The 61,579-nt window shown below is 41.4% G+C and overlaps 1 protein-coding gene across 8 annotated transcripts; it reads left to right on the top strand.

Moving 5' to 3' along the window:
• The first annotated feature begins 24,622 nt into the window (after positions 1-24,622).
• On the top strand, positions 24,623-51,210 carry LOC148016576 (envelope glycoprotein). 8 transcript variants are annotated; one of them, XR_015688136.1, is made up of 6 exons: positions 24,623-24,857; positions 25,053-25,171; positions 48,284-48,379; positions 49,080-49,106; positions 49,807-49,922; positions 50,431-51,210. XR_015688136.1 is itself a non-coding variant. In XM_087664449.1 (5 exons), the coding sequence occupies exons 1-4, from the start codon at positions 24,718-24,720 to the stop codon at positions 49,100-49,102; spliced, it is 378 nt and encodes a 125-aa protein (XP_087520575.1). In that variant the 5' UTR covers positions 24,623-24,717; the 3' UTR covers positions 49,103-49,106; positions 49,807-50,107. The 8 variants fall into 8 exon arrangements, 3 of the variants coding, with proteins under 3 accessions (XP_087520575.1, XP_087520576.1, XP_087520577.1); XR_015688137.1 differs by having other exon boundaries at positions 50,541-51,207; XR_015688135.1 differs by lacking the exon at positions 50,431-51,210 and adding an exon at positions 49,340-49,415 and having other exon boundaries at positions 49,807-50,107.
• The last annotated feature ends 10,369 nt before the right edge of the window (positions 51,211-61,579 follow it).

Here is a 61,579-nt window from a genome sequence, read left to right on the forward strand (position 1 = left end):
GCGTCATAACCCGCAATGGAATAGGTGTGGCCAACGAGGTTTTCGATACCAAACAGCCCCAATGGGACAGATGGCAAGTTGGCTGAGCTAGAGGATGGCTTTCGCTTTGGGCAATCTATGAAAAGATAGGTGATTCCGCACTCTGTGCACCTTTGGTCAGCCTTGTATCTATTTTGCTGCTCTCTTTCAGGGCAGTGTGATGAGACATGACTGGGGTGACCACAAGTCCAAGAAGTGACTGGGTCCTGCGGCGGCTGCCCTCCTAGGCCTCTACCTCATCCTCGTCCTAACGCCATCACCGACACGGGTTGATAATCCATGAGGACCACGTTGCCCTCATCGTCGTGCGAGACGTAAGGGTATATGTAGATCTCTTCATCATTCGGCTCCTCCACATAGTGTACTGGAGCGTCGCTCGGTGGGTGGGTCACGTAAGGACCAGGCGGTCTAGGAATGCCTGTAGGATTTATGTCCATTCTAGGGACGGCTCGTTTCATATCATTAGGCATGGGAAGAGCCAATGGGGCTCCCCTTCCGAAGAATGGTTGCGGCCTGTTCGCTAGGTAAGGCTGGCCATAGGGTTGCGAGTATGGAAATCTCCTTGGTAATCTACAATGCGAGACATCATGGCCCGAACCTACTGCAGTTAGCACAAGGCCTTGACCTAGGGTCTTAACACTCGACCGGCAAGTGGTTTCTGCCATAGTACACGCATTGGACGTGTGGACGTGTTGGTCGTCTCAACATGTCTTGCAGCTTGGCTAATTCCATCTTAACCTCAGCCAAGCCTTGGTCTGTCTCGGTGGCCTTTCCCTTGTCTTGGGACGATGGGGTTGACCGCTCACTAGAGGCTGACGTTCTCTCTGAGCCTCGCGAGTTGGTCTCTTCTGGATTTGAGCTCCTGGAGCTCCTTTCTTTCAACTGATCATCAACTCTGATGGCTTCCTCAAACACCCTCGCTACCACATCCCACTATAAGCTCGAATTGCTTGCCAGCGCCTTATACAACTCCTCGTCTCGAATTTCGCTGATGAAGACAGTCGAAACTGCTCTGTCACATCTAGAGGGATTCTCTTAAAGAGACTCCTCACATGGGTCACGTAGTCGCGGATGTCCTCCTTCTCTTTCTGCTTGACATTCATCAAGCGTACTAGCAGGTTATCGGAGTATCCAGGCTCGGCGAATCTCTTTACGAAGAGATCCTTGAGATTATTGAAGTTGGCTCGCTCTACAGCATCCAGGCTCGTATACCACATCCTACCCTTGTCGCCTAGGCAAAGCCCGAATGCTTGCAAACGTTGAGTTTGGTCGTTGAGGCCATTGGCTTCGCAGACTTGCTCAAACTGCTCAACAAAGCTCTATGGGTCGTCTTGAGGTTGGTACTTATCAAGTTGCTTGGCAACAATCGATATTTTGGCCTAGCTCTTTGAGCCTTGGTTTGCCCCTAATCCTACGAGCAGTGACATCACTAGTGTGGTGGCACTCTGCTCTACTGCTATATTATCGAGCAGCCGCTTCATGAGAAGCTCGCTCAATGTCAAGTCTCCCTCTAGTGCTCTCTCATGGTCTGTTCGGTTCCGGCCATCCAAGTTTAGCACTAGTTGTACCTCATGCATCTCCATGCTTTGCCTTTGGCTCCTAGCCTGTTGATCCCTATTGTGCTCGGCTATGCCCTGCAATGCCTTGCGGGCTAGCCTTCTCTCCTCTTCTAGGTCTGCGATGATTGCGTTTGATGTCCTGCCGCAGTGCTCATACCGAGCGTGCGCGTCGTAACCGCTCACCAGCTGCTGGATAGCATCTGGGAATACACTCAAATCGAGCTCCTCATTAGACCGATGGTCTGAGCTCTCTCCTGTCATGGTCGAATTCTTGCACCCCACTACATTGTCGATCAGGTTGAATAGACTTGAAAGATCCTCGTCGTTGGCGTTCCTTGCTTGGTCCTTCTCTGTGCTTTGATGGTTTGTCTATATCTTGGGTCCTCCTATTGGTGGGTTCCTTGAGTGTTTTATCTGAGTGAGTTCCTTTGGTTATTGAATCCAAATCTCAATTTATGGTCACTCGGTGAGTGTGTCGTTTCTCGTGCACTTGTGCCCAATCAGGCTTTCAGCTTTCTTAAGTGTACTTCAAGTGCGGAAATTCAACGTGAGTGCAGCAAGCAATTCCTCAGTGCCTTACACACTCTCGCTTGTTTAGGCCTGATAGGCTTGTAGGTCCATTTTCTGGCCGTTTTGTCAGGGTTTAGGGTTTCCTCGTATGTTGCCTTGTTCGTTTTCGATTGATCAGGTTTTACGGCTCAGTGGCTCGTGTCTAAGTCCTTCGGTCTCGCAACTTCCCACTTCTAGCTATAAGCGGCTGTGCGCTACAATTTCCCTTATTACGTGTACCAGAATCAAGTTCTGAGCGCCCGAAGGGTTTCGATAGTTTGCGCTCCTGCGTATTTGCCGGGTCAGGTCAAATTTCTAAAAAATTTGACAAAAAGTTGCACTCGGATCAACTAGTCTGAATTGTAGGGTCCGAGTAGGTCACTCGGACGGGCCGAAGCACAGGGCCAAGGGCCGAGTTCCTGGGTTTGACTCGGACGGTTTTGATTCGGACGGGCCGAATGGCGAGTTCGGACAGGGTGATTCGGACGGGCCGAACGGCGCTTGGCCAAGGGCCAAATTTGAGACTCGGACGGATCACTCAGACGGATGTGCCACGTGGCAAAAAGCTTTGACTCGGACAACCGAATGGGTTGACTCGGACAGTTGCCTTGGACCGGTCCAAGGGCCGACTAGGGTTTGGTCGAGTGGGCCGAGTGACAAGGGCCGATTCTGGGACTCGGCCCAGAAGAGGCCACTCGGACGGGCCGAGTGCGGCGCACGTAACCCACACGAATGCGATTTCGATCGTTTCACCAAATGTAGGCCGGCACCATGGCCATGCACTTCCAGATCCTATCTAGGGAAGTAGAGGGAGAGATTCGTATAGCTGATCCTTCTTGCCTTTGTACCTGTTGCCAACATATAATGCATGCTCATCTTTAGAGGTACTTGGTTCTTCCTTAGTTTTTAGCTTCTTTTCCTCCTCTAACAGTGATGCTTGGATATCAACAAGTTCAGGATTTGGCATGTTGATTAAAGTTGTTGATACATTATTATCTTCAGGAGGCAAACTCTTAAGTAGAACACCGATGCAAACATCTTCTTCCATTTTAATGTTGATTCCTGCAAGTTGGGCTAGAAGTCCTTCCATGTAATTTAGATGTGTGGCAAGTGATGTGCTGGACTTTATTTCAAGCTTGAAAAACTCAATTAGGAGACCATACTTTGATGATTTAGACTGTGTACCGAACAAGGTGTCAAGTCTCTTCCATGTATCCTGTGAGGTCTCACAGTTATCCACATGGTGGATATAGCTGTCATCTAGCTCCAGTTTGATAATGGCCTGAGCCTTATCATCGTTCTTTTGCCAAGTGATAGCAAGATCCACATCATGAGGCTTCTTTTCTTTTCCAGTGGTAATGGCCTAGAGGCCCTTCTTCATCAGGATCAATTTGATGCGGGTCTGCCACGTATGAAACCCGACTCCTTTGAAATGGGCAGCTGGAGAATCTTTGCCCATGTTTAACTTGAGAGACCAGCAGCAAATTAGCTTCAAATGACTGAGAATAACCAGGAATGAGTTGATCTTTGTATGTGTCAAAAGACACAAGCAATGGCAGTGAAGTATCAAAAGATACTAGTTTGAAAATGTTAGATCTTTAACTAATACAACCAATCTTCTATGTTTGGAACCAAACAAAAACTTGAAAATGACATATCGGTTGGATAAAAGACATGCATTGATACAACTGTAGCTGTAATTATGCTAACTTCTAACCAAAAAATTATGTAACACTTGTACAAAATCAAGAAAATGAAATAGCCATAGCCAAGTCACATTATGCATATGATTCAATGAAGCCATATCCAAATAATACAATGGTGAATGTGATGGAGTAGCAAAAAACACACCTCTAACTCACCACATGCTATGGTGGGAGGTCCAAAAAGAGCAAGCCTCGAGAAGAGTTCTTGAATTTGATAATGGTGTAAGAGAGAGTATGGAGCAAGAGACATAGTATTGTGAATCTCTTTACATTCTTTCCTCTTCTTCTCCATCCCAACTTGGTGAATATGAGTGTGTGAGTGAGAATGCATGAAGTTGAGTGTGTGACACAACAAGGAATGTTGGTGCATGAAAATGCCTCACTTGAAACATGACACTGAATGTGAACAAATTACAAAAAATATATAAATATAGTTTATTGCCTAGACCTAGCCTTCATCTCCACATGCAACCACCTAAGGTTACTCGTAACATTGATAACTCCAATGAATAGTGCTAGAAAGAGATGGTCTCCATCCATTATTTTTAAATGTAAAATTGGGTATTGATAAATATGAAATGGCCAAGATAACACTTTGTGCCACCAGGCTACTAGCCTATTATTGTCATTTGTTGGAGGACATAAATGAGAGTTGGTTAACTAGCTACAACCACCCCTTCATGCCCATTACCTTGTTGGCAACATGGATAGCATAAAGAGCTATCTCATGAGCAAAGATGGCATGGAGCGATATTTGAGCCCCACTCCTTTTTCATGCATAAGCGAAGCAAGAAAACTAAAAAGCGGCCAAAAAGGAAGAAAGAGAAAAAGAGAGCAAATGCTCCACTCATAATCTAGATGCATGCATGAACACAACACCTGGGGTTCATTGAGTTGGAAGTTTCGAATGGCTTTTGTTGATTGGCCAATCCCATTGCCCTTTCTCCACACACTTTTATTGGGGGCTATAGGCCACCTGTGCCTAGCTACCTACACTTACTTGTACTTATTGCCTGCACATTAGTACATTGCAAGTGGCAGTTGCATGTCTCATTGTCGTTTTATCTTTATTCTTCCTATGACAATAGAATAAATAAAGGTATGTCACACATTGTGACTGTTGGAGTTCCCACACACCATCTTGCACTCTCTTGCTTGAAACTCTATAGTTATTACTTCCACTTGTGCTTCCACTCTTGCTCCACTTTTCAATTGGTATTGGAGCGGGCATTTAAGGAGCTTCATCTACATTATATTTAGCCTAGGAAGAGAGCTTGACTTGATACTTTCATAATAGCCACACACCAAGGTATGCATTAGTCCCATTGAGCTTCCCATTCATCATGGCTTGGTCCCAATTTGTTCCAAGAATTCTCCAAGGTTTATTGAGCATTGGGAAGTGAGCATTAAGCTCAGCTTGAAGAAGAAGAGCAACATGCCATTCCAAGAAACTCACATGATGGCACCTGTTATTTATTGCTGCCCCTATTTTTGCCTACTTCAACTTGACCACAACTTAAACCTTGTCCTCTTGCACTTCGGAAACATGTCAACACTTTCCTTTGGAATCTTGGGTTTGATCTTGAGCATTTTTTGTGCAGAAGAAGGTCAGTCATTGCTGGTCATTCAAGACAGCCTCCTCATACCTTATAGGCTACATATATTGAATTTCATAATGCTCCTATGATGTCTTTGGGATGTTATGTTGCATTGATACTTGGAGGATCTATTTGGGTTGTTTAGAGCTTGCATAGCTCAATTATTGCAAGTTTACTATTGTAACAAAGTTTTGAAAACAAGCATTCACAGTGAAGGTATATGTATTTCATGCCTAGACATGCTTTGGGGATGCATATGCTACATGCATGTATTCATGCTTGGCATTGATTCTTATGCTCAGATATGCTTATGTTGATCTCTACATCTTGGATTTGAGATCAATTGGTCACGTTTGGACAATGGCTATTTGCTTCAGTGATTTCCACTTGTGAGCTTGAAGACATATTGTATGTACATGCTCTCGGATGCATTGCTTTATGTCATTGGGCACCTAGATGCTTTGCAGCACATGTATTGAGCCTTACTTTGCTCTTAGAAATTCTACTTTTCTTTCATGAGAACACCTTGATCTTTTCTTTATAGAGCATGGACTCTTGAGTTTGTGGGAAACTCTTACTTGCTCATGTGCATATACTCAATTGGTTGTGCTCTACATTGCTCATGCTGACATTGATGACTGTGGGCTAATTTGGCTTTGGTTTATACACCTAGTACTTCCTCCTGTCAAATGGTTTTGTTAGCTTGGATGCATTCTCGGTTATGTATTTGAGCTTCACTAATCATATGCAATGAGTTAGTTGCATCTTGGTAGACCCCTATTACTTTTGGAAGATCTTGTATCTTGTATGCACAATTGGCTTATGCATAATGCTACTCTCTTGTTTGGGATTGCATATATGCCTTTGACATCTTTGGGTCTTGGATAGTACTTGGTACCTTGGTGGTTTATGCTCTATTTTGCACTCTTAGTTGCATTATATATCCTAGTTGCTATCTGAATATTCTTAACAATGGGAGCTTTGTTTGCTTATAGTTATACATTCATTTGCTACAATGTTGTGACAAACCATACTAAAATCAAATTTTTGGGCAATTATTTGAGAGTAGACACTTGTTATAGGTACTCTATGGCAACTATTTTATGGATAGCTATACCTTGCATTATATATCACCTCTTACAATTAGCTTTGGGCTAATTTTGGGACTGTTTTAGTAGTATTAAAGTAGCTCATTTATTATTTTCTTTGCATTTATTATGACATTTGCTACTGGGGATAGTGCCATCTTTAGCATAGACAACTTGGATGGCACCAACTTCAATTATTGGAAGACTCAGATTTGACAAGTATAGATGCAAAAGAAGCAAATCTAACCATTGAAATGCAAAGATATATGTTAACCCTCAAACAAAAAAGGTGAAAAAGCTAGAAAATCTAAAGCAGAAGACAAGGCCAAGGCAAAAGTGAAACAGAAGACGAAGGCGCGCCAAGAAGAATCTGGAAACACAAGAAGCGCAGAAAAGTCCTAAATTAAGGAAAAAGGCGCATGAGAAAAAGCGCGAGTCTATACTATTGTAAAAAAGTGCAAGGCTCACCATGATTTATTTTTAGAGTGCCGAGCTCTCACCCGTGTAATTTGTAAATGTAAATGGGTGGTGGAAAGGAAGCTAGGAAGATAAGACAATGGGGAAAAGGGCCTAGGCCATGGCCGGTCATGTAAAAAAGGGGACAAGGGGATGACCGCCCCAAAAGGGATTTAGGGTTTTGTATATAAAGTTGAAAAGTGAATGAGAAGCTCATTCTTGTACGTGGCAAAAAGTGGCTCTCCTCTTCTTCTTCTTCTTCTTGCTTGCTTGAGCTTGTGCTTGAGAGAGGGAGTGTGAGGGAGTGAGTCTATGAGGGTGAGGGACCGGGGAAGGAGAAGCTCTCCATCTTCTCCTCTCTTCTTCTCTTCTCTTCTCTTCTCTTCTCTTGCTCGTGGTAATGGAGCTTGGAGCATGGAGCTTGAGGATGGAGCTTGCTTGAAGCTTGCACTTGAATTGTGGAGCTACCGGAGTGCACGGGAGAGGAGGTAACTCAATCGGCATGGAGGTAAGCTCACTACACCCGTAGAGATGGATGGCACGTCAGCTATGTGAGAGGTAGCCATTAGTGCTCGGCTTGGAACGCTTGAAGCAATAAGCTATCCATGTGTCTTGGCGGTTGAGCAAAAGCTCCCACATTTTGGTTCCGTTGCCGGGACCAACAGATTCAATCCTTGAGCGCTTGCGTGCTTTGAATCGAGCATTGAAGTAGGGTTTTCCCCGAACCGGTGCTTGAGGTAGGTAGGTAGGAAGTGATGGAGTTTGAAGAGACATTCGATCTTCTTAGCAAGTAGGTTTTTGTTTTTTGGACTTGGAAAAGTATGATGGAGTAGTGTAGGTATTTTTCTTATGATTTTTTCTTGCATTTAGGAAGGATAGGAGCAAGCACGCAGTAGGGTTTTCTGTTGCTGTATAACAGGCTGAAACAAGGAAAAGAAGGACAAAAAATGAAATTTTGGGTTAAATGTTGGTGAAGGGAGAAAGACTAAGGTGAGTGCAGGCCTAGGCAAGGTGATAAGGGGCGAGGAGTGGCAAGAAAGGCCACATTTTGCATTGCAGGGTTTCAGGAGAGCTGGAAAGAGGGAGAAAGCTTCATTGCGTGGACCTACTTCGATCTGGTCATCTAGGATTTATTTGCCCAGCCCAAGTAATTCCACACCTTCCCCTACATTAGTAGCTTGGATCTGGAGGTGCTCAGCGGGTAGGAAGGCCTCGATCGCTCAGTGCGATGAATTCTTTGAAGTCCGACAAAAATCGCATCACGCTCGGCTCGTCCGAGTGACGGCAATTCTGGGCTGAGTCCCAAAATCGACCCTCGGACCACTTGACCATTCGACCCTCGGACCACTCAACCATTCGGCCCTCCACCAACTACACTCGAACGCCTTTCACTCGGCCCGCCGTCCAAGTGAAGCATTCAGACTAACTTTGAAATTTGGTCCTCGGCCCTGTCGACTCGGCCCAACCCCACTCGAACAAGTTGACATTCAACCCGGTCAAATTCACCATTCGACTCTTGGCCCACTTGACTCGGCCCATCTGACTCGGCCCTCGGTTAATCGGCCACTTGGCCCTCAGATAACCACACTTGGACTGGCCAAATTTGACATTCGGACCAGTTGCATTCAATCCTTTTTCATTCGGTCCTTGGCCCTTCGAATGAGCCGAATCGAGCATTCGGCCCCTACAATTCAGACCTGTTGGGCCAAATTTGGATTTTTTCAAATTTTAACCTATAGACCTTGAAACTAACCGAGAGACCGTATAGAGCCGAAACCACATCATAGATCTATCATTGGGCTGAAATCTAGAGCAAGTACTTCAAAACTTGGCTATAAACTGTCCTTCAAATCGCACATGGCATTTATCGTAACAGCCCTGTGGGCCGGGGGAGACTGCCCTCCCCTCCCCCCGGGACCCCCGTAGAGGGGGCTCTGTCCCCTCCGCACCTCCCCCAAGTAGGTTGGAGAGAAAACACGCGCCATGACAAGTCCTCCAAATTAGATCTTAGTGTAGTAATGGCTCTACACAAGCATGGATTCTCACTTGCAAAGGAGCAACCAAAACCCCATACCCGAACAAAGACAAACAGAGACCCTAGAACCTCAATGGGCCAATCTAACCAACAAGGGCAAAAAGGCCACACCGCAAAAACACGTATGTGTTGCATTTGGACTACATCTAGTTAAAGCGAAAATCAACAACATCAAGCTACAATTGCGAGGATGACTAGATATGGCAGTCCTGACGATAGATGCACCTTGAATAGCACTGCACAGAAGATCCAAGACATCAGTGGTGGAGAATCCACATCTGGTCCTGCAGTTGGGGACTCAAGGGCATTTGTTAGAAGGCTTAAATTTATAAGCCAAGACCTGGAAGATGAAGACATAGTACCGCCTGCTTATCTTAGGGTCAAACTCACCACGAAAAGAGAGCACAGTATTGATGCCCTCATTGATGAAGGAGCTGATTTCAATATCTTGACTTGTTATGCATGGACCCTACTAGGCTAACCAGAGCTCACACCAACTAATACAACTGTTAGTCCTTACGGGGGACACCCACAAGCACTTATGGGGAAGTGCTAAATCCTTGTAGCCATTGAAACAGAAAGCTTGCCTATCCTAATCCATGTTCCTCCAAATAGTGCTAATTGTGGGAAGGAAACCCTCCTTGGACGATCTTTCAAAAGGGCAACAAAGTGTGAGGCTGATTACGTAGCATAGAGGATACACTTGACACTACAGAGTGTGAGGATAGTCACAACCTTTAGCAAGGGTGACCTCATCGAACCTCGAGGGAAAGGCAAGGAAGGTGTCGACATAACAGTCAAACCTACTAACGAGAGAAAGGACTTGTTGAAAGAGTTGATACAAGCGCATGTCGAACAGAGAGAATCAGTGAGCAAGGCCATGCTTGAAACAAGAAGGTTAGGAGACAATGCCTAGGACAGGCTTTGGACCTACAAATATCATAGAAGGCCACAAAAGAAGCCCAAGCCTTACAGACGAAGACATCAATGGAGAGCTAGCACAATGCCGAGATGGATATCCAAAGCATTGCTATGTGCTCAAGGGTATTACGCAGGTAACCGATGGATTTACCAAAACCCCCTGCTAAACCTCCTCTATCAGCTGAAGGCCAGATCGTATCAAGAGCAAAGAAGGGCATGAGGAAATCTAAACAAAAAGCCAAGTCTCGAGTCAAAAACATTAGAGTGACCAAGCCCCTTACGATCGAAATCAAGAAACCAAATGGGACTATTTGAAGGGTAGATCCTCAGCCTAGTGTGCTTGACGAGTAGATATTAGATGTAATCATTGAGGGTAAGAAAAAGCCACTAGTGCCGAAGGAGCCTTGGATTTCCCAAGAGGATAACAAGCATCATAGGCACAACATTGCTCATGGTAAGGTTAAATTCTCAACAAAGCAAATGGCAAAATCATCTAACAGCGAGAAATCTTCCAGGGAGTGTCAAAGCCACTTAGGAGTCCCAAGTCTCCTACACCCTCTTTCCCAAAATGAACACAGGAAGCACAACAACAGTCATCAAGTGCAGCTGCTCAATCCCAATCTCTATCTCCATCTAAGCTTCCAAATGTCCAAGAGTTGGGTCATGACACCACGCGTAACTCTCGGCCCAACGATATGCCTGTGCAATCTATTGTGACTAGATCAATTGAGGCTCGATCTGCACAAGTGAATGCTCAAAGGGCAACATAAGACACAACCACTTCTGATCTGCCTAACGACTTGACACCGCAATCTACTAATAGTAGCTAGTCCACTGAACTAGCTGCTACTACTTCCAATCAAGGATCACAACAGTCACAGCCTTTGGCCATGATGACAACCCTTGCGGAATACATCCTTAGCAATTCACCTATGGAAGAGGTGTCACAACCAACATCCTTGACACCTCCAGCACTTCCAAAGCACCTAAAGCCTAGGCTTGATGAGAAATCTCTCAAAGAGGTGGCCAAGGAGAGGGCACATCTGACCAATCAACCTAGCAAGGCTATTCAGCAGGCCGCAACCATGCCCTATGAGGACACACTAGAGAAAGAGAATGCTGAGGCCCAACCAAACACATCAACAATTGACCTAGTTCAAGGTCCTAAGTCCTTAAAGGAGACACCGCAAGTGCCTAAGAAAAAAAAGACAAAACAATGGAAACAACGGCAGTTGCAAGTGGTGGTAGACGCCAATAAGATCGAGACTAAGAGCACTGAAGAGTTGAGGAATAAAACATCAAGCCCATCTACCAATGAACCCATTGCCATCTCTCCTAATAGGGGTGAAACCTCAAACGCATCCATGTGTTCTGATAAGTTAGAGCAACCATTACCATCAACAGTTGCTTGCAATACTCAATCCACCGCCGACAACAGAACTCGCATTGACCAATTAAGAGTGGATACAACACTGTCACAACAGGTTGACAAGACTATACCAGTCACATCCAAGGAGAACCATGACACAATAGCAGCAAGACCTCAGAAGAAACATGGAAACCCCGAGAGCATAAGCAATCCTAGCATTGACCAATCTTGCTCATCTAGGCCTGAGCCCCCAGCTATGCTAAAGCCTAGGGAAACTCCTAGAACCTTGCATGAGATAGCAACTGAGTAAGCCCTCGTTGAACATAGAAGTGTCGTAGAATGCTTAACTGAGTTGAATGCTAAACTCAAAGTATTCGCACATGTTTACGTCCTTGCAGACATGGGTGTGTTTTTCAAGAAGCAACTTGGAAAATACTTATCATTTCCCCTATCCTGGGAAGAGTAAGAACATCTTGATGGGCACTATGACAGGCTCCTGCATGAATGCATGCGACTCACCTCTGACGAGGAAGCCAACGAACTACGCTTAACTATAACATTTAATGATGTGCTCTGCCAACCAAATCTCTTAGAGATAGAGCAACTAAAGCGACAATCAGAGGGTCAAAGTCAATTTGAAAAATGTTAGTTTGAAAACCACGTTGCAATGGCCGAAGTAGGAGCCCAAACTATGACAATCTCAGAGGAGCGATTGGCTAAATGGCGTTCTCAAAGAGACCCAACCTATGTGGTGCCGACTTCCTTTCAAGTACTGACTGCCATTCGGGGTATGGACTTAGCTGGAACTAGCCAAGAGAACTCTCTAACTGATAAGGTTCTCACTCAGGAGGAGTTACATGTTGCCAATAGACTCGGACAAGGTACCATGCTACTCGATGTTGCAAAATATCTATTATTATTGAGTAAGCAGCCCGAGTACTAGATGCATGTGCCACACTCCAGTACAATCCTGAGTTCTATAATTGGTTTTTATCCTCACGACGTGACATGGATTCGTAAATATGTACATAAATAAACGATGAGTTTTGTGACCCTGTACAGATAATATCAACACACACAAGCAATGGTAGTCAAGCGCAGGGAGAAGAGTTGGGTTTCACAGGCTGAGCTCCTCAGGTCTTCCTCTCACCACACGTCCAGAAGTCGTGCAACCATTTCTGCCTCTAGGTGGAGGGCATGCAACCCTCATAGGAAGCCCTAACCAACACATCTGAGGGCATAGATGGGGCACCGTCCCCTTCTATACGCCTTTCCCCTTTTCGGTCTATCCTTCCGGCAACGAGCCTTGCTCCACTCCATCACTACCAGTCTGTGCAACTTAGCAAAAGCCAAGATCTGCTAATGGCTGGAATATGCCTTGCAATCAAAGCAGGATGAATATCATCACGGGGGCCATCCCTCTCCAACAAACGCTGCATGCCTCACCTCACCGCACTCCTCCTCATATGCGCTTTATAATCCACTGTTTAATCCCTTTCACGCAAATAATTCTATCTTGCCTCAAAGCCTAACCTTGGTTCACATTTTGCAGATTTTTCCACAGTAGTCGTCATTGAGCACACAATGCAACTGGCATGCAAGGAAGCTCTCCTTCGAAGAAGGGAGCATAAGGCACTAGCGCCCCCACCAGAACGCTACATGCCTACTCTAAAGAGGTACGCGACGAAAAGAGGCCCCAAGAGACACTGCCAGGCCGAAAACTCCCCAAGCCAAGAGGATGAAGGCTCAAGGGAGCACTCGGGGTGTGGCAACATCGGCCGTGCAGGCCCCCCCACCTAACGCTCGAGCACTAGGTGCTCGAAAGAGAAGAAGGTAGCTAGAGACAAGCGGGAATTTGATGAATTGTCTAAAAGCATTCTTGAAACAACTATGGCCAGGGACTACACCATTCGAGTCCCGGCCAATATCTTCCCCGCCCAGCCTAACAGGAGCCCACCACCAGCACAGCCGCAGTAGTCTGATCACCCAAATTCACCATGCCTCATACAAATAGAATAGGCCCTATGTGTATAAGCTACTTGCCAAATGCCATTTTGTCATGAATTTTTGTCCTTAAGTGGTTAAAGGGGCAAACTCCCCAACTCTATAGACCTCCCTTACCTACTATTAATATATGTCACGTCTTTAACAAGTATCGAGGATATGCATCGCAGTCAGCACCATAGGATTTTGATAAAGTAATATCTTTTTGTGTTGCATCTGTTCATTATAATTGATGCATGTGACTTGCATATACTCTCACGAAGTGTCAAGTGGATGCAGGACGACACAGGTCTTTGTACAAAAGTATTCAATGCCCAAGTCACTACAAGACCACCAACCTCACAAAGAGCCATGACGAAGCCACACCGCCAAAAGTGAAAATCACCCTTGCCGATCACCCACATCGCATGGCCTACTTTCTCTTTCTAGGTCAAACTCTACACCTGGCACTCACGGTAGCTTTTACCTTAATTGTACCAACATTGCACGTTACAAAGAGGTTTTGCAAAATCTCCAATGTATCTCCCCATCTCAACAACTGTTTCTCTAGCAACAAGGCTAGGACACAATCATCGATGTAATATCAAGTTTCACAGCCTTTGAATCTCGACATTTCCCGATCCAATTGAAAGGCTGTGGCCTCAACGTATTGCAATGGTTGTACTCATGTTATTCTTCAAAACAAAAAGTGTGGAAAATAAAATTAAAAAAGAAAAAGAAAAGAGAAAAGAAAAAATCACTCATAATCACAGCATGACACCTAGGGGTCCTCAAATTAGGTACACCCAGTGACCTTGGTCGGCTGGCTCCATCCCTAGTCCCCTAGCCCTCTACACATCCCCCACAATTGTTCAGGGTACATCAAGGGTAGGACATACCTAGGGAGCTTATCTCGCCTATGGTTAGACCTGTCACCCTAACCCATTTGCACGATTCCTTTTTGCACTCCGCCTTAGTATCATTGCAATCGATCGTAGTAAGCACCGCACGAATGGCCATGAAAAGTACACCATACTCATCGAGCAAGCCCAGTAGCTACCAGCTACCAAAAGTTCAGTGTCAGTGTGTTCGATTATGCTACATCGTGTTGTCACAATGCAAAGGATGTCTCATACACCTTCATGTGTACTTCTTCTCAACATGGACAACTTTGCTTCATCCCCACATTGTTACGAGGAACCAGACCTGCAGTCTTCTAACTACGTAATATCTAAGTATGCACGAGCACTCACATCATATCTGCACCAAAATATATACACAATTTGGGTCCTCAAGTTTAGGACAATACTCTTAGCTTGCTTAGAGTTCGTTGCTTAGAGTTCGACCTATCTCCCAAACTAATCAAACTGCGTCTTGTGCACGATAAGAAGACTAGCACTACCCCTAGGGAGAGACCACATATAAGAGGTTTTCAAGTGCAGGTATCAACGACTCCACTGAAAGTACCATCCACTCTTCATCAACACTTAACTCTAAATTCTTACCCTTTATCATCCTGCAAGCCCATCAAAGAACGTCATGTGCAGAACCCCCAAAAAACCATCACTTGTGCCGGCCATCAGTGCAATCCCCAACAAAGAACAACCCTACCACCAACTCCAACAACCCTACCAACAGCCACCCAGGCCAACAACGTGCCCCCAACAACCTTCCTCCGCACCACCACCAACACGCCTCCATGGCAACCACAAATGCCCCACATCTTTGGTGCATGCCAAAGCCCGTTACCTACGATGGTGAGTGCCATGGGACTGGCACTCGTCTAGGAGGGGGTAATGTTTACCCTCAAACGAACAAGGTGGAAAAGCTGAAAAATCTAAAGCAGAAGACAAGGCCAAGGCAAAAGTGAAACAGAAGACGAAGGCGTGCCAAGAAGAATCTGGAAACACAAGAAGCACAGAAAAGTCCTAAATCAAGGAAAAAGGCACATGAGAAAAAGCGCGAGTCTATACTATTGTAAAAAAGCGCAAGGCGCACCATGATTTAATTTAAGAGTGTCGGGCTCTCACACGTGCAATTTGTAAATGTAGATGGGCGGTGGAAAGGAAGCTAGGAAGATAGAACAATGGAAAAAATGACCTAGGACATGGCCGACCATGTAAAAAAGGGGATAAGGGGATGACCACCCAAAAGGGATTTAGGGTTTTGTATATAAAGTTGAAAAGTGAATGAGAAGCTCATTCTTGTGTGTGGCAAAAAGTGGCTCTTCTCTTCTTCTTCTTCTTCTTCTTCTTCTTCTTCTTCTTCTTCTTCTTCTTCTTGTTGCTTGCTTGAGCTTGTGCTTGAGAGAGGGAGTGTAAGAGTGTGAGGGAGTGAGTGTGTGAGGGTGAGAGACCGGGGAGGAGAAGCTCTCCATCTTCTCCTCTCTTCTTCTCTTCTCTTGCTCGTGGTAATGGAGCTTGGAGTGTGGAGCTTGAGGATGGAGCTTGCTTGAAGCTTGCACTTGGATCATGGAGCTACCGGAGTGTGTGGGAGAGGAGGTAACTCAATCGGCATGGAGGTAAGCTCACTACACCCATAGATATGGATGGCGCGTCGGATATGTGAGAGGTAGCCATTAGTGCTCGGCTTGTAACACTTGAAACAATAAGCGATTCGTGGGTCTTGGCGGTTGAGCGAAAGCTCCCACAATATAAAGCCCAGTGAGTTTGATATAAAGGCATGCGTTGATTTGGATAAGCTATGCAAGTCCACCATTATCTTGTTGCATTGTCCAAGCATGTTTATTTCAAAGTTATTGAGATAGAAGGTGGTGCTTATGATTTATAGCTAAACATATGCAAACTTTATGACAAGCTAAGTCCTACATCTTTGTTGTATTGGTTGAAGAAGCTTGTGGATGTTCGCATAAAGGACACTCCTATGTCCACTCATTTGAATCAGTTTCACTCCATTATCAATCATCTTATCTCGCATGACATTGAGTTTGAGAATAACATAAAGTCTCTTTCTTGCTTGTTATCAGAGTCTTGGGATATGTTCCATACTACTATGAGTGTAAATCCCCCTAAAAATTGGTTTAAATGTGCTAATCTAGAGGGAGCTTTGCTTATACTAGAAGTGAATAGGAAGAACATTGATACAACCTATACTTCTCGTGTACTTAAAGTGAGAGGCAAACAAAGTGGTAATACAAATAATAATCATGGTAGAGATTCATAGCCCAATAGGGGCAACTCTAAGTCTCGTGGACAATTAAGCAGGAAGTCCCATGGTCTTAAGTCCTCTCTTACTTGTCATTATTGTGGGAAATAGGGTCACATAAGGCCATAATGCCATACATGCGCAATGCATGCTCAAAAAAGGCAAGGAAAAGCATAGAATAATGCCAAATCTTCTAATGATTATAGCATTGTTTATAAGTGTAGTGTTAAGATAGAAGATGGAAATGCATTGGAGTACAACTCACATAATTGCATACTTGTTACTTTTTCACTTGATACTACTCAATTACTATGTGCAATTTGCTTACTCTTAGTGTTGGCTTCTTGATTCAAGGGCTTTCTTCCATAGCACACTAGATCATCATTGGTTTTATACCTATTGTGCTATTATAGGTTTAGTTAAACTAGGTGATGGTCATATATGTGACATTATTGGCATAAATTATGCGAGACTACAGTTTGGTATTGGTGCTCCATTTGTGTTGCATGATGTACATTATATCATGGCTTCGACTAAATGTCTTATCTCAGTTGTACAATTGGATGATGATAGGTATCATGTATCCTTTGGTGATTCTGCATGAAAGATTACACATGGCAACCTCGTTTTTACTAGAGGCACCAAGGTTGGTAGCACGTATCCAATTCTTATATCTAGGTCTATTGATCATGTTTTGGTAGTGATAAGCCTTTCATATGTATCTCTTTGGAATTTCCCTATTGGGCATATGTCCCTTAAAGGAATGAAAGTCCTTGCTCATTTGCAATATTTTTTGCCTCTTAACTACTCATGTTTTAACTCATGTGAGCATTATCTATATGGCAAATAAACTCGTAATTCACATAAAAAGTTTGGTTCTATGTGTGTGAGTGATCCATTAACTCTTGTGCATTCGAATGTTTGTGACCCCATGCCTTGTCAAAGTCCTATTGCACTAGTGCTTGCCTTTGAAGACCCTTCTAAGCTGCAGCTCATTACTAATAGCTCTTCAACTCTCGAGAGCTACTCTACTGATCTTCTAATCACTATGGCTATGTCTTCATGCTCTTGCTTTCTAAGGCGATCTTCCTCCTCCTGTGTTTTTGCCTTCATTTCTCTTTCTCTCTCTTTGAGGATTCTTTTGCTTTTTCAAGTTCTTTCTCCTCCTTCATCATGCCCTTCTCTCATTCGGTGTAGGTGGTGCAATGTATTTTGTTATGTTTATTGATGATTATTTGCATAAGATTTGGGCCTATCTTGTTAGGCAAAAGTTAGAGGTGTTACTCCTTTTTTAATGTTTTCTTTCTATGATTAAGAACTTAGGCATATGTTAAAATGCCTATGATTTGACAATGGGAGTGAATATGTTACTATGACATTTGAGTAGTTTTGTGATGAGAGAGTTATTAAGTGTCACTTGACTGCCTCTTACATCCCACTGCAAAATGGTATTGCAGAGAAAGAGTTTGTAGTATACTTAGTCAAGCAAGCTTACCCCAATAGTTTTAAGCTAAGGTAATTACTACTATAGTTCATTTGATTAATAGATCCCCATACACTGCTCTTGGTGTTAGAGTTGCAGAGGAGGTATGGTTTGGTAAACCTCCCTTGTATGCACACTTACGAGTCTTTAGATGTGAGGCTTTCTACCATGTTCTTAAAGACGAGCACAAGTGGATCCAAAGTTTGTCAAATGTATTTTTCTTGGGTATGGTGATGCAAGTTTGATGGGCTATCACCTTTGGGATTTGTAGGCTTAGAAGGTTATCTACAGCTATGATGTTGTGCTCCGTGAGGAAAAGATGCATATCAGACTAGAGCAGGTAGTTGAGGTATGCATATTGAACTTTCAACAGCAGGAGCCTCGTCATTGTACAACCACCCCTAGCTAGACAACTTGTAGTTGCTATTGATAATGATATAATGGCCCGAGATCCACCTATTCTGCATGGTTGTGATATTTGATAGAGAGGACAGGATGTATAGGACCCCTAGCTAGTCTTGAGACACTCTACCAGAGCCTCACAAACTCCTAATCATTATGAGCTCTCTATGCACTATGTCATGGTGATAGATTCTAGTGAATCCCTTGCTTATGTGGAGGCTATGTGTAGAGGCGATAGTTACTCTTGGGAGAGAGCCATGCAATCTTAGTTTGACTCACTGCAAAAAAGTCATACATCGGATTTGGTTTTGTGCCAAATGAAAAACATGCATTGCCATGCAAGTGAGTGTATAAATTAAAGAGCACCCCCCTAGTTGCCCTAAGCCAACATATAAGGCACATTTGGTTATAAGGATTTTAATTAGCAAAAGGAAGTTAACTTTGATGAGATATTCCCCCTTGTGATCAAGATTGCTACTTCTCACTTGGTATTGGCCTTGGTTGCGCACATGGATCTAGACTTGTATTGAATGGATACTAAGATGGCTTTCTCACATGTGAACTTGCATGAGGATATCTATATACAGCAACCTAAGAGCTTTGAGGAAAAGAGCATGGAACACCTAGTGTGCAAGTTGAGGGAGACTTTATTGACTTAAGCATGCACCTAGGGAATGATATTATAAGTTTGATACCTTTTATGCATTCATTGGATTATTTACGTAGTGATATGGATCTGTGTCTTTGTAGAAGAAGATGCATGATGGTAAGCTTATCATTTTGGTGCTATATGTTGATGACATGCTGATTTTTGGGAGTGCTCATGATAATCATGATGCTTTGAAAACTCAACTTAAGAAGGGCTTCAAGATGAAGGCCATGGAATATACCTCTCACACACTTGGTATACACATTATGTGTGCAATTGCTCTAAGAGACTCCTCTACTTGTTATAGAAGGAGTACATTCACAAAGTCCTTGAGCGATTCCATATGTAGGGTGGTAAGCCTATTGGCTGCCCATTACCTTCTCATATGAAGGTCAGTTACAAGGGGATAATCCCCAATCAAATGTTGAGAGGGTCAAGATGGCCAAGATCTTGTATGCATTTGTGATGGATAGCTTGATGTATACCATGATAGCCACTAGGCCTAACATAACATTTGCGATGGGAGTTGTGGCTCGTTATATAACAATATGTGGTAAGCAACATTGGACTGCATGAAGGATATCATGAGATACCTTAAGGGAACTGTATATATGTACATTTATTATTGCAGCCAAGCTACTAGAGTTGTGGGATACATTGACTCCGACTGTACAAATAGATGCAGGCAATAGGAAGTCCACCTCTAGCTATGTCTTCACTTTTGTTAGATGTATTGTTTCTTGAATATTGAGGGTACAAAAATGCACGGCCTTGTCTATTACCAAGGCTTAGTACATTGAAGCTCCATTGAGGATTGCAAGGAGGCTGTATGGTTAGGCCATCTAGTTGTAGACCTCGGTATGACTATGACTCCTAAATTGCATTTAGACTTTATGAGTGCTATTCAACTTGCACATAATATGGTCTCTCATGCAAAGACCAAGCACATCGAGGTCCATTATCACTTCCTCATAGAGGTGATTGAGGCCAAGCAGATGGAGCTTGTTAAGATCTTGACTAACAAGAATCCTACAGATTTTCTCACTAAAAGTCTTCGAATTAAATGCTATGGCTTCCTTAGGAAGATGAGGGGCATAGGATGAGATGATATCTATTCCTCATCCTATTGTACTTATATGTAGACATTGTACTTTGTCTTTCTTTTTCTTGTTTTCTCCACACTTAGGCACATTCACCTTTAAGTGGAAGGTTGTTGGGGGTTAAAAGCCACTTGTGCCTAACAACTTACATTTACTTGTACTTATTGCCCATGCACTTGTACACTGTAGCTGGCAACCACTTGTCACTATCACTTTATTCTTATTCTTTCTATGACAACAGAATAAGGAAAGGCATGTGCCACACATTGTGATTGTTGGAGTTCCCACACAACACCATCTTTCTTTCTCTTACTTGAACCTCCGAACATGTAGACCTATCCCCTTGAGTGCCACTACACAACATTACACCAATAACCTGGTCCTCAAGTGTGGGACATACCTAGGAAGTTGTAGCTTTCCCTAACATTAAACCCAATTCCTTCTTGCCACACACCCGCCCTCCACTTAGATGCTCCCATAGGTGCAAAACCCTTCCTTGTAAGTACATCAAGTGCATTCTAAAGAACCATACTGCTCCACCCATACTTTGTTATTAACTTAACCTCTTACCCACTACCACCATTCGAGTGACATCTTATGCATTCTATGGAGTGCCAAGGAAGTGGCACTCAAAGGTGAGGGGGTGCAACATTAAACCCGAGTAAGGTTTACTACTAGTCAAAGTGTGGAAGTGAAGCTCGGGTGAAGGTGGTAGGTGTAACAAGCTCAAATGATTTAAGGCAAGTGGAAGTCTTACAAAAAAACAATCTAAATGTAGCAAAACTAAAAAAATAATTTAAAGCGTTAGGTGCTCTAGGACATTGTGGAGCATTCATGGCAAATGTTTAAGATATATTGAATATTATGGTAATATCTTTTTTGAGTATTGGGCTCTCTCCCATATAAATTGTAAATAAAGATGGTGCACTCATAAGAGCACTGAAGCCATAGGCAATTAATAAAAACTCACCAAAGTGATAAAATGACTCGATGAGAGATATAAAAGGTGAAATTGGTAGAAGTCTCCAAAGCTGGTGGCCTTGCCCTATTATAAATGTGTCCACTCATATTTAAAGCAATAGAGAGAAAAAAAGGCGATTCTAGTGTGTGCAAATCAATTAAGCTCATCTCTTTTTGTTTCACACTTCATTGTGAGCTTTTGTGTATGCCATAGCCTATAACATATTTCCTACCTCTCAGGAGAGTTTGTGAGCTTGAGGGTAGCCTTATTTGAGAGAGAGAGAGAGAGAGAGAGAGAGAGAGAGAGAGAGAGAGAGAGAGAGAGAGAGAGAGAGAGAGAGAGAGAGAGAGAGAGAGAGAGAGAGAGAGAGAGAGAGAGAGAGAGAGAGAGAGAGAGAGAGAGAGAGAGAGAGAGAGAGAGAGAGAGAGAGAGAGAGAGAGAGAGAGAGAGAGAGAGAGGGGGGGGGAGCTTCTTTGATTTGCTTGAAGCAAGATGGGGAGTTGTCAACTTCCTTATGAACGTGATCAGGGGTTCAAGGGGCACAAAGCTTGGTGATACATTGTATGAGATTGACAAAGATCGGGGGTTAATTGAATCATCAAGACTACAACTACCAAATGAGTACTCTTGCTTTGTCTATTGTTCTTTGTCTCATCTTGAGAGTTTTGTCAAATTGCAAAATTGAATCCATGGTTGGGTTTGGTAGGAGGAATTGGTTGGGCTAGGAAGCTCATGGGGTAAGAGACTGCAAGTGATCAAAGGATCAAGAGTGCATGCATCCATCAAGGTTTGACATGATTGTAGTAGAAAGCTATGTACCTTGTAAAATTGCAATGCTATATACCTCATAACATTGCAAATAAAATCCATTATAATGATGAGGAACATTACATTCTCTTTTGGGTTCCAATCTCTCTCATCAAAATGGTTTGCTTGGACCTACCTACCTTCAAATTATTTTGATCATATCTATCTTATGGTCTAGATGATGACCTTCATAAGAAACATTTGAGAGCAAACTTGAGTATGATTTGTTCACTTTTAGAATTCAAATAGCATATATAGAAGGAGACAATACTATAAGTTTGAAGTCGAGTTAATGCAATTTGTCTGACATTCATCATAATTGTATTGGGTTTGTCTGAGAATTTGTAGACATCCCATTTGGTATGTGTAGTGGTATTTCACATTAGATTGATTTGTTCTTACTACAATTATGATTATCATGGTTGCAGCTTTAAGGGTAACCATTCTCGTCTATCATTAATATATTAGAGTGGTTTGATTTCATTGACAATATAGAATTATAGGTTTATAGATAGTTTTGTAACTCTTCTTCAGGGCTTGTTCTTTTCTACTCAAAGATGGAATGTTTTCATTTCCTTCATGCATCCATATATCCTACTTCTCTCATACACGAAGTAGCTAAAAATATTCAATTTCTAAACAAAAAAGAACAATCTTAATATACCCAAGAAGGAGAGCTATAGACTCTGTCTATAGCCTGCAATTCTACACTATCGACAAACTTAGACCAATCAAAAACTTAATGATTAACAATCGTGGTTGCCCTTAAGCTCAAGCATAATTTTAGTTAGTAAAAACAAATCAATCTAACATGAAATCTTGCCACATACCATACGGGATGTCTACAATTCCTCAACAAAACTTTTTGTATACAATTCTGATTGACATATGACAAATTGCATTAACTCATGCTCAAACTTAAATTGTAGTCTCTTCTTAAATAACATATTTGAAAGTGCATGGATCATACAAAACTTTTATTCTCAAACATTTACTACGATGCTTAGCATCCAAAGCATAGGTGCATAACAATGACAATATTGCTGAGATAGGTAGGTCCAAGCAAACCATTATTGCATGGTATCAATATAGAAGATTTATAAGACTAAGTATGCCTTGGAGTGAAAAGGCATATATACAAGTAGAGGGAGAAAACTTCCTAGAGAGGCCAAAAAGTGCCACATTAGTCATAAGTGTATTCACACACATCACTATCAAAATATGGTAAGATATATTAGAGTAGCAAGTGCCAAAGCTTGATTCACGTGAAATTGACAAGTGTCATTAAGCAATAACATTAACATTTTCAATAGTCTCACTTGTTTCCTAAGCTCCATCATGGATATACAAGGTTTATGTATATATTATTATAATCTTTATGGTTCAAACACCCCCATAGGTCTTACACTCCTAAGAAGCAAGATGTCAAGAAATGAGACTAGTAAAATAATTAAAGAACCTTAAGGAGAATCTAGGTGTGATGCAGTTGTTGTGAAACCTATTTTTATTAAAAGGTTAGCCCAAAGGTATTCCAAACTCATTGAAACTCTTGAAAAAGTTAGACATGAATTCTTGATGGAAACTAGAGGCATACAATGCTTTTGAAAATGTACTTGCATAATGTTGCCTAATGCTTGGAGCCAAAATGGTATGCAAATAATGAGATGAATGTCATAGCTCACACACAAGAGCTTCTCATTGGAAACCATTGTATATTAAATTTGTTGACAATGGTAGCTAAAAAATTGATTAAAAGTGCAAACTATTACTGAATGTAGATATAATTTATTGTGTTTTGAAGCTTCTTGTCCAATAAGGGGGGATTTAGATAATGTAGATAACGCTTGAAAGAGGAAAAAGTAGCTAATCAATGCACATCGCATTAGATATGGGTTTTCACATTAGGGTGGATGGTCGATGCTCAAAAGTTGATGGGGTGAGATGCATCTTATTTGGGCCTACCCAATTAAATTTGATATTTTTAAGCGACTTTCACAATAGGTTGAAGCCATGTGCTTTGGTTCATAAGAAGGATTCATAACCACAAGGCCAAGTACCCAAGCGTGAAAGTTCTAGTGGATGCTAGATAATTAGCATGGCAGACATAGGTTTCGAGTGATATGTTCTCTCGCATCATCCTACTTTGAATCATGCCTAAAAAATTGTTTCGATGAAACTAGATAAGCGATTGTTCTAAGCTTTTTTTAAGTTTGTAGATGTTGGTTCACTACATTTGAGAAAAGAGTACAATATGCTTGAATTATTGTTGCTTGTATTTTCTGTTAGCCCTCATCTCTATGACTTTTGATAATCATGCACATGGAGCAACAGAGGACGAAATGAGTTAAGCTTGAACACTAAATGCGGATCAACTCATAAGCAATCTCATGCACATGTCTTGTACTAGAAGAAAGCTAAAATGCTAACATATAATCTAAGAATCAAATAGGGAGATGCCACATCAACCTATGTTACATTTTTACTTACTATATTGACCTTACAAGCTTGCTTCCCAATCTATCAATGCTCACGTGAAACAATCAAATCCATCATATTCTTTGACATTCTCATGCGTCTCTAGCTTTTACCCTAATGTGCATGGGCTATGGTGGCCTAGAATACATCAGCCATTGCTAACCAATTTCGTGAACTTGGCATGATATAGACAACCTGACCTTAGAAGTGTGTAGTATGTCCTGGTCAATCATTAATCTCAAAATGCAAGCTTTTGCAGGGGTTTTAGGTTAGAGAGTAGCTCAACTTTGCAAAGTATCTCAAAATGCACGTTTTTGTAGGGGTTTTAGGTTGAGGTTGTCAGCGTTCTCTCTTTCTCTCTCAGAGACGGTGATGGCGCGTTTGGCCTCGTCCTCGATCATGAAGTCTGCCATGGCTGCCTGCCGTCGTCCTGTCTCGGCCCCTCGCACCGTCAAAAACGCTACTCCTTCTTCCCCGGGGGACTCGCGCAAGGTCTTCTCGCGAACTTTTTGGTAAGCTTGTTTCTGCATAAGTCTTCCTACGTGAACCTTTCCATGCCCGAAATTTGTTTTCGCGCAGTGGTTCCTGAGAGTAACAAATCGCAATTGGATAATTCTCCCGGGCACTCCTGCCTGCATTTGGTTAGAGTACTCCGTTCTTGTTCATACATGCCAATGACATGCCGTGCATTGTTTTTGTTGTGGTAGCGTGAGAGGGGCCGTTGTCAGTCTAGAATCGTTGCTGCCATTGCACAATGCTGAAGCCAAAGCACATTTTGTGTCCAAGCTGAGCTCAGGAGATCTCTGTGTCCCCTTTCTGCTTCAAGGTTGGTGCGATCAACGATTCCTTTGTCTACTATTAGAAGAATCATTTGGAGTACGATATTTTGTTGTCTATTGGATATCTGTATTTTGGTTGCTTATTGGTTTGATTACACGTCGTTTTAGGGTCTGAACATGAAAAGGCATGCATCAATAGCAGACAAGGCACAACTGCCCTACAATTTCTTTGTAGATTATATTAGGAAAGCAAGATCATAGGAGCAGAAAGAATCCCTTTGGCTTGAGTTTGTCTTCTGTATTTAATCCAGGTCCCATAACAGCAAGAGAAAGTGACCTAGGTTAAAATGCCCTCAATAGACAACTATTCCGTGATGCTGGTGATTTGGAGGGAAGCACCAAGATGATTCTTTGGCACTACCTATGTGAACTCTCATCACCCTATTAAAGAACACAAAGAGCAATCATCGCTATGATAGCAACCTGAATGTTTACAGGACACAATAAGTATAAGTGCAAATAACATTGTAATGTCAAGGCTATGGGCGAATTTGTTTGCATGGCACCATGGGATAATAGAATTAACAAGAAGTTTTTAGAGATTTAGTCACCCTTGGATGGGCACAGGCAGTGCACAGTCGTTTTAGGGCAGATTTATGCATTTTGTGATCAGATCGGACAGTTTTGCATCAGTTTGGGCTGTTGCCAGCAGTTGGGGCAAGTTTAGAGGCAGGCGGATCAGGTTGGTCAGGCTGTGCAGTCCAAACAGGAGTGCCATGTGGCATGGCGCATGTTTTCATAGCATTTTTATTACTTTTTAATGCAGTTGGCTTGTTTTTTGCTACAGTCAGACCAGCTTTTGATTGGCCATCGCTTTCGTATTGGCTGCACTTTGACATGGTATTGGAGTGGTGTTGAAGGGCTGATTGATTGTGGGCAGACTTGAAGAGAAGATTTCAGTGCTACAAGAAGGCTAGGTTTTCAGTGTTCAAGGGCGAGCAGAAGGGCTGCATTACACAAGGCTGAAACGGGCATAGAAGCGTGGGAAAGGGGAAAAGTTGCCGATTTGTTGTAGGTTTTATTCTTGATGAAAGAGAAAAGGCTGTATTTACAGCTCTTGGCCGTGGATTTTGAGTTTTCATTGCCTCTCGCGGTTGAACTAGGTCCGGGATGAGCGGAGGAGGCCCTAGGAGGCTGTGTTTTTGGAGTTGGAGGGGCTTACCCTTGTTTTTGTGTAGGTTATTCAAGTAACAATGTCTTCCAAGCTTGATGTGGAGTTCCAAGCTATTATGGACTACCATAAGGTCCCCTTGTTGTCAACTCTTTCTTAAGATAAAAAACTTAGAGGAATAGAATTACTACACATAGTGGGTAATGGTGCTTGCCATCTTGGAATCCTACGATTTGTGAAGCGCGTGACCAAGGCCACATATTGTTGTACAGTCCGTGACTTATCCAAGCTTTCTTTAGATGAGAAAGTTAAGTTGACAAAGGTACAAGCACATTAGGATAAGTTAAATGCTTACATCCAATTGTTTCTATTTTGCTTATGCACATCAGCTATGACAGTTTACATAGAGCATTTGAACATTGCTTGGGATACATGGCTAGAATTGGATTAGTTACACAATTGGATGACCATGATGACACAAGTGTCTCTAGTAGACATTGAACCCGTTCAAGTCTGCTTCCATGTAGGAACATGTCAATAAGCTTCGATGATTGTAGATGCAAGTTTAGAATATAGGGAAGGCGACTACCTTAGAGGACATGGTGATAACTCTTTTCTCATAGATATTGCCTTGATTTAGCGTATTCTACTTTGCCTTGAATGCTTCAAGGTGGAGAGCTTGCTCTAGAGTGCTGGAGATTGAGATGAGCCACTTGCCACGTACGTGTTGTATTTGCGGCTAGTAGTATAGAGATGTGATTCCTAGCAAGGTTTCATATAGGGCAAAGGAGCTCTTCGAGCTTATTTCAACGGACTTATATGGACCGATGAGAATAGAGTTCCTATTTTATGCTAATTGTTGATGATTTTAGTAGGATGACATGGGTGGAGATGAAGTATGATGCATTCTCACATTTCAAAGATTAGGTTATCTTTGAGGAAAATCGGTTTCGTAGAAAACTCAAGACCTTGCAATTCAACAAAGGAGGAGAATTTGTATTCAACAAGCTTGCCAGTTTTTGTGCAGATCGTGACATTAACCATGAGTTTGTTAACATCAACACACCTTAGGAGAATTAGAGTGTGATTAAGATGGTACGGACTATGCTAGAGCATTTGTAGATACCATAGTGTCTATGGGTTGAGGCAGTGGCCATTGCTATCCACATCCTTAATCAGTCACCTACATCAGCTGTGGTATGACATATTTTGAGACATGCTTTGGTGCAACTAGCCTTCCTCCTTGAAGAGAGTGGTAATGAGGTGATTAACCAACAATTGTAGTAAACATAAAATTCACATAAACTGAAAATGCAAATGTTACCACTTAATCTTGGACATTGGACAGTTTGTTGACCCTAGAATATAGTTGCTAAGGGTGTTTGAAACGGGAGGTATGGACCAGGTTTCATAGGTTTTATACGAGTTTCCTAAAATGTTAGAAACGAGTTTTATTTGAGATGAAAGAAAACTATTAGACTTTATACATATATAGTATGACTCATATAATGTAATTTATCATAATCCATGATCTTATACAACGCAAATGAAGATTCTACATAGCATTAATATTTATATATATCGTGGTTCATTATCCATGACTATATTAGCTATATTAATAGAAAAAAGTATCAAAATATACATGCATCTTGGTTAACAACTTGAGCAAAATTGTGTAATCAATGCTAATCTGCATGTTAGGGTGTGAAATGAATCCATGACAAATGTTGATTACAAAAGATTAAACACCTTTTTTCGAGTAGGGCTTTTTTGGAAGTTGAATTTAGGTCTTTCGTACGCTTTTGAAACGGCTAGATATGAAATGAGTTTCTTAAATATTATAAAATGGGTTTCTTGGCAACTATGCCTCAGAACTTAGCGCCCCTTGTGGTATTTTTTAAACTTATATTGCAAATGGATGGAGTACAACTAAGATTCTTCAATCTCCTTGACTAATCTAAGTGTCTCTTTCTATAATGAATGATTAGCAAGTCTTCAAATCAAATTGTCTCTTTATTTGCTAGGGGTTTGACCTTTACTCCTTGGGAAGTAAATTAACCCTAAATTCAATGTTGGATAGTTGGTCTCTTGGATCCTCTTGAAATGCATTTATTTTAGCTTTGGAAATTTAAGTTTGAAACCTTTAAATTCGGGCATGCTACAAGGAGTCTTCGTCCTTGGATAGGGTGGTAAATAACCCGATTAAGTACTATTTACAGCAGCATAAAATTCACATAAACTGAAAATGCACACTTTACTACTTTAATCTTGGATATTGTACACTAGGTTGGCCCCAAAACTAGCGCTCGCTTTCAACCATTTTGAGAGGATTTTATGTAAAAAGAAGGATTGACGAAATCGCGCGACGTGCGATCGTAGTTTTAAGGCAGTGAACAACACTCCGAATTGTGAGATGGAGTGATCTGGTAGAATTCTAGCTAGGTGTCATAGTATTTTATCCCCCTTTCGGAGCCAAGAGAAGCATCTGATTGGCGGTCTGAGCAGCATAGAGGAAGGTATTGTTTTATGTATGTTTTTGTCTACAAGAGATTTATCTTTTCATAATGCAAAAATAATCTGATAAGCTTCAACTCTGTGAGTATTCTTCTACATCTTTTATTTCTTTCTTTCAACCCCTTCTCTTTCATCTACTCCTCTCCTTGAATCTCCCTTCACCCTATTATATCATACACGGGGATTGACCTTTACCTTGCTCCTTGGAAGACAAATTCAGCCCAAAATCTATTATTGGCTAGTTGACCTCTTAAATCTCCTTGAAATTTGTCTTGGAATTCAAGTCTTAGGCTCTTAATTTTAAGCACGCATCTCGAGGCAGTTGTTAAACCCTTATTTTTATTATAAATTAGACTTTACAATAGAGATTGATTGAAATCTCTTCCTTTGATAGCTCAAATTGTTGGAAAATAATGAGATAACTTGAGAGATGACTAGAGGATGAGAGAGAATGCTGTAGAGAGAAATTTTAGAGTTTCATTACGACAAATGCTAAAAAACTGTTGCTGCCTTGCTCAAATAATCATGGAAGCTATCACCTACAGCTTAGGACCACAAGAAAGATTGTTGCCCTCTCTCGTATGTTGTCACCTACACCAGAAAGGCCTTGGGCTGCTATCACTTGCTCTTGGAGGGCTCCAAATTGCAGTCACTTGCTGGAGAATTGGTCCACGGTGGCTGCAAATCACATCAACAGTATCTCCTTGCTCTCTAATAACTTCCTTTTCTCTCACAATGGTTAGAATAGACTTCACTAGCCCCTTAAAACGTTTTTTCCACTTGCATGGGCAAGTTTTGCCATGTGGCAGTCTTTTAATTCCATTTTCTAGTGTTATCCAGCTTATTAAATTAATTATTTTAGTGCTCAAAAAATCAATTTCACCAACCAATAATTAAATTGGCTAGGCCAATTTGTCTTTCAAGTATCCTTGAGTAGTTATTGACCCTTATATTGGGATTAATTAAATAATTAATGTGGTCTCTAATGCCACTATTGACATTAGTGGCCAATAAATTGGTTTTGGCCTAAATCTGACACTGGGTACCACCTAGTATTTGTGAGATATAACTTATTGCAACTTTTGCCTTTGACATCCATTGCATCCTCGTGGTCCTTGGCTTGTTACCATGAAATAATTGCCATGTGCATCACATGTGCCAAAAAACCTTGCACATTTGATTAATAACTTAATCAAATGTTATTGGCAAGATTAAAGCATCTTAAAATTTTACGTCCCCATGACATACGCTTCTTGAAGTGGCTATGAAATTCTAGTTTGTGTTGTAAATTAGGGTTTACAGTAGAGATTCACTAAAATCTCCACCTTTAATGGTTGGATTGCTGTAAAACTTGGAGTAAAGCTAGGAAATGGCTGAAGAAAGAGAGAATGCTGTAAAGAGAGAAAATTGAGAGATTTATCGCAAGGATTTGGTGAAATTGAGGTTTTGACCTAGTTTTATAGCCGCAAATGGAGTCACCAATGGCAAAGAAAGCATTAGAAGCTGGATCTCCTCTCTCACAATAGAGGCAACAATAGAGAGAACTTCATCTATATTGTCTCTAAACTCTTTGGTTAGCTTGGAATGCCAACGAACAACCTTTCCACCTCAATACTTCGGCCTAAAAGAACTTATTTCTTGTTGTGGAGGGAACATCCCCATTACATCACGAGATGTCACAAGGGACACCATATCCCTCTTTAGGAAGAATCTTGTACTCTCCAAATCTTCCACCTCTTCTAATGACAGGTGTGTATCCTCAGCAACAACATGCCACACACTAGGAGCTGGCCCAGGTATTCCAATTACCCAAGTGATGTCTACACTCCAGCAATGTAAAACAATAGAAACACAAAACCATATCAACCCCTCAGGAACATCCCGAAGGGTAGTAGTTGAAGATGGAAAGGCATGTTGACTCTACAAACATGGTGCGAGCAACTCGGTCTACTATGAAGCATTTGAGGATTAATTAAGGCACCACATCTTTGTTTTGACTCCTCAAGAAGCCAAAAGCAAGCGACTTTTGATTTTGGGTCTACCCTTCTAATGACCCACATGGTCTTAGCTATCTTTCTTTCTTTGAAGGGCAAGAATTGAAGATACTGGTCCATCAACCGCCCTTGTTTTTTTCTCTTTGCTCATGTGGTTTTCACGTACTCCGGTCCATGGCTATCAGCATCCAACACAACACCGTGTGCGAAAAGCACTGGAAGCTTGCATCTTATAGATCTTTGCTCTTCAACAGTCTTGTGTTTGGCAATCCCAACCTCGTTCATTGCACTATGGGTTAAGTCAACGAGGCACTTGGTTGAAGTAGGTCCCCCGTTTCCATAGAGAGTGATTTTTTATTTCTTCTAGGTCTTGCCAAGTCCTAGTATCTTCACCAACCGAGTGTGCATTAGCATGTGCACTTTGTAGCACATCCATGGTGAGATCAATAGCTATTGCCTCGTAGTAGAGAGTCAAATGTTTTGTATATCTAATGGTTGCTCTCATACTGGAGTGCTTTATCTTTGGCAGATTTATTATAGGGCGAAACAAACCATTCTCTTATTGAGCCAAGAACCACGAGCTCCAATGTGATGACCAAACTTTCCACCCAACAAGCGAACCATTCTCTTATTGAGCCAAGAACCACGAGCTCCAATGTGATGACCAAACTTCCCACCCAACAAGCGAAGTCTCCAAGGCCAACAACTCACTATCAATTGCATGACCTTTTTTCAACTATTTCTGTAAAGCATGCTTGCAATTCCTCACTACAATCTTTGAATTTGCATCTCTCCATTTTCAATAAAGCACTATGTGTTCCTCATGGAAAGATGCTTTGACACAATGCTTTGCATGTTTCACCATACTTTGTTCCCAATGGAAGGTGAAAGATCTCTCCTTGTGAGGCTAAGACTTGCCATTGAAATAAACTAAATGCACTACATTCTAATTTGCACTAGCTTCATTTGCCACATGCAACCCTTGAACTCTAGTTTCTTGTAACCATTTTCCAAGAGCATAGCATTCAACATCCTCCAAAAATCCTTCAAGTATTCTTGTCCTCTACTTTGAACTCGTATGTTGCAATGGTTAGCAACTCTTGAAGGTGTGGATCATACACATGAGCTCCATTGTTGACCATTCCGCCACACGATGCACATGGTCAAAGTGAACCCATATATCTTGCAAATTAATACCTAGCTGCATTCACTTCACAAGATCCATACCACTAGCTGGCCCCAACATCAACATCATGGAGACGTGTGGTTGTAGGTCAAGGCTCAACTGACCAAGAAAGATAATACTATGTATGAATGGGTAGCCAATCTTTTTCTTTAGATCCAAGATCCCCTCAAGCCCTTTGGAGCCATCCCCACTCATTTCACTGATCTCTCAAGTACATCTTTGTATCTTATTTTTGTTGTTTAGGGGCCTGAAAACTCTAAGCAACTCATTCAACTCGTGTTTATCATAGAAGAAAGTGCATAAGCTGCGATCATTAGCTTCCCATGTCAAGAATATGCAATTCCTTCATTAGAATGGTCTCCAGTGGTTCAGAAATGGCTCGAAAAACAAGTAACAGTAGTCCAACCTCTCTTTCCAACAACTCCAAAATGCAAAAATGAGATTTTCTTCTCCCTTCAATCTCGATTCAACTTTTCCAAACTTACATGGGCAAGTTTTGCCAAGTGGTGGTAGGCTTCTAAATTGAATTTCTAGTATTATCCAACACATTAAATTAGTTTTCAGATTATAAATTCTGAAAATTAATTTTAACAATTATTTTTGTGCCTAGAAAAAACCAAATAACAATTATATTGGTTAGGTAAATTTATCACCCAAGTAATTCTGAGCACGCAATAGTCTTGAACTAGCATTAATTAATGCGAATTTCCTAGTGTTACCATTGAGAATAATGGCTAAATTAGATGTTCTAGGCCAAGTTGTAATTGCTATACCTCCTTGTACCTATTAGGCATAACTTATTATAACTTTTGCCTTTGGCACCAATTGATATCTTGGGGTCTTGGGTCCCACAAGGGAGAATGAATCTCCATCATGGAGATACAATCCGATTGAGAAAAAGACGAGGTCTTAAAGGGCGTGCCCAAGGGTGAAGATCCTAATGTGATGTGTGAAGACATGAAAGATGCACTTAAGGGAGGTTGAAAGGAAGGTGCAATGGAGCTAGTGGGTGGGATAGGTGGGAGATTAAATGGATTTGTTATTTGTGTGGTGGTGGGAAATGAGTTAGGACCCTTTTGTCCATTGAATGCAAATGAAAAAAGAGACGATTCACCAAAATCAATTTGACCATGAGATGTACAAATTGAAGGAAAGTGAAACCAATCTTCCTTCCGTGGATGGGTGGTAATTTCTTGATTGTAACTTAGTTATAGCAGTAACATTTATTACAAAACTGAGAAATGTAAAATAACTTACAATCTTGGACAATGGACACCTTGTTGGCCCCAAAAATGGCCCCCCTTTCGGTATTTCTTTAACTTAATTGAAAAAGAAGTTGATGTATAGGATTTTTCCAATCTCTTTCGGTATTCCAACTCCCCTTGCTATCCAAAATGACCAAGAAGTTTTCAATCTGATTTGCCCCTTGATTCGGGTAGTCAATTGGCCATTACTCGCTTTGATGGAGATGGAGATTGCCCCAAATTCATTGATTTGTTGGTCCCTCTACTTGAATTTCAATGAAAACAGCTTCAGCCCAATTAAATCCAAGTCTTGGAGCTTTTAATTTTTGGCACGTTTCTTGAAGTTGTTGCTAAACTCTAATTTCTGTTGTAAAGTAGAGTTTATAGTAGAGAAATCTGAAATTTCTTAGCCTTTGGTGATCTCAATGCTGTAATCTTCGAGGCAAGGCAATGGAAAGGCTGGAGATGAGAGAGAACGCTAAGGAGAGAAAATTAAGACTTTCTTTGCAAAGAACTAAAGAAAATCAGCCATTTACTGATGTTGCCCTTTCTCAACAGCTTGTAGATGCTGTCACTTGTTGTTGATTGGTCTTCTCCTGCCCTTGGCTGCCTCAGAAGATCCTCCAATGGTTGCAAATCAGACTAACAACATCTTCTCTTTCTCTCTTGCAAGCTGAATACACTAAAACACCTCTCTCGAGTCCCTAAAGACGTTTTTCAGTCTTGCATTGGCATTTTTGTCAAATGGCGGTCTTTCTAAATGTTTTTTTCAGCATTATTTGTAATTAAATATTAATTTTCAGTTTTCAAATATTAAAAATTAATCTAATAATTATTTCAGTATCCCAAAAAATAATCTTATCAGCCAACAATTAAATTGGCTAAGTAAATTTTATTCCTGAGTGTCTCTGCATCATCTTTGATCATCAAATTGGCGTTAGATATCATTAAATACGACTTCTCTATTGTTACCAAGTGACACTTATGGTCAAATGAATGACTTAGGCCAACAACTGGCACTAGATACCAACAAGTACTTGTGCGGCATAACATATAGCAACTTTTGCGTGTGACATCCCATGATTTTCTTGAGTCATGGGCTTATAAATTTACTCTAACCCTAGTTACACCTCACATTGTAACATTTACTTAACCATGTGATTAAAAATTAATCCATATGTTAAGTGAGGTTTCAAAAATACATGTCCTTATAATAGAAAGGATGATGGAGTACTCACCAAAGAATCTTGTAACTTTTGCTTACCTTTCCTTGAGTTCAAATGAAAAAATCTATTCTCTTTGGGGCTTATGAACCAATACTTGGTGTGAAGAGTTCTTTCATCCTAAGCATTACTAATACCTTGCGGAAAAGAGGAAGTAAATTCAAAATCTTGAAAAGTGTTGATATGCATACCTGATATAAGAGTGAATAAAGGTGAAGAAGTATATGGAAAATACAAAAGAGGTAGAGATGGAGACGATTGTGATAGAGAGGAACATGGTTTATACTTTATGCCAATTTTCACATCAAGGTGATCAGTCCTTTGTGGAGCTTCTGTCCTTGCAAAATCATTAGATCGGGCATTGAATCCAAAGGGGAAAACTCAAATTTACCTTCAATCTTTTGTTGAGTTCATACATGAAGATGAGATCGTATTTGGCTTGTGAGATCTTGTATGGTGTGTGGACTCCATGGTAGTTAGAAGGCTCTCTAGCTATGTTGGAAGTAAGAGTAAGCTATGAGGCCCACTCCATCTCATATCTCAATGTGCTAGGCTCTAGAGCATCATGATGATGTGGTAAAGATGTGTTTGAAGTCATCTTGCCCTCCTATTGTTCCTCCTCCTTGCAAAGGGCTTTAAGATCAAAGGTCGAGGTTTCGTCAAAGAGAACATTGTTCTAATACCATGTGAAGAAATACCCTAACGTAGAATCAAAAATGAAAGTGTACGACAAAGCTTAAACTCAATAGAACATAGTTAGGGTTAGGGTAACTTAGAGACAATGAACACATTGAAAATTTGAATGAACGAATGAATACTAAATATACAATGCTCATGTAGCAAACAAAGTGTGCAGGGAATGAAAATTGTACCCCTAACTCTCGTGTCTCGAGGATTGACGGATCTTGAAACATAGCAAGGTAGCCTTCAAGATGTCGGACAACAGCAAATGCAATGGATGATGTATTGGATGTGAGTTAGATGCTCAAGGAGATTGAAAAACCGAGCAAATGTAGACTCAATGTGGCAGCCTGCTGCAGCAAACGTAGGTATCTGTAGTCGTCTTGGCCTAGGCTGTAATAGCTTCTAGGGTAGGGCAACAGCTGCCAGCGGTGTGGATTGCGCGAAGAAGGCTAGAAACAGGCCTTGAATGGCTGTAGGCAAGGTTAGGTAGCCTCGGCTGAGATGTTCTTTGCGAATGGGGTGCGGGCAACGAAGCTAGAAGGCCTAAGACTTGCAAAAACGAGATTGGGCTGAATGGAGGGCAATCTATCTATTTATTGGAAGTTTTGGGACCTCATACCTCGCACTACTTTAACCTCTCTTGAACTGTACACCATTTTAGAGTTTTCATTAATTAAGCATTTTTGGGGCTGTTTAAGAGACTAATTCAGCATGTAATGCTTATTGTAGCTCAACACTTCTGTCTCTTTCTCTCTCTCTTCTCTCTATGTTCCTTTCTTTCCTTTAGTCCGGTCATATGCTTCCACATTTGTTTAGTCCGGTCATATGCTTCCACATTTGTTGCACTTTGGCAGAAGTATTACGAGAAGCTAAGGTAGAGGTACCAATCGTGGTACAACTAACTTGATGTAGAGTGCTGTCCTCAAGTGGTGCATAATTTATTGCTCTTGTGCTTTAGTTACCTTTTGGGTATGAAGGGATAGCAACAAAGTAAATATATGCTTGTGGATGAAGTATAATAGACCAAATTTGAAATAATGTATAATAAAATAAGCCATATACCCATCAACATATGAATGCCAACCATTCTGCAAGGCAAGTCCAAAGGTAAAACAAAAGGATTAAACCCGTATTTCTGTATAAAGAAGACATCCATGTTCACATAAACCAAGTATTCATGTTCGTTCATGTAAAAAATGACCACGAAACATTTCATAACTAGCTTTTTGTAGTATCAAGAATGTGTCTCATAATTCATTATTGGTACTGTTCAATAGTTGGCCCCTTTACCCTTAACAACTCCTCCAATGCCTCATGATGAAGCCAAATCATATGAGATGAAGTGGGTTCAACATTGGAAGCTGTTAGAAGTATTGCAGTAGTGGAAGCATAAACATGTGCTGAAATAAATTGCTAAATACAACACAAAAGAAAAGAAAGAGATAACGCAATATATTAAAAACGATCCCACTCAATTTATCTGTAGGCCGCCTATGCCTTCATTCCAATCTCTTAACATTTTTATTCTTGAGAGTTTAATTAGTTTCCATCGGTGCAATCGTTACCATCATGCCCATCATTAATGACAGCTGCCCTTCGTCTACAACAACTGCCAGTTTCTTCATGTCGCACCCTTTATTTATTATCTATCCACTGGCATCTAGATTTCGAATACTGGAAGTGTTGTTTTCCCTTGTCACTTGGTTCACAACCCATTTCATCACTTGCCACACTCATAGCAGCCACATGCCTAGATTGAGTACACCCTATCTTGCCATAGCTTTGAAAATCCATCCTCAAATGCTGATCCAATTAGCTTGCTTGATGAAGAAGAACCTTACTCTTGCAATATGGACCTTTCAAGTCTTGCATATCCTTGTATTCTTCATAAACTCCAATGCGGTTTTGACATTCTTGGAATCTTCAAAATGAATCTGTATTTTCATGCAATGTGCCCTAGCAGAAATATGCTATGAAAGAGAACTCCGTGCACAACCATAGATGATTTGAGAAAATATGCAATTGATCGTATCCATGACATGCTACCATTCAAACAATGCTCACACAAAAAATATGGATGCACTGTAAGAATTTTGCCTAGCCTATCTAAATGTGCTAGTGCGTCATACAAACCTAGTTCCTTGATTAATTTAAAATTCCTTATACTCACCTCTCAACGCTCTTCAAAAAATATAGCATACTCCGCTCCTCCCATCCAAAATCTCACAATCACTCAAGAAATGATGTTGACCAGATATGAACAACCCATCTCACAATTGGTGGCGTCCTTCACGACCCTTTAAACTCACCCAACTTCCTTACACTCTCAACCAGAGGTGTCTAACTTTGTGATGAACATCCCAAATGGTGCGTGCAAGAAATGTGCGTGCTCAATGACAGGTGCTCTCTCATGTGCGCGTGCAACTAAAAGTTACTGCATATAGTTGCAACAGGCCTCATGCCGTGCTAGTGCTCAACGATGGTGCAAAACGTGCTTAATTCCATCCCGTGACATGGAAGTGTTTGAGAAAATCAGGAGATGACCCCCGAGTGTAGTGCATCAACAAGTGCAACGTGAAGTGCTCGTGAACCCATTATCCCCGTGATGTGCAAGAGTCTCAATAAGAATACAAACCTTGTTCCACAATATTCGGTAGCTATTAGCAAAGACAAGCTTCATCTTGTCCAAAAAAATACCAAGCTCGACCAAGGCTATCAAGTTTCATACTCAACAAATCAAACAAAATGATAGAAACAAATCCTAAGCTAGACAAACACAAGAAATCCAATTACGAAATGACAAAGCAAACTGTCACGCAAACAACTAAGCTAGCAAAAATCAAGCCTAACTACAATTAGACTAGGGGTTTTTAGTTTCAAAAAAACGCTTGACAACGTATGCTTGGAGCTGACAAGGACAATGTCTCCTTTGGTGAAGAGGATTGCCTTACGCTTCTTGTTGGCTTGATCACAAATCAACACCTTATTACCCGAGCTAATGGCCAAGTAGAAGTAACTAATCAAATTAAAGGTGGAATTTTAACTAAAACAGTTGCTTCTCATAGGCAAGATTGGAATGAGCATTTGTACGAGGCATTATGGGCCTACAGAATTACCTACAAGGTGATAGTGCAAAATATACCATTCAACTTAGTTTATGGAACTAATGCTATATTTTCTGTTGAGCAAGGAATGATTGTAAAGGTGCTCGGTCCTTATTCAATCCAAATCTTAAGACGAGCCACTCAAAGCTTCCATTTTAGGTACGAAAGACTGTTTTGGGAATGTCTTTTTTTGCTATATGGATTTGATGGTATCCTGACCTAAGGTCTATACGAGTGAAGTATTTGGCTCCATGCAGTCTATCTAATAGGTCTTCAACTAAGGGCGTGGGATATTTATTCTTGATGGTGATCTTATTAAGAGCCCTATAGTCTAGTCTACACATAGTCGGAGTTTCCCATTCTTCTTGACAAACAATACTGGGGCACCAAACGGGGACTTGTTGGGTCGGATGAATCCTTGCTCTTTCAATTCATGTACCTGTTTCTTCAACTCTATGAATTCAATGTGATTCATATGGTAGGGGACTCTAGCTAGTGGGATTGCCCTTGGGATTTGCTCGATCTTGTGGTCTACCTCTCTTTTGGGTGGTAGGCCTTTGGGTAGTTTAGCTGGCATCACATCCTCATATTCCTCAAGTATTGCTTCCACTTCATTGTTGCCAACTTGTGGTTTGGGCTTCTTGGTGACCTCGTGCTCAATGGGCTGAATCATGCATAAATACACCATATCTCCTTGCTTCACTAATTTATCCACTTGTTTGGCACTCCAAGTCATGATGCGAGGCCTAATATGGGTAACTTGTTGAGGTGGTACTTGGGTTCGTACCCTTGGTTTGTTAGGTAGTGTATTCGCCATTCGGCATGAGACTCTAGGCTCGTTCTCCTTCATCTGCACTTTGATTTATGTCCTGTCTGGGAGTTGCATTCTTTCGTAGGGTACTCCAACGCCCTCTCCTTGCATATCTAGCATTATTTCATTAACTCCTTTTCCAAACATTGCAATGACATACTTGTCATAGAACTCCAAACCTAAAATGACTTCAAAATTGTCCATGGGAATGACTAAGAAGTTGAGTCTGGCATTCCATTTTCTTGCTTCTACTTGCTCTGTAAAGACGTGTTTGACTTCCTTGGCTTCTCCTTGTACAAAGGTTATTGTTAACCCTTCTGGAGCTTTAGACAATTTGAGTCCATGTTTGGTTGCACAATTTGGTGTGATAAAGTTGTGGGTGGCTTCTGTGTCTACCATGATTGCTTGATCCCTTTCATTCACTCTATCTTTGAGGTATAAGTGTTATATTGCTGCTATGCGGGCTGCCATGCATTGGGGACAAGCACTAACTGTCCCTACCCTTGGGGTGGCCTAGGCTCTCTTTGCTTCCATTGGGGATTTCTTGGATGCATGGGGGTAGTGGATCCTCTCCTTCATTGGCATTGGTAACTGCTACCCTAAACCCGCTTGTTGAGGCTGTATCTTTCATGGGGCATCTATTTTGATAGTGGGGTCCCCTGTGCTTGAAACATCTAACCCTTGTGGTTGAGGCTCGGGGTCTCCGCCATGAAGTATTTGATCCAACAAACCCATACGATGCAGTGGTTGTTTCCCTATCGCCCAACTACTCCTCTTGGCACCAAGGCTAATTGTGACGCGGTTGGGGTTATTCTTTAGACTTGACCCCGAATCTTTGGGAATGAGCCTCTGGGGTTATTGGGTCTCGGGGTCCAAGAGTTGGTGGTGAGGTTGGTGTTGAATCTGGTTTGGCTCCCTTGGGTTGTCCTCCTTCCTTCTAGGTCGACTAGTCCTTTAGCCATCCTCATGGCCTTAGCTAAACTGGCTGGCCCTTGTCTTTCCACGTCTCTCGCGGCCCTTTTTTGCATGCCAAATAGAAATCCATGTAACTTACTGTCAGTGTCCATGTTGGGTGGTTGCAACAACAATTGTCTATACTTGCTAACATACTCCTTCATCTTTTATTGTGTTTGCTTGAGATTTCTCCACTCATCTCTCACTTTGAATTTCTCCATCTTTGGATAAAGTAGCCTTTGAGTTTCTCGTGGAGTTCTTTACATGAAAAGATAGTGGGTCCTTGCTCTTGTTCCAATAGCTACTAGCTAGCAGCGCCCTCCTTTAAGTAGATGGTTGCCACTTCTCCCTTCTTGTCTTTAGTAATCCTAGTATACTTCAAGTATCTGTCTACCTGTGCAATCCACTTCTTTTAAGTCAACTCGTCTCTCTCTTCTTTGTACTTGGTGGGTTGGGGCATTTTGAACTTGCCATAGTCGTCTTCTGAACTCTCACTCTCCTCTTCTTCCTTATTGGTTTGCCTTTTGTCTTTCTTCTTGTCCTTCTTCTTGCTTTCTACTTCAACTACCTTCTCCTTATCTTTCCTTGTGTCTTGAGCTCTTGTAGATGTCTCCTCTCTAGATAACCTATCTGCTAATCTATCCATCTCTTCTTGCAGTTTGTCTTTTCTCCTCTTCCTGTTGTTGTATCACCCACTCTGTGTAACCTTGCTCCACTTCTAGTTTTTTTCTCTTTTCCTCTTCTCTTTCCTTCATTTGCATGTTCCTCCATATTGAGTCCAACAAGCTTGACATGCCCTCCAACTGCCTCTCTAGGCTGGCTACTTTCTCCTCTTGAGCTTCTCTCCATTCTTGATCTCAGCTCTTCTTCCTCTCTTGAACCATTGGGATGGGTGCATATTCTTTGTTGTCCTCCATGTTGCTGTGGGAAGTTGTGCCTCGGCTTTGGTGTTGTCGACGTGGGGAAGCCGTGTCTTGCCCTTGGGTGGTGATTGTGCTGTAGGGAAGTGGCGTTAAGTCTTTAGATGTTGACTTGTGTTGGGGTTGTCGTGTTGGGGGTCAACTCGACAAGGGTTGACGTGACGAGGGGCGACACTGTCAGAGTGCAGCGGTGCGGAAGCGTAGGACTGAGAGAGAGAGAACGCAGAGAGAGAAGGGAGAGAAAGAGACAGTGTACACTGAAGATCTGCTGTATAAAGAATGCTGAATACAAAGATATACACGGGCGCAGTGTGCTGGACTGCGTGTCTCCACCTCGACGATGCGACCTGCTGTCCACCTCGAAGTCTGCTGCAGTCTGCACTGTCTGCTGTCTGAAATCTGCGAACAGAGACAGAGATCTGCACGGCACCGGTCTGTAATCTGCGACAGAGAATGATCGGGAGACTGCTGAAAAACGTCAGCAATAAATAGGCGAAAAACTGCCTGGAATGGGGCTCAAAACTGGGGCGCAGCCTGGTAAAAGTGGCTGCAGGCAGTCGGACTGCCACGTGGCAGTCCGACTGCACAGTCCGACTGTGCAGCAGTGCTGCTGGTCCGACTGCTGCAGCTGGACAGGCTATGATCTCTGACACCCCCTCTCAGAGCCTGGACAGGGCAGAAGCCTGAGGGATCTGGAATGTTGCCGAAGTAGAGCCTGAGGAAGCGCCTTCGTAAACAAATCCGCAAGATTATCCTCCGTCTTGCAATACTCCACAGTGATGGTCTCATCCAAAAGCTTTTCTCGGATGAAGTGGTACTGGATCTCAATGTGCTTCGTCCGGGCATGAAAAACAGGGTTCCTTGCCAAGGCAATGCAACTCTCATTGTCACATCGCAGCAATGTAGGACGAGTCTGGGGGCACCCAAGCTCCTCCAACAGTCTCCGAAGCCACACAACCTCGCATGTGGTGGAAGACGCGGCCCGATACTCCGCCTCAGTAGACGAAAGGGCTACCGTGGGCTGCTTCTTGCTACTCCAAGAAATAACACCTGCACCCAAAGTAAAACAGTAACCTGTTGTAGACCGCCTGTGGTCCACGTCACCGGCCCAATCCGAGTCGCTCCAACCTGCAAGTACAAGATCTGACCCATCTGTCCCTGCGGGGTAATGAATCCCCAAATCAGACGTCCCTCTCAGATACCGAAGTATCCTCTGAGCAGCCTGCCAATGCACTGTCTTAGGTTCACTCATGAACCCTGCCAAGAGCTCAACAGCAAAACATAGATCAACCCTGGTGTTGAGAAGCCAAATCAAAGACCCTATCAACTGTCGATAGCGGGAAGCATCCGCCAAAGGAGAAGCTGAGTGGGAAGTGGCCTTCCAGTTCGGATCCATAGGATTAGAGAGGGCATGACAATCTTCCATCTCAAAAGACGCCAAGAGCTCCTGTACATATCTCTGTTGGGAGAGAAAGATCCCTCTCTGAGACTGAAAAATCTCATGTCCTAAAAAGAAATGGAGTAGCCCCAAATCCGTCATCTCGAACGTCCGATGTAAAGCTGACTTTGTCTCCTGGACCTGCTGTGCATCATCACCTGTGACAATCAAATCATCAACATATAATACAAACAGCACACAACCATCCTCGGAAGTGTGAACATACAGCTGCGGATCGGCCTTGGACCGCCGATATTCCAACTGAGTCTGGAGGAACGAATCAATCTTCTCGTTCCAAGCTCGCGGGGCCTGCTTGAGACCATACAGGGCCTTCTTCAACCTGTAGACTTTCCCGTCCGAAGAACCAAAGCCAGGAGGCTGCTCAACGTAGATCTCCTCCTTCAAATCACCATTCAGGAAGGCCGACTTCACATCCAGCTGATAAACAGGCCATCTCCTATGGCCAGCCAAAGCAAGAACAGCTCTAATGGTTGCCATACGAGCTGTAGGGGCAAAGGTGTCATGACAGTCAATCCCTGGGCGCTGGGCAAAACCCTTAGCAACAAGGCGAGCCTTGTGTTTATCCAAAGTACCATCACTGAGATATTTGGTCTTGAAGACCCACTTGACTCCAATCACCTTCTTCTTCGGGGGGCGTGGCACAAGTGACCAAGTGCCATTCCTCTCAATAGCCTCCAACTCAGCTTCCATAGCTTTCTTCCATGGGGCGGACTGTAAAGCCTCCTTCACGGAGGTGGGCTCTCGATCCTGCATAACTCGGGACATCAAACAATAATTGGAGCACACAAGCTCCGAAGAATGCGCCTGGTGCCTTCGTGACCGCCGCGGACCATCCTGCGGTCCCCACTCCTCAAGAACCCCCTCGATCCCTGAATCACGGAGTGTGTCACGGGCCCAGCGAGGAGGAGGCCGAACCTCCCCTCGTCGTTCTCCATCAGTAGAAGACTCTGGAATGTCCACCGGTGGTAACTCCTCAGAAGGATCCGGTGGAACGGTAGACTCTGTGTCAGAAACAGAATCATAATCAAACGGCACAGGCTCCAGTGGAACTGTAGAAGGAGCCAAACTCTCCCCTGGATCTCCAAGAACGGGATGCTCCTCACCCGTTGAAGAAGCCGGAACCTCCACAAACCGCACATCACGGCTAGTATATACATCCCGCTTGACGGGATCATAGAGTCGGTAGCCTTGGGACTGGGAGCTGTAGCCAACAAATACCTGTTTGCGGGAAGCCGCTTCGAATTTGTCACGGTGAGCTTTGGGAATGTGAACATAGGCATCACACCCAAAGACCCGAAAGTAAGAAACATCTGGCTTCGACCCAAAATACGCCTCAAATGGAGTCATCCCTTCCACGGCCGAAGTAGGAGATCGATTAAGAATGTGGACTGCAGTAGCCACAGCCTCGGGTGCTCCATCATGGTGCGCGCCATCTCGATCACACTGCGGTTCTTCCGTTCAAAAATACCATTTTCTTGTGGAGTATTCGTATTGGCAAACTCCTGGTGAATTCCTCTATCTGCACAAAACCGAGCAAATTCATTAGAGACAAATTCACCTCCCTTGTCGGATCGCAAGGTCTTCAACTTCCCGCCTGATCGGTTCTCCTCAAAGAGAAGCCAATCCTTGAAGTGCGAGAAAGCTTCTGATTTTAGTGCCAAAAAGTAGGCCCATGTCATCCTGCTATAGTCATCCACGATCAGCATGAAGTACGAGCTCCCACGCAGGGACTCATTCCTCATAGGGCCACATAGATCCGTAGATACTAACTCCATCGGTGAAGTAGACCGCCGCGAAGCGGTGTGGGGAATGGCATCCCTATGCTGCTTCCCCCTTATGCAGGAGACACATGGCTGCTGGCTCACCACTATATCCGGCAACCCTCGAACAAGCTGTCCCCGTGACGCCTTCCGAAGATAGTCATAGTTCAGGTGACCAAACCTAGCATGCCATAATTCAGGCTGTGACTGTGAGGTAAGAAGAAGAGTAGAGAGGGCAGTGGAAGACTTCAGTTTGTAAATGCCGTTCTCCTCATATCCAGATGATAGAACCTTCCTCGATTCACGATCAAGGACTCGCACTGTAGAACTGTCAAACTCCACCAGAAGACCAAGAGAGCAAATCTTATGGACTGAAAGGAGATGGTACCCCAATCCTGGTACATGCAAAACCTCTGAAGTATGGGTGCCACCTCGTCCATCCGGAATAAGCTGCATCTTACCCCGACCTGCAATAGAAACTGAAGAGCTGTCTCCAATGAGAACCTGCCCACGCGAAGGTCGCAGCTGGGCAACACCATCTGATGAAGGAGTCATGTGCCGTGAGGCACCACTATCAATAATCCACTCTCGAGATTGGGAAGCCGCCATCGCAGCATCAGAAGCATTCGGTGAAGCGTCCTCAATGACAACTAGATGTAGAAATGCAGCTGATGAGGGTGCAGCCACTGCTCCAGAATCCTTGGTTTCCTTCTTCTTGGTGTCCTTCGAGTCTTTGTCAGGGCAATCCTTCTTCCAATGGCCAGTCTTTCCACAAATATGGCATGTGGAGTCTTTGTCCTTGTCCTTCTCCTTGTCCTTCTTGGACTTGTTATCCCCCTTCTTCTTCTTTTGGTCCTTCCCCTTCTTCTGAGAGGCTTGACCTGTCAACGCCTCCGTCTTGGAAGCATTCTGTCCCTTTAACTGTTCCTCTTGGTCCAAGACCATAGGAACCAACTCCTCCCACCGAAGAGTAGACTCTCGCCCCGAAGCAATAAGGGCAGAGTAAAATGTACCGAATCGTGGCGGCAACTGGGACAAGAGTGTAATCGCCATGTCTTCGGAGGAGATCGGCTTCCCCGCATTCTGAACCTGCATCTGTAGCTGCCTTAGCTTGTTAATGTGTTCCCTTAGCGAAGAAGACTTATTGACGGACAAGGTCCGCATCTGTACCTCCAAAGAAACCCTCTTCATCAGGGTCATCCGATTGTACATTTGATCAAGCTCCAGCCATATCTCACGAGCCACCGTCAAGTGCTCGATGTGAGCGATCACGGCTGTAGTGCATGATAGAAAGAGAAAGGATCGAATCCTGGCATTCAGTTTGTCCCAATGAGACTGGGCCCTGGCCAACTCCGCACGAGCATCGGAAGAGAGTTTGGACTCATCTCTTACCGAAGGCCGGTCAATATCTTCCTGTACCAACTCCGCCAAATCATAGGACTCCAGAATGGCCAACATCATAACGCGCCAAATGCGGTAGTTGTCGCCGTCGAGCTTCTGATCTGTAGGAAGAGCCGGTAGGACAGGCACCTTCCGGTCCATAATCGCCTGGAACTCCAAGTCCATCTCTGTAGACATCTTCACCTGCAATGCCTTCTCAAACGCAAAAGCAGCCCCCTCTGACTGGGTAAACTCAGCCTGCTAAGGCTCTTCTGCGTCCCGAAGCTTCTTCACCCGCCGGAGGCGATGAAAAAGCAAAACCTGCACTTTTAGGTTGAAAACTCAAACTTTCTCCGCGTCAAACAGCAGTAAACAGCAGCAAATCCACCACCTGTACTCCTTTCCTGTGCGCCCACACTCGTTTCAGCCTTGTTCCAAGGCGCAGCCCTCCTGTCTGCCCTTAAACGCAAAAAAAAACGCAAATTTGTGTCGCGATGGAAACTCCTCTTCAGGTTGATTCTGCGCTCAGTCAGCCCTCAAACACTGCTCTGATACCATGTCAGAGTGCAGCGGTGCGGAAGCGTAGGACTGAGAGAGAGAGAACGCAGAGAGAGAAGGGAGAGAAAGAGACAGTGTACACTGAAGATCTGCTGTATAAAGAATGCTGAATACAAAGATATACACGGGCGCAGTGTGCTGGACTGCGTGTCTCCACCTCGACGATGCGACCTGCTGTCCACCTCGAAGTCTGCTGCAGTCTGCACTGTCTGCTGTCTGAAATCTGCAAACAGAGACAGAGATCTGCACGGCACCGGTCTGTAATCTGCGACAGAGAATGATCGGGAGACTGCTGAAAAACGTCAGCAATAAATAGGCGAAAAACTGCCTGGAATGGGGCTCAAAACTGGGGCGCAGCCTGGTAAAAGTGGCTGCAGGCAGTCGGACTGCCACGTGGCAGTCCGACTGCACAGTCCGACTGTGCAGCAGTGCTGCTGGTCCGACTGCTGCAGCTGGACAGGCTATGATCTCTGACAGACACGACCTGGGGCATCGCGATGTGGGTTGTCACGACATTGGATCTCTCTTGCTTCCGAGAGCACCACTTAACTCCGAGCAAGAGTTGCTCTGATACCAAGTGTGATGCACTTGCATGCAATCATTCACTTGACATGGCACAGAGTGGTAACACGATATGTGAGAGCAAGGTGTACTCTTGTATTATTCAATGAAAGAAATTGTACAACATAGGCACATCCTAGGACTACACCCTCATGACGCTGCACATACAAGGGTTCACCGCTAGGTATAGGGAATCACATGTAGAGTGGAAACCAAGCAGGGCTCAGAGTCACTACTACCCCGTATGTAGGTGTTTTTGGTAGCAACACCATGGTATAGCTAAAACCAACCCCCCCAAAAGAGTCTCGTAAAGAACTTGCATATGGAGCAGTGCATGAATGACGTAGCAGTTGGCCTATGGTAATTCAGCATGTCACGCTTAACAGGTTTGAATGACTTGCGATGCTAATGATAGCAATTTTTGGGTATATGTAATACACAAGTGATTCAAGGCTCAGGTGGGTATGCCAGCTAGCAGTATTTATAAATGCAAACAGCTGTTCAGTGTGGCTACTTTGCTGTCTTCTTGCACTCAGGTGTATTTGTAATTAGGAACCCAGTCTTTGGCATGGGAACAGGTGTTTGTCAATGTAACAAATTCCATTTCTTTGGGATTAGGTGCATGTCAATGTAGCACACTTCATCTTTCCCCTTTTTGTTTTCTGGATGAGCCGTGTTATCATCACATGTCTGCTGTGCCATAGTATTCAAAGAAGAGGAAGTGTGTTGCCAGTTGAGCAATGCTGTGATTGATTTTTAAAATAATGGAGTGGATGTCTGCTGTGAGTTCTTTACTCCACATAATACAAGCATTGTTTGCTGGATTCTGGACATATGCAAGCATTATTTGTTGGATTGCATTGTTTGCTGGATTCTGGACGTATGCAAGCATCTTTGTTGGATTGCACTGTATATGGAAGTCAAGCTAAGCTTAGCTTTTTTATGAAAGTATAGCATACACTTTTCTTATGCTTTGGAATATGAGTTTGTTGTGCAGCTTGCAAGCTAGTGAGCATATTCTGACATTTGGTCCCTTGTAGTCCTAATGTTTTTGTGGACAGATGTGTTACCTTTGTACATATTTGGGTTAGGCATGTCATTTAGTAGGCAGCAGGCTAGACATATTGGGCACTGCATTTTCCATGTGTACAGAAGCATTTATTGCTGGCTGATCTGATGCTGGCCGACTTGCCCTTGTCAGTTGCTCCACTGCTGCCTATCTGTAGGCACTCCTCACATTATCTTGTATTGCTTGCATTCTTGGAGATGGACTAGTCTTTACAGGCACTGTGGCTGGTCACCTGAGTGCTGGTTATCGTGTGGTATTGTACTTTTGTTCTCATACTTTTTATGATGGATTTTGAGTGGTGTTAGATGTGTCTGGCAGACTTCTTGTTGTGGTATGGGACATGGTTCCTAGGGACTCGTATGGTATCATCATTGTATATCTTTTTGTACTGATTATCCATGATGAGAGAGGCTGTCAGCTTAGTACATGTCATGGGTTAGGCATCTCATTTAGTGGGTAGTTAGGCTGTGCATATTGGGCAGCAGGGCACTGGCATTTTTTGCTGGCCGATCTGTCATTATTGGCTGACCTGCTCGTGTTGGTTCCTTCACTGCTGCCTATATGTAGGCACTCCTCACATTACCTTGCGGCACTTGCATTCTTGGAGAGAGAGAGGGACGGGAGGCACTGTGGCTGGTCACCTGAGTGCTGGTTACCGTGATGGTATTGTACTTTTGTTCTCATGCTTTCTATGATGGATTCCATTGCCTGTCCATGGTTCTATCTGAGCTCTCTGTTCGTCTCATTCACTGTTCATTGTGTTTGTGTTTATTGCTCCTGCTTCCATTGTGCACTCTCACATGGTTGTGTTGAGAAATCCAATGTAAGGTTAGTTCCATTGTGTTTGTTAAGACTGTTCCAGTTAAAAACACAACCGTTTGCTTGCCAAGCTCGTTTTTCTACGTGGAATTTCTGACCAATTTACAATTGTCAGTTGTGCCCACCGTACCTCTCCTTACTAAGCTTTCAGTGCAATGGGTGTTCGAATGGAAAATTATCTCACATGGCCACTGGTACCATTGAGTTTTGACAGTGGGCTCACTTTTCATCAGGGCTCGGCAATTCATATAACCAGTTTTATATGCCCTTAAGCTTAGACAAATTCCTGGGTTCTGATGATGATGACAGGAATGTCAGTATATTTCTAATGCAACATTGAAAAAGTCTCCCTACTTTTTCCTGCTCATGACCTTGTGCTGCTTTGAATATTACAGCTCAAGCACGCCTTCTTTAAACGATCTCTTGTACATGTGCATATGCGTTCGACCATGCATTCTCTCAAATGGCTCTCAAATAGAATTGTTCTGTTATTTTATGGGTCAAGGTGTCACAATTGTAATAAGTGTACCCTTGTTCTTGGCAGGGTTATTTTTCCAGGGAGCATAACAAAGTAAGCCTCTCCTCATCCCTCTCTCTGCCATGCTAGTCCTGGCTATATGATTATCAGCACCATATGCCTTTGAGTCACTTCAATGTTTATAATAGTGATGTCTCAATTGCTGACCAACTTTCTGCTCTGGGACATTTTCATTTTCATGTGTTTTGGTTTATAATGGAGGCTGCCTTTTTGGACTCTTTATGCCATTGCTACTGCTGGTTATGGGGAGGGGGTTCGTTCAGCAGGCAATGAGAATTGACTGGAGTTGTCCATGCAATGTTTCTTCAAGGCGAATAATTTAAGGCAGCTTTTGCTGTGGAGGTAGTGTAAGTTCAATATTTGTGCACTGCAAAATTGTCAGGCATACTGGAAAATTATCTAGGGGGGTGCTGCATAGGGGTATCATTTATGCTTCATCACATCTTTAAGCAATGCTATGTTGATTTGTTGAACAAGATGTAGAATCTTTGTATGTATAGTTAGGGTAGATTTATTTCAGAACCTGCTCATAACAGCAGTTGGCATCTTTCAACTGTATCTATGAACTGTTAGCAAAGCTTATTCTGCTATTACTGTTCATGCTCGATGAAGTTGAAGACAATCTACTGAAGGCAAGATAAATGCTGGCTTTTTGTATTTTGAAGTCTTAAGTGGAATGAAGCACTCGGCAATATGTTTCATTCTTTAAAGTTTGTTTTTTTTTTCCTCCCAGATCTCAATGGCTTGAGAAGGAGGTGAACCAGACATTTTGCATCATGATTTTTTGGAACAGCAAGGAAACATGTGCTTAAACTTTTCTGCACCAGAAGGAACATTGTTCTTGTTAGTGTAAGTGATTATTTGCAGCCTGCTGAGATGCTGGCCATAGTCATGATTTGATAGAGAACAGTGTGGAGGCAATTTTAGACTTGCATTGAAAGTTTTGATATCACCTTGTCTGTATGTGTATAAATCTGCAAATGGTCTCCTTTCTTGTTCTATTAACAGGTTAGAATTGACAAGAGTTCTCTGAAGTTTTGACCGCTTATAAGTGAATGGCCTGCGGAACTTTTTTTCCCCTTGAATTGTCTTGGAGTTATTTATGTAGAAAATCAGAGAGGATCTAATGTCTTTTGCTGATCAATGGCAGTTCTAAAAATGTAATATAATAGACATGCTTTACTTTTTAGGATAGCATTTCCATACTATGTGAATGTTTGGATGCGAGACCTTGATTTGGTAATAAGTGGCCTTCCTTACATGCAAATAATGTGCGCACAGATGTATTGAATTCATCTCAAAACCCCCATCATCTGATTTTACTCGATCTGTGTGAACTGAATTTTGCACATTTTAGATATCGGTCTTGTTTACGCCGAATGGGTGTGCGAGACTGCAGTCACATTAGTTGTCAAAGCGAGTAGCTGATCGAATTTCCTCTCTTGTGGGTCTCCCTCATTTGAGCAGTCCAAAGAACTGCACAATGTGCTACATCAACCTTTGTATGATTTCTAGAGTAGCTGCACCTGAAGAATGGTGGTTTTTGATGAATGGAAGCTCTGGACTAGATGAGGATGAACCTCTTACCCTTCAGAAGTTTGGTCACAAGTGAAACACCCTTCACGATGGTAGCTCAAGCAGTAAAAACTAGTTGCTGTTGATATTCAAACAACAAATTTTGGGGCAGTGGCGTGATGGTACTGTCTATATTATTGAATGCCTTGCTAGCAAAGAATCATATGAGCTCAAGCCAACTGGATACGCACACTCACATTAAGCAATGAAGTTCTATATTTTAAGTAAGGAGAAGGTTATTGCCCATGAAGAGAGCCCGATTTTGGACCAATGGAAAAATCAGTTAAACTATATTATACTGGAGACTCTGAAATACCAGCTGGTTTCGAAGGAGACTGACTTTCCAGTCAGTTTTCAAAAGGAGTTTTAAGGACCCATCACATGATCTTCTAAGGTACTAAAGGTACAGAAGTTTGTAATTTATAAAACAAACTCCTAGTAGTCTGGTACATGTATTATAAAGAATTCTATGTAACATGAAGACACATTTTGTCCTGTAAATCCTACATGTGACCTAGTTGCTTTAAAACCATTCTCCAAAACTGTAAAGATACATGTGGCTAGGGTGAACAATATACACTAGCGATAGTAATTTAAGCTTAATTTACAATGAATATAGTTTGAAGAGTGGACCTATTGTCAAATTGATATTAGTTTCTGAACTTTGAGAAAAATTTGTGGTATAGTTTATTGATTTTAGCCTCAGCAAAGGTTTGACTACTCTAGAGCATGCAAAGACAACTGTTAGAAGATGCTTGCAAGGACTATTGATAAGTTCTTGAGAAATTTCAAGGCATATATTGGCACCCTTGTACAAGTATAGCTCTAGGACAAGCCGTGCCCTGCATATGCACCCACGAGAGCATAGATGTGTTGTATGCATAGATGGATTCAATATCATTAAGCATATGCAAAATAGCAAGGTTCCATCATCCAATCACAATGGGAAACGGGAGATGTGTCAAGAAAATCAATTTCATTGGTCAAGGTATTTCTTCACATTGTTACAATCATAGTAAGTGCTCAATTGGCCATTTTATCTAGTTACATTTGCACAATTACAATAGAAAAGAAAATATTCGAAAAACAAAAAAGAGTAGATGCTCCTTGTTTGTTTAATGGTAGCTTTTCATATATTGATCTTGTGATGGGCCTTTAACTAATTGGTTTTGTTCGAACTCTTCATAATCGCAATCAAATCTTATAAAAGGTGAAAACATCGATTGTAAATTAAAGTGTACTTATTAACATTATACAAGTTTGGTTTTTCCAAGTGTGTTTTTGTCCCTTCCACATATTAGATGCATCTATGAAATCAAAATGTTGTTCCTTTATGGGTGTTCTTATGAGGGTGTCAAGTTTTAGTCAAATGATTTGGAAGCTTACATTTATCCAAATTTAATTAGTAAATCCTCTATCATAATAAGCTTTGCTACATTGTAACATTGAAAGGTGAGCATAAGTACATAGTATAGGATGTCACTCATTGTTGAATGTCATCCAATTGCCATGGATGCGTATTTTAAGCTTAAAAATTGACACTCGAAAGTGGTTTGCAATTTAAAGTTGTGAAAATCTTGCTTGGTCTCAACAATGGATTGAAGACTTTACTTGGTAAGCTAGTTGTTTTGTCTCCATAAAGTACCATTAGTTGCTTGATCTCTAAGTATCCAAAGTCTTTGAAGGATCTCTTATTGGGTGGAAAACTACAAGGAGCTATGTTTTGAAGCAACTCAAAATACCACTATCACAAAAATGCTCTTTCAAATTCATAGTTACACTACACAGTTTGCTTTTGAAATCTAGTGCATTTCTTTAATATCAAGTCCATTGATTCTTCATTCAACTCGATGCATTTGTTTGCTTCACCTTGAACAGAAGTAGGTAATGCATAGAGATGGTTATGCAGAGAGGTCTGTACTCAAAGATGATATTAAAGTCAAGGTTATCAAGGATGCATGCATTGACATCTTCAATGGATTGTGCATAAAGCATATTTCTAGGGCATATTTCAAAGTCAAATCTATCATTAATGCATGCATCATGCAAAAAATATGTTTTGAAGGCCTTAATTTCTACCTCCATAGAACATGCTATAGAAGCAATATTTATGAAGGCTCTTTGAAAAACTTAATGTTTCAAGCTTATCTAATACATCAAATGAGAAAATGAACATTATGGATAAACTCAAAACTGGAAATCTTAGTGGAGAATCCCATTCTCTTGTTTAGTAAAAATTCTAAAAAATGTTCAAATAAGTCACATCTTTTTAAATATGATATGGTTACTCAACCAAAGATACCTTGTGGGTGTCACTTACGGGCAATTTTATACATCCAAACTACTCTTGATGGCTTCTTAATAAAGATAATTTGATTTCATTTTGAAAATAAAGGTATGATAACGTCCATACATTCATTGATGTCCATTACTTGCAAATTTTGCATTGCTTTTGCTATACATAAATTAGTCATGCGAAATACAAGGTGTGACTAATTTATGTATAGCAAATGCATGACTAATTTGTGTATTAGCAAATGCACCTTAGTATTAAAGTTGCTTCTTTTTTTTGGGTTCTTCCTCTCTTCTGATAGAGAAATGTACCATAATGGTAGAATTTGCTCCTTTTTTTAATTTGTATTAGTTTTCCATTAATTAAGTCCTATTTAGATAGATTGAGAAAGTCATATTGAGAGTGAACATAGATTATCCTGCTTTAATTGAGTTGCTAGTCCATTGTGACAACCTATCATTGCTAAACTTTCATTCAAACCAAAGCAAGCCATTCCATGTATGGTAAGTTGAAGTTAGAAAGAAAGATATAATGCATCATACAAATATATGAGGATCCACTTCCTGAGTCTAACCATCCTAATAAGTTCATGATAGGTTCATAGTTTTGTATACATTGCGTATAGAAAATAAAAAATGCCCCCCCCCACCCCCCCCCCCCCCCCAACCAATCCCCCCCAAAAGAAAAACAAAAATCATTAGACTCAAAAGTGACTTTCTTAGTAATCAATCTAAATAGGACTTAATTAATGATAAACTAATACATTAAAAAAAGAGTAAGTTCTACCATTATGGTATATTTCTATAAGAAGAGATGAAAAGCAACTCTAATACTAAGCCCCACTTACTGTAGAGCCTCGGTTACAAGATGTGTGAGATTGCATGATGGAAGCATGAGCACAAAGAGAGAGGATAAAGATTAGAGATGAACTGCAAAAGAGCAGAAGGAACACTAATTTGAAAACATCGATACAAGGATGTAGAGAATTAGCCCCTACACATTGCAGAGATGCACCAATGATGGTGCTAGGCTAATGGTAGAAGATTTGATTGAGGAAGAGTGAGAATGATGATGGAGATGGATTAACTTTCTAAGGAAGAGGAATTATATTTCTTAGGAAAAGGAGCGTCTTCATTAAATGATAGACTAAGATAGCAATAGATCTCATAAAATATTGTTAGACTTCAATTGGTGCTCAAAAGCAAGAGATATACACATATAAATTTACAGAATAACATGTTTGCCAACAATCCCCTCTCAAAAGTAAGAAATGATTGACACATAGAATAACATGTTTGCCGACAACTCCCCTCTCAAAGGCAAGAAGTGATTGACACATAGAATAAATGACAAACTAAGATAGTGATAGATCTCATAAAGTCTTAGTGAACTTTGATTGAGGCTCAAAAGCAAGAGATGTACTTAGAATAACATCGTTGCTAACAACCCACTCTCAAAACTTGGTTGTGTTTGAAGGAGAGAGACACAAAAATATTGATGGAAGATTGAAACATGTGCATGTCGATGAAGTTCAACAATGTTGATATTCAGCCAAGTAGCATGACCCCCTATACACATGAGAACTTGTTGATAGGGGTGGAAAGAAGATATGAATGGGAGTGGATATGCCTCAAAGGAGTCACACCCAATGAATCAAATTGGGAATGGATGAGCCACACCAGTGACATAGCTAAAAGATGATAGTAATAAACTATCATAAGCATTGTAAAAATGCACTTGTTCCAAAGATACAAACATCTATGTTGATATTCCCCTTTGAAAGGGATAGGGGGTCATGTAGAATCACTAGAGGAGATGGTGGGGGATGGGCAAAAACTTTGGGTGGGATGGAAGCTTGCCAAGTGAGGCAATGGGAAGAGTCCAAGAGAAACCTACATAGAAGAAGGGGGGGAAAGAGACGATAAAGCGCATGGTCCTAATAATTGGTGTAAAGGCCCTTGAGGTACCATCCTTCACACAAACGTCATGCTCTATATAGACAAAAGGTGTCTTGAGATGAGTACAATTGTAGACAAAGAGGAGATGAAAGCCAAATTCAAAACATGGAGGGCCTTTGTTATAGATCTACAAGGATTGTTTTCTCAAGGAAATGGAGTCCTAGATCTAATATAAATATCTACTAGGGCCTCCATAGAAGCTTTTGAGTCTCCGTTATGTTAGAGTTGTCATTTGCCAAAAAATGAGGTATAAAGCAATGCTCTTGGCTTATTGGCAACCCCTTTATTACACCTCATGCATCTTCTTATCCAAATTCTTTAGCAAAGGACTAGTTATGAGAGCAAAAGGAGGGGGAAATAGGGCATCCTTGCCTAACCAATCACTTTAAGTCAAGTGGGATAGAGGATAACCCATTGACATAGACCATTGTGGAGGACCTGATGAAGAGAGATTTGGTCATTTTCACAAACCCACTTCCAAAGGCCATTATCTTTATAGCCTCAACCATGAAGTACTAGTTTATGTTATCATAAGCCTTATCATACATATTAAGCAATACAAAATCTAGCTTTGAATTGAGTGGACGATCCATTGAAAAATGAGACCAAAATAGCATCAATAATATTCATTCCTAGAACAAATCCATGCTAATGAGGATGGAGAATCTTCCCAGTTATAAATCTTATCTTATAAGCGATTACCTTAGCCATAACCTTATATGCTACATTCAATATATTTAGTGGTCTCCATTGTAATAACTTCATCCTATCCAAAATAAGAATAATCAAGCCCTCATTTAGCTCTCTTAAGGAAACACCTTCATGCCTTATTCTATTGAGAAGATTACAAAGGTCCTATGTAGATACCCCCCGTAGAGAGTCACACACTTTCACTAAGATGCTATGGGCTAGAAGGTTTTTCCTTTCTCATTTTGGCAACAACACATCCAACTTGTCAATTGAAAAATCATGTGACCTTTTGCTAGGTAAAAACCATTTCAATTGATTCATTTCAAATTCCAAGAATCTTTGTATCTATCCTTTTGTAACAATCATTGTGTAGTTATCCACATTGTACTATGTTCCATGCAGTGGATTTGTTATTTTGCGCTCTTTTTTGTAATTGTAAATCTTCGAAAAGACGTTTCTTGTAAGTTTGCTCCTTGAAATACTTTGCTTATTATATGTAGCGATTAACATATTGAGCATATTGTGATAAGTGGTCTATTTGTTCATTCAAAACAAAATCCTCTAGTAATCTTTATGGTTGTACTAACGTGAATTTATTTTTCCATAAGACAAGTCATTAAAGTGGTTATGGGTTTGCATTTTGCTATGATTTGAAAATACTTTTATATTGTAGAGCAAAAGTGTTAAAGTTGACATTTTTGAAGGTGTATATGGCTCGTTGAGTTTTGTTGAATTCTTGGAGATGCTTATCATTGATATGTTTAGTAGCTTGAAAAAACATCAATTGCACCATGAACAAAATTTTTAAAGTTTGAAGTGTTTGCAATTTGTAAATGTTATATGAGACATACTATGTTTTGTTATGTATACATATATAGGATCGTGATCTTGAATTGTGCATGCCAAAGTTTTTGCATATGAAATGACATGTGAATCTACGACTACACACGTCATGTATTCTACAGGTTTAGTATAATTATTGAGATTATATAGACAATGGTGGCAAGTGTAAAAACTGTTAGATATGATCAATGCCCCACCCTCATTAGGTGCTACCAATGATCCATGGTGCTCAAAGTTGTAAGGCCCCCATTATGAGGAGAAGCCAAATGTGAGCTCGGACATTGGTTGAGTCCTGACTTGTGTATCAGATGAGGTCTATGTGACCGGATGGCAAAAAAAAAGGTGACTGTTGTGGGTCTAATCTTTGGGTTAGACGGAATGGTTAAGCTGGTAGCAACTCGAGGCACATTGCATTGAGTTGCGTGGTAAGGGAGTTAAAAGGGGCCCCTATCGTGGGCCCCGATGGTAAAGGGAATATTCCAGGGAATATTCCCTGGCCGACTAGTGGAGGCTCATATGGTAGGTCGATCAGCAGGCCGACCTAACGACCTTCGCGGGCTATAAAAGCTAAACCCCTTCGCAGCCATCATACACTCATCTTTCACCCAGTCAGAGTTGTTGTTCCAGCTAGCCTTAAGCTCTTCACCTATCTTCTGTCTAGATCGCCATCTAAGCTTCACACAGTGGAAGCGCACGGGTGGACAGAGCCATCTTTGTATCAGTTGTTTGGAGTTAAAGAATTTATTGATTCTCCTCTTTTCTGTTGTGTACTCTCTATCTCTTTCTCAGATTCTGTTCGCTGCGCCGTGTAATATTTTACAAACTAACAACAAATTCTTCTTGATCTCTAGCATATAGAAATAATTTGTAAGTGTGGAAGTAATACTACGAGTAGTAACCAATACAATTTTGCTAACTTCTTTAACAAGGTAAGATAATTCATTAGCACTTGTGACAACAATGCACTTAGGGGAAGACTCAAGAGAAGTGAACATACTGTGTTGAGAAGTAATATGGTTAGTGGCACCATCATCTATCATTAATTTGAATCCACAATAGAAATGCAAGAATCATGTAAAGAAGGCTCACAATTGCATTGCATACAACATGCCCGTTCTGTATTGTGCACATTATTTGGATATTTCCATTAGAATAAAGGTACATGTGATAGTCAGTCATACTAACCTCTTTCTTCTTAGTCTCTTTGTAACTAGTTTGGTATAATCCTTAATAACATGATCTTTTACATTACAATACTTGCAATAGATTTTACTTCCACTTTTCTTCTCATTCATTCTTATCAACCTTCTTTGTTTGAATACTTGTAATAGTTTTTACTTTCACTTATCTTCTAATCCTTATTAGCCTTCAATCATTTCTACTACTAGCAAAAACCATAGCTTTTCCTTTACTTTTTTGGGTAGCTACAAAAGGCTGATTTTCAACATGCATAATGAATCTATTGTGCAAAGAAAACATAGCTTTTCCTTTCCTTTTTAGACTAGCAACAAAAAACAATGATTTGTGATACGCGGAATGGACTTGTTGTGTCGAGCTTATTCTTCTTATAGCAAGATGCAAGCCAATTCATCAAATGTCAAAGCATTTGGATTGCCTTTCATCATCAAACAAAGAGTAGATACAAAACTCTAACAATTAGGAAGAAGACATTGAGAACACTCTACTCAAGTGAACTCTCTGGTAAAATCTCATGTACAACAATCAATAGCTCCTTATGATATTTTATCTTTGTTAAAAGCCTATTCATAGAGTCAAATTCATCCATATGCTCACTCTCTAATTGCTTACACAAGTAAGCAATATGGACCTCATTCTTTCTTGATACAAAAGTGTAGGTATATCCCAAGAATATTTAGCTATCTTACATGAGTGAATGTGTGGAATCATAGTGCATTTAAAAATAATGTAATCAAGGCATGAGCCTTTGCATCTTTTCAATTTCAATGAATATGCTTAGGAGTAGGTGGTGGTAGTGCTATAATATTGATTGGAACCAAATTAGAACATGCAACATCCTCAATAGCACACTTGTTTTTGCTCCATTTGTAGCTTCCAAAAACACCACCATGACATACTTCAATTTCATGCACAATGGTCCAAAGCTCTTTTGCAATCAATATATGATGTACCATATAAGCCCATAGTGGATGGATAGTTGGTTCCATCCTACTTGTTCTCAATAACTAACATACAAAATACATCATTGTTGCCAACCGTAGCCATTGATTGTCCACGATGCAAAAGTTACATGCATAGAGAAAAATATGCATAAAACCAACCTATGTTATTTAGAACAACACAAAGTAGAATATAAGAACTCATATTCTTAAAATTGACCATTGTCAAAAAATTTGAACAAGGACAAAAAGGCTTGCATAGTACTGGTAGTAGTGCAAATATAGACTAAAATGAATCCAAATGAAGTTCTAATGACACTCATTAAATCTTATCAAATTGGAGAAAATCAAGTGGAGGGTGGTGATGACTCTGCCTAAGAGGTCAAATCCTGCTCTAATACCAATTGTTGGATTTGGGGTCGTATGAATGCATAAACAACTTTTGGAGAAGAAGAAGCTTGAAAGAGCATAACATAAAGTGCATTGAGAAGTATCTATAGAGAAGATTTACTAATCATTGGATGATATTTATGCATAAAGTCCCATGCAAGTATCTCCCAAGTCCAATTTGTTTTCTACAGTGGACTACAAGGAGTACTTGAATATACTTCAGCATAAGCATACTATATGCAAATAATCATATATTAATAGGCCATGCCTCTATCCTTGAGTAATACCTTTTGCCAAAAGTTAATGCCAAACATGTATTCTGGAGTAATAGCTTGTTGTAAAAAGTTTATACCCAAAATCTAGCCATAACTTATACTTTGTGTTAAACCATGCATATCACTGTACATTCAAACTATATGCTATAAGATCACTACAATAATGTTATAATTGTAAGTGATATTCTTGAACTCATGAAAAAACATTTGATATATGCACAACTTTTTCAATAGCTCAAATTTGCACACGTGATACCCAAGCATATCTATGGCTCATAATGCTTGATTGATATAGAAATAAACATTTATAGAGCTTCTATAGAGAGACAAGGAGAGATGAGGTGTTAGTGTCAATGCTATATGGTGATGCACCTATACTCTTGCTCATGCTCCATGTAGCCTAGGACCTTGATGGAGATGTGACCTCCTCAATCTCATTATTCTTATCATTTTCAAGTTTTTCAAACCTTCTAATAATCATAGGTGGGCTGACCTATGTTTGGTGGTTCTAGTGGATAATTAGGGATTTCTTAGGTGTTTAAAGAAGGATCTTCCTCATCCACTTGATACGGTTGTACAATACCACATTGAGGTTGATGATAACTATCCTTTCATTAGGGTGTAGAGTTGGTAACTCTTTGACTCTTCACTATGTCCAAGAAAAATACATTTTTGGCTCTTAGTCTCCCACTTGGTTCTTGAAGCATCTGACACATGAACAAAACAATCACTTCCAAAAAGTTAAATATGAAAAAATGAAGGTTTCTTACTAGTAAAGGCTTACAGAGGAGTCATTCCTCTCAAAATTTTGGTGTAGTTGCAATTTAGAATGTAGAAAACAATGTTTAGTACTTTGGCCACAAAACATATTTGGAAGGATCTTCCCTTTGAGCATGTTCCTTGCCATCTCCACTATAACACAATTCTTTTTCTTTGCTATGCAATTTTGTTGAGGTATATATGCCATAGTAAGATAATGCTTAATGTCATTATCTTTGCAAAATTTGTGAAACTATTTGAAGTGAATTCACACCCTTTACCTAATCCACGTTTCTTTAGCATCTTTTTAGATTTCTTTTCTACCCAAGCATAGGTCATTGAATTTAATTTTGCAAAAGATTCATATTTAGCCTTCAAGAAATATACCCATGTCCTCCAATTGTAGTCTATTGGTCTGTGTCTTGAAGTAAAAGAAACCATGTAGAGCTATCTTCTTCATCATTCCACAAAGATGTATACATATAAGCTCTAGAGAGGAGCTTGTCCTTTTCTTGACTCTTGTGGAAAGGGTTGCCAATGCTACATACCCATTATGGAAGTGTCACATGCATCTCCCAATCTATTACTAGAGATAATTTTCCAACCAATCTAGACTTAAACATTTCTTTTAGAATATGAATACATAAATGAACAACCTCTTATACCAAAACTTGCTTGTGTTTATCCTAACTTCTATAGTCCAAGTTGTGAATTGGGACAAGTTATTACTTTGACTTTCCTTGCTGAAAACTACACCATCAACATTTGTGATTTCTTCACCATTCTTATCAAAGTTCATATCACTATTAGTGATTACCACAACAAAAACCAAGTTCCTCTTTACATCCCATACATAAAGTTCATAAAAAAATTATTAATAAGTCTATCACTCGACAAAAGAAACATACCACTTGAGCCTTTTACTAGCCATTTTGCATTATCAACCACAACAAGCACAATGTTATCTCCTATTGGACATAGCAAGAAATACCCATCTTTGTGACTAGTCATGTGTCATGTGGCCTAGCTGACAATGATCCAATGATCATCTTCTTTTGAAGAGTGAATGTCTTTTGCACAAATTTCATCAATAGCAACCCATAATTCAAACATTGTTTGAGCATGGGTACTAGACTCTTTTTTGAGGAGTCCAACGGATTTTATCACATCATTCTTCTCATTTGCAACTTTCTTTCTACATTCACTTTGGATGTGTCCAATCTTCTTGTAGTAGAAACCTTTCAACTTCTTCCTTTTATTATCTTTTGAGAAAGCTAAGGTGAGGTAAGTAGAGTCCTTGTCCTTTTTTTTTTTTGCATTTACAATGGCAGTGGAGAAGGTGAAGAGGAAGATGCGAGAGAGAAGAGCACACACAATGTAGGTGCTGTCCAAAGTGTAATTGATAGCCTTATTGCACTTTCATATTATATATAAATAAAGAATGAGCGGTCTATGTACATGGGTAGGCCTAATGGCCTTTTACCCCAACAACCTCCCACGAAAAGGCCAATGTGTCAAGGAGTGAAAAAACAAATGAAAAAGAAAAAGAGAACATGTGAGGGATCATGACATCTCACCCAATGCC

Source organism: Lygodium microphyllum, chromosome 23, assembly GCF_053477565.2.
Source record: "Lygodium microphyllum isolate KBCC chromosome 23, Lygodium_microphyllum_v1.1.10, whole genome shotgun sequence".
Taxonomy (NCBI): Eukaryota; Viridiplantae; Streptophyta; class Polypodiopsida; order Schizaeales; family Lygodiaceae; genus Lygodium; species Lygodium microphyllum.

Coding starts and splice junctions, on each gene's coding strand:
- LOC148016576 (XM_087664449.1), top strand. CDS start 24,718: ATGGCGCGTTTGGCCTCGTCCTCGATCATGAAGTCTGCCATGGCTGCC. Junction 24,858..25,052: donor GTCTTCTCGCGAACTTTTTG/GTAAGCTTGTTT, acceptor TTGTTGTGGTAG/CGTGAGAGGGGCCGTTGTCA. Junction 25,172..48,283: donor TGTCCCCTTTCTGCTTCAAG/GTTGGTGCGATC, acceptor GCCTATATGTAG/GCACTCCTCACATTACCTTG.